The following is a 72,089-nucleotide window of genomic DNA, read 5'->3' as shown; positions in this document are numbered from 1 at the left end:
ATTAAAATATTATTTTTAATAATAAAAGGATGCATACCCTAATTAGAGGCCTTACCTGAAAGGGAGGCCCATCAGGGGGGAGTGGTCGGCCACCCCATGGGCCAAAGGTGGCCGGCCAGGCTTAGTGGGGGGAGGGCAAGAGGGGTTGGTCGGTCGCACCTCCTCTCCCTTCCCCTCCTTTTGTCCCACATTACCAAGCCAAGTGCCCTTGTCCCCCTTGCCCCCTATATAGTGGTCAGGTGGAGGGAATTAAATATACTATTAAATAGAAAAGGCTCTCTCTAGTTTCTTCTCTGTGCGGTTCCCCGATGAACTGCGTAGGGAGGAAGACAACCCCACCCAGTACGCGGTAGCGCTGTTGGGGTTCGGATCCAGAAGATCTATTTCCGCAACTTTGCTGGATCGGAGCCGGGAGCGTTGTTGGGCACCGTTTGTGTGTGATACCTGCGAGGTGCAACACTTGTGGCACTCGACATCGTATGAGAGCACTTCAACATGACCCTGAGGTTGGCGACGAGTACGACTACATCAACCACGTTCTAGCGGAACGTTAACCGATTTCGGTCTAAGAGGGTACTTCACCGAATCCATCTCTGTTACTGCATTACTCCTAGATAGATCTACACATATGGGGTTGCGCTAGTTAGAAATATTTTGTTTTATGCTAGGAATCCCCAACACTAACTTCCAAATCTGCAAATACATATATATTTTATATAGACAATCATCAGGTTGTGAAATTATTTCTAAGATTCCACGAAGTCCAAAGTAAAGATGCATAGTATTTCCAAAGTAATGATGCACAATATTTTTAGAAAACATTTTTGCTTGGCCTACACATTGGCGTAGCAATCTATACACCTCGTAAAATCAAGATGGGTTCCAGGAGCATCCTAAACAGTCCCTTAACTACGCTCCACATGAATTTGGCTAGAGTGCAGGATCGAGAAGAATATGTGGTTTGTATTTTCCCACTCATCTCACATGGTGCACCGGGCCGTGGATGGGACATGTCGATGGCGGATGTGTTTATTGGAAAAAAGATGTTTCCTAACTAGTTGCCACGCGAACACCCAAATTTTAATAGGAATAGTAACCTTTCATGGGTCACTAAAGTGTTTCCTTGGTGTTCCCTGGCAAAGTTTGTGGTATAGCGAGCGAACACAGAACCTCCCCGAAAGTTCCAGCGCCCAAGATATGGCGTCCGGGTCTGGGTCAGTTGAAGATAGTCGGTCTCTTTCATTATATTATCCTAGGTAATTCGGTTACCATGGTGTAGAGCTTTGCGGAAATGGATACACCATTTGATGTTTGATGACTGCAAGTGCATGATGACGTTGGGACTCCAAGTGCAGAGTATTGCATCAGCGGAGTATTTTCCCCACAAGGGTGACTCGAGGGATTATATCGAACTCTCTGGTAACTAGATGAAAGAGTATTCTCTTCTCTCTTCTTCAAGCAATCATGCAAGTAAAATGAATGCCTTGTGTCCCCAACTCCACCGTCTGGTTGTCAAGCACAAGGTTTTGCATAAGTAAATAACACAAGTAGTAATAAAACAAGTAGAAACTAAACTAGATGAAATAACTAAGTAAAAAAACTGTAAAGAGATTGATTGTTTTGGTGTTTTGGATGCAAATAAGAAATATAAATATTTTTGTATTTTCGGAATAAAATAGTGCAGCAAATAGAAAACAATGTAAAAGCAATATAAAGGTGTTTCTTATGATAAAAAGTGGACCGGGGTTCATGGGTTCACTTGACTATTCTCTCGTAAAGTTGTGGTGGACAAAAAGCAATTCATCAATAAGATATGAATGTATAAATAATATTATATGTAAGATCAGAATTAATATGGGCATCACGTCCTAACATGGAGATGATGCAACACATCTCTCTTATGCTCCACAATAAAGAAACTTCATCAATCTTGTATTAAAAATTAACAGAGGATAGCAATAAGTAATTTGGCATGAAGTTTGAATATCAAATATGCTACCTTGAATAAACAAGATCATCATTGATGTTGCATGATGAACATAGCACATGCATTCACTTAATCCCAAGTGAGGTAGCAAAAGAAAGGCAAAACCATAATATATCATGAACATATTGTTACTATCCAATCAATAAAACCTTGCTACTCCATCTAACACACACATCACCCCACACATGCTCTTGCATAGATGTTGGATCAGAACATAAAATTAAGAATGGGGTACATAATATGCCTCTATCAATACATCTCACGATATAATAAGATCAGATCTCATAAAACAATATCATAGAACAAGCATCCACCACATAGGTATTACAAATATGGCCATAATCATGATAGGCGGCTCATATGGCACTAATTACTATGAAGAACATGAGAGAAATAGATCAAACTACTACCACAAACTCGTATTCCAGCGGTGGACTACTCCATCTTGATCATGGTGATGATGAAGACATTGGAGAAGGTGGAGATCCCTCCGGTGGTGATCCCAGCGGAGTTTCCCCCTCCAATCTTCTCTACAGCAGCCTCCGTTTTGGTGTTTCTGTCTTTCTGTGACGCTCCCCTCCCGAGAACTCTTTGGGGCCATATATATAGAGGTTTTTAGGGCAAAATATGTCGGTTCACGAAAGAATTAGGGTTTGGAATTAACACGACATGTATGAAGGGGTTGATGATGGTGGTGGAGATGGTGATGATGAAGGTCGATGTTGCAACCTCCAAGATCTGAATTGCGGTGGAGATGGATGCCCTTCTGCAAGTTTCCCCTTTAGATCCCTTCCGGAGGTGAGATTTCAGTGTTTTCTAGTTTCTTTGTGTTTCCAATCTCTGATCAAATTACACGGGTGGAAGTACTCGATGAGGCGGTTCCAATGCCGCTTGGTTTGGTTGGATGGTATGGGCGGCCACGTTGTACTTTTGGTGGTTAAGAGCTTATAACTCGTGTCTTCACGAGTTGCCTCCTTGGCTTGACCACTAGCTATGTGGATAGTTGTATGGAAGGTATTTATTGCTTCCAATCATCATATTGTGCGCAAAAATGATCACATCAATTTTTTTGGTCATCAACATTCTTATTCATAGATCCTAGTGAAACAAGCATAATAGGTGCACACAAGCACGGTAAAATAGTAAAATCCCACGCTACTAATGCGAAAGACACAATGTAAAGGATGATGCAAATTAAATGCATTCATGATATCCCCAAGCATCGATTATTTCTCGTCCCCAAGCAAGATAACATCTTAAAGAACAAGGTTATCATGTTCTTGGAGATCGAGTCACAATAACAAATGACAACATTGCAACATATAGTAACTTCAAAAGATATAGAACAATACATGAGCTCTATCATAACGACACCGAACAAATGATTATAGAGGCTTCCATAATTAACTTCATTACTAATTTTAATGAGAAGAATATCCAGAAGATAACATAGATCATTAATCCAACCGAATGAGTGTTGCGAGCCAATCCCAAACGTATTTATAGATTGACACATTATCATGGCCTTGAGGCTATTCTGGAGCATGAGCTAGTAAAACAACTTAAGTTTTTTTTGCTGACAACATGAACTAGCTAGTACAAATGCTAATGGAACATCCTAGCGCCAAATAAGAAGCTTGTAAGCTTTGGCAATCATGTAAAGCTTATACTTCAATCGCATGTCCCATTACACACTAGAACTCTCTATTATATTGTTTCTAAGCTAGATATTCAAAAAATCTAGAAATAAATGTTGATGTGTTTGTTAGACACCAGAGTCATACGCTTGAAACCTTGCACCACAAAATCTATAGTATCTACAAATAGCCTCAGACACATGGAGAAAATTCAAAATATATGCTTCAAACATAAAACTACTAATTCTTATCCTTCATATATGACATAACCTCAATTAAATTGGGTTTCCTAAAATTAAATACTAGGGATACACATGTAAAAAAGAGTGGAATGCCAAAGAAACATACATCCACAACTTATTTGGTGCATATGTTTGAGTGTTTGGTGATACCACAAGTGAGACTATGGGCCATAAGATTAAATTATTTCAAAGTTTTAGTGAATCAAGATACATAAATAATTACTAATGGGTGCATACATATAAATGTGTATCTCAATTATTCAGCCGTCCATCGATGGAAATTAGGTCTACATTTTAGGATCCAAATATGATGCTTAGGTGATGAGGCAAGGAGACTAAGTATTAAAAGAGAGTCCAAAAGAGATAAAGGTGGGGGAAATTAACAACATCAAGTATACACACAAATTAATTAGAGAAGATGCGTCGGTCTGGTCATGCCATCGCAATGAACTTGGGAGTTAGAAGAACAAATGAGGTCGATGGGACTACAAGATTCTTTTAGAGAAAAAATAGAATCTATGCGCTGAAATACACCAAACATTTTTATTACAATACTTGTTGAACAATCCAATTTTCATAATTCATTTCCAATTACTCAATTTGAGGTCTTATGATATTCAGCTTATTTTGCATGATCTAGTTAAAATAGTGCTCCACTGCAACCTATATTATCAAAAACTATCCAATTGTGATATGTCATATTGCAAGCTATAATATCAATGATTATAATTAATTAATTTTGATTGTTGGACTCAAATATGCAAACAGGAGCAGATATATCAATGTTTATCCGCTTAGTTGGAAAATAAATCGATTACTTCTTTTGGATAAAATTCTACTAATTTTTTGGTGATATCACAAGCGAGATTAGTGGAGGATTAAACAGTTTCATGGTTATAGTGAATCAAAATACATAAATGATTTGTAATGAGTGAATCAAACAATAAGTAATTGATTCCGTCGATTTGGTCGTCTATGGTGGCCCATGGCAACTCGTGTTATGGCTGAAGAAGAGAGAAAAGCTTAGAGGATGTGGTATACAAGAAAGGAAGATATTTTTACCAAATGTCACCATAGGTGACCCTGCCCACCAGCAAAAAAAGACGGTTCGGGTGGCTCTTCCATCGCTATGAGCTTGGTTGCAGGAGCAAACATCATGGTCGATGGGCCTTGTGATTTGACACAGATATCGTGGTGCATAGGGAATTCGAGTTTGTTGCGAACCTATTAATTGGAATTTCGGTGAAATTGTAGATTATGATTAGAATGCCAATGAAATAACAAAAATTTGTGAATCCAATTCCAGTTCATCAATTCCAGCTTACACTACATAAAAGCCAAAACACTAAAAGAAATTTACGATGTTTAACTCAAAAGCAGAAGGCATTACTATCAAAAATTATTTTTCCACTAAGATGACTAATGCAAGGTACACTATCAATAATGCATTAGTTTTAACTGCTGGACAATTGACTCATTGTACCCATGTAAAATTGACGTTGTTTTGTACGATTTACGTTTTCGATTCGCCGTAGCAAATTGGACCATCCATCCATCCATCTAGGATACATCATCTTCTCGTGGTAACCAATTGCCCCGAGCCTTCACCCTCACGGGGAGCCCGTCTGCCATCCGCAGCGTCAGCGACGGCACCTGCCGTGGTCGGTACTCGCCATCCACCTGCAGCTTGAACTCCTCCAGCACGCACGCCACGATGGACTTCATCTGGATGTACGCCATCTCCTTGCCGAGGCAGATCCTCGGCCCCGCGTGGAACGCCACGTAGCGGAACGGGCTCTCCGGCCGGAACGTCCCGTCGGCCGTGTCCAGCCACCGCTCCGGTCGGTACACCCGCGCGTCCTCGCCCCACACGGAGTCCATCCGCCCCGTCGCGTATGAGTTGTACGCCACGAACCACCCCGCTCCCACCGCTGTGCCGTCCGGCAGGACGTCGGCGGCCTTAGCCTGCAGAAAGTTCACCGGCACCGGCGGGTACAGCCGCATCGACTCCGTGATGGCCGCGTGCACGTAGTGCATCTCCCTCAGCTCGTCGAGGTCGAAGCCGGCATTGTCCAGATCGCTCCGCGTGCGACGGGCGCGCACCGCGGCGACCTCGTCGCGGATACGGCGCTCCACATCGGGACGCGAGGACAGCAGCCAGAAGAACCATGTGAGCGCGGAGGACGTCGTCTCCCGCCCGGCGAGAAGGAAGCTGATCACCACGTCGCGGAGGGCCGTCTCGGTGTAGCTGTCGCTCTGGCTCGCCATGAACCTGGACAGGAGGTCGTGCTTCTCGCAGCCCATGCTCATCTCCTTCCGCCGCGACCGGATGATGCGATCGGCATAGCCGTGCACCATGGCGATGGACTCGCGCAGCCGCCGCTCGGAGCCAAGATTAAGCGCCTTCTTGATTTTCCAGAATCCTGGGACGGCGTACCGGAACCTACCCGCGCTGAGATTGGCGGCGTCACGGAACGCGTCCGCGAACCTGCTGCTTGCGGTCTCGGCGTTCTCGTCTACCGGGCCTGCGCTGGTGCCGTCTTCGTCTCCGTCGGGGAGCTGGCGCGGGTCGTGGTCGAAGGCGACGCGGCAGATGTTATCGAAGGCGTACCTCTCGAGCGTGTCCTGGAGGTCGACTGGCTGGCCGGAGCTCACGGCACGGCGCAGCAGCGGGAGGAGACGACCGTGGAGCTCGCTGTGCACGCTCTGGGCCACAAAGACTCGCAGAGAGCGCGTGTTGAACTCGTAGCTGGCGGCCTTCCGCTGCGCACGCCACGCCTCGCCGTCCGCGTTGAAGATGCCCCGGCCGAGGAAGTCGTGGAGGATGGACCCGAAGCGCGGGCCCTTGGGGAAGTTGTCGAAGCCGGCGCGCAGGACGTGCTCTATGTTCGCCGGGTTGGCGGTGATGACGCCGGGTACGGCACCCGGCCGGCGGAAGACAAGCGTGCAGGTGGGCTGGCGCGCGAGCACCTCGGTCATCCAGTCCATTACGCGGTGCCGGTTAGCCAGGAACTGCGGCAGGTGGCCGAGCAGCGGGTACGGCTGAAGCCCCGCCTTCTTGTTGACACCCCGGGCAGCATGGAGGACCAAGAGTGCGCCGAGGAAGAAGAGCGGTAGCAGCAGCAGTAGCAAAGCTGCCATCGCCATGGTCGCTGGAGTCTAGCGTACGTGTCGGGCAGTGCGTGGGGGGTTATCGATCTGCGTCGTTTGTTAGAGCGTAGGTGAACGGGAAGAAGATAAGCAGAGGAGCAAAAAGAGTGTGGTGGTGAGCGAAACCCGTTGCGGTGGAATTATCTTCGGCTGCGCCACTGGTAATTTCTTGTTGCTGACCGCGCAAGTCCTGCCGGGCGCCCGCCGTTATGCTCGACGACCGGTGCTGCGAAATTTGAAACCTGATTCCTTTTTATCACTACTTTTTCGTTACGTTTTTTCTGCACTACTTTTCGTTACGTTCACTGGCAGCACACCATTGCGGTGAAAACGTCTTTGCCCGACACACGTAATTTCTTGTGCTGACGGCGCAAATGCTGCTAGTCGACCGCTGTTACACTCCACGACGGACTCAGATTCGCTGAGTACGATGCTATACCTGTCCAGGCCGGGGCTCAAACAACACAGCCTCTCGCTCTGCTCCACCACCGCTTCAGTTGAGAGTCGAGAAGGTTCTCCCGGCTAGCTCCTCTTCACCTCCCGGCGGTGGCGGCGCTGGCCGGCATGGAGAAGGGAGTTTAGCGCGGGTCTCCTCTGTAAATAGCAGTAGGTTTAGTTTAGATCTGAGTTTTGCCCTGGTGGCTTATGGCTCTATGCCGGCTGTGAGGGTGCTTTGGATGCTGGCGAGCGGCGTCCGAGGCGTGGTGCTGTTGGTGACGCTCGTGGCGCTTTCGAGGTGGAAGCCCACGGTTGAGCTCGGCACCATCTCCTCCAATAAGCTCGATGAGCGGAGGTGCTGTGCGGTGGAGCTTCTTCCGGTCGGCCGTGGCGGCGAGGGGAGGAGGCGAAGCGGCGAGGCCTCTGCTTCTTCAAGGTGGAGGGACTGGAACTTGCTGCAACGACGAGCGAATCACACGGCGGCCATGTTTGCCTCCGCGATTTGTGGCCGGAAGGGCGGCCCTTTGAGACGCCTTGTTGGCGCTCTTTCTCAACCTCCAGTTCGGAGGCCCATCCCTGAGCTTCTCGTCGGATCCACCGCCTTCTCGCTGTCAAGTGGTTCGTCCCCGACGGTGTTAAGGTGGCCGACGATGGAGGCTCCCCGCCGGTGGAGAGGACCGAGGAGTCGATCGCGTTTTCTTCTGTATTCTAGAGGTCCTTTGTGTAAAAGTTCTAGCCTTTGTTGTATTTTCTTTATCTTTCAGGGGCTTGACTGTAAAATGTACACACCGCTTTTAATCTGATGCAGCTTCGGGGTCCTTCGTGGCCCCGCACTTGTTCAAAAAAAAGATTCGCTAAGTACATAAGGTCGGGCAGAGCTGACTGGGTCGTCACATCACATTCGGTGCATCCGCAGATCAATATTCCGCACATATTCCACGGTTTATGCAATTAAATTATACATATTCCTTTTTTTCATAAAGGGATATATTAATATCAAAAGATACCAATTACACCCAGCCTCTGCAACAACGCACTACTCTAATGGCACTACGGATGCACACAGTCAAGAAATAGAAAAGAAAAACTAAGAAACAAAAGTCTCGCTACAGTATCTCGAGCCTAACAACAACAATACATCCACCACCAAGACAACACCTGAAATACAGACTCTCCAAAAACGACGCCTTCAAGAAGGGAACAATGCTCTAACACCGCCGTCGTCCGATCAAAGATCTTAGGTTTTCACCCTGAAGATAGTCTCCGCTCTCAAAACAATGCCTCCAACAAGGTCATTGTCAGGCACAACCAGTTAAGGCCAGATCTTGGGTTTTCACCCTGAAAGGTAGGACTCTCAACTTAACCTCTGTTGTCGCCCCACTTTCATACCGCTGCTGTGAAGTCCGGAACACCAAGCAAATCCCTCAACAATGCGGAGACTTGAACCTCCCTTAGTCCTCCCATCTGGCCTTCATGAAATTCTCTTCTTCCGACTTTCATCATGGATCCATAGTCACTTGATGTCAACACAGAAAAAGAGCTTCACGCCGCTCCCTCCAGAACCAAATGGTCGGAATAAAAGCATGGGTGCGCACGACCGAATACCACCCGATCCAGCGAACTCTACATATTCCTATCTAAAAAAACATTCTCGGGGGAAATGAAGGCTTCTCGGGCCACTTGTGGTCCCACCCATCCCGTCAGACTATCATGGCTATCCATTGCCTAGTCTTGTCCCGCGTGGCCTACCCTTCCTGGCTATCTCCACTAATCAGTGGGGCCTACTTTTCGTGGGTGTCTAGGTCGAAAACTCGGAATGAAGGATACAACATATCCCCTTTATTTGTTCGGTATAGGGTGATCAATGAAGGTCCAGATCTCTTCCCTCTTCGCTTGTGTCGATGAACATGCAAACGCACAAGAACGCACAAGATCTCTTCGCTTGAACCTATAGGACGGTGTATGAAAGAGACTAGTACATAATTGAATGGACTACAATGAGTTAAGACAATTTTGATGAATGCTTGCCAACTTGATCATGGTTCAAATGGTTTGAATTGAACTCTAGCTATTGCTTTTGGATGGATACTATGCCATGAAGGGATGAACTAGACATGATCAAATTTGTACTATTTTGATGACTTATGGTTGCTTTTGTATGGATACTATTGTTGAAATTACACACAAAATACAACTTAGATTTTTATTAGTATGATGGTAAATGTGGGAGGTATGCTCACCCTAGCTATGAAAGTGGTGAGCTGAACCCAATTTTAGCCATTCTGTTTCAATTTTTTGGTCTCAACCAAACAGAAAACGAAACCATCCTATTCCACATTTTTGTCCCAAACAAATGGAACAGTTCCATTACAGTGAAATGGAACAATTCCATTATATTCCATTTCATCCCATTACCAAACACACCCTAACAGCCCTACGTCATGCATATTGGATTGGTATTGATCTAGGTGTTGAAGAACAAGGGATTTACAACGGATGACAAGATCATGTCGAGGTTCCCGAGAACAAGATCTTCTCCGGGAACCTCACTCTCTCTTTGCTAACTACTCTTTCCCCTCCTTTCTGCGATCGTCCTAGGTCCCTCCTCTGCTAGGCCATGGTCCTCCTTTTATAGGTTAAGGGGTTACCACAATGGCCTTGGATGATCTTCATCTTGCTCCGGCTTCTCTCCCGCATCTTGGGCCTCGGCGCGTGGCTATGCTTTGCATCCTCCTTACATTGTTGTGTATCTTGTTTCACCGTACCTTGGAGCCCTCCAGGCCTCCCGGGTTTGACAGTCTTCCCAGCTTTATCAGAAGCCGAAGACATGCCTTGGCACGTGCTGCCCACATGCCTTGGATATGCGGGCCATTCGACTCCGGGGGGAGGGGGCGTCACTGCTTACGTCTTCCCCTGGGGTCTTAGATTCGGATGCGTGCTGGCGTGTGGGAGTTAGAAATCCCTGGGGTGTAACGGCGCCAGAAAAGTAGCTCCTTGTGACGGTAAAGCACACGTCCGTTGGGAACCCCAAGAGGAAGGTATGATGAGTACAACAACGAGTTTTCCCTCAGTAAGAAACCAAGGTTTATCGGACCAGTAGGAGATGAAGGCCACGTGAAGGTTGTTGGTGAAGGAGTGTAGTGCGGCGCAACATCAGTGATTCCGGCGCCAACGTGGAACTTGCACAACACAATCAAACTACTTTGCCCCAACTTAACAGTGAGGTTGTCAATCTCACCGGCTTGCTGAAAACAAAGGATTAAACGTATGGTGTGGAGAATTATGTTTGCTTGCGAGAAAACAAAAGAGAACAATGATTGCAGTAGGTTGTATTTCAGATGTAAAAGAATGGACCGGGGTCCACAGTTCACTAGTGGTGTCTCTCCAATAAGATAAATAGCATGTTGGGTGAACAAATTACAGTTGGGCAATTGACAAATAGAGAAGCATATACATATCATGATGACTACTATGAGATTTACTTAGGGCATTACGACAAAGAACATAGACCGCCATCCAGCATGCATCTATGCCTAAAAAGTCCACCTTCAGGTTAGCATCAGCACCCCTTCCAGTATTAAGTTGCAAACAACAGATAATTGCATTAAGTACTGTGCAAAATGTAAACAATACAAATATCCTTATACAAAGCATTGAAGTTTTATCCCTAGTGGCAACAACACATCCACAACCTTAGGGGTTGCTGTCACTCCCCCAGATTCAATGGAGACATGAACCCACTATCTAGCATAAATACTCTCTCTTGGAGTCACAAGTATCAACTTGGCCAGAGCCTCTACTAGCAACGGAGAGCATGCAAGAACATAAATAGCATATATGATAGATCAATAATCAACTTGACATAGTATTCCATATTCATCGGATCCCAACAAACACAACATGTAGCATTACAAATAGATGATCTTGATCATGATAGGCAGCTCACAAGATCTAAACATGATAGCACAAGAGGAGAAGACAACCCTCTAGCTATCGCTATGGACCCGTAGTCCAAGGATGAACTACTCACGCATCAGTCCGGAGGCGGGCATGGTGATGTAGAGCCCTCCGGTGATGATTCCCCTCTCCGGCAGGGTGCCGGAGGCGATCTTCTGAACCCCCCGAGGTAGGGTTGACGGCGGCGGCGCCTCTGGAACTTTTCTCGTATCGTGGCTCTCGGTACTAGGGTTTTCGCGACGGAAGGAATAAATAGGCGAAGGGGCAGCGTCGGGGGGCGCCCGAGGGCCCACCCCATAGGCCGGCGCGCCAGGAGGTGGGGCCGCGCCGCCTGGTGGGGTGGCCACCTCGTGGCCCCTCTTCGTTTCTCCTTCGGTGTTCTGGAACACTCCGTGGAAAATAAGACCGTGGGCTTTTGTTTCGTCCAATTCCGAGAATATCTGTAAACTAGCTTTTCTGAAATCAAAAACAGCAGAAAACAGGAACTGGCACTGCGGCATCTTGTTAATAGGTTAGTCTCGGAAAATGCATAAAAACATTATAAAGTATGACTAAAACATGTTGGTATTGTCATAAAACTAGCATGGAACATAAGAAATTATAGATACGTTGGAGACGTATCAAGCATCCCAAGCTTAGTTCCTACTCGCCCTCGAGTAGGTAAACGATAAAAAGAATAATTTCTGAAGTGACATGCTACCAACATAATCTTGATCAACATTATTGTAAAGCATATGAGATGAATGAAGTGACTCAAAGCAATGGTATATAGTTTGCTAGCAAAAAGATAATGACTAAACAACTGAATCATATAGCAAAAACTTTTCATGAATAGTACTTTGAAGACAAGTATCAAAAAGTCTTGTATAAGAGTTAACTCATAAAGCAATAGATTCTTAATAAGAGGTTTTGAAGCAACACAAAGGAAGATTTAAGTTTCAGCAATTGCTTTCAACTTTCAACATGTATATCTCATGGATAATTGTCAACACAAAGTAATATAATAAGTGCAATAAGTAAGCATGTAAGAATCAAAGCACACGATTGACACAAGTGTTTGCTTCTAAGATAGAAAGAAGTAGGTAAACCGACTCAACATAAAGTAAAAGAAAGGCCCTTCGCAGAGGGAAGCAGGGATTACTCATGTGCTAGAGCTTTTTATTTTGAAAACATGGAAACAATTGTGTCAACGGTAGTAATAATTCATATGGGTTATGCATAAAACTTCCTATAAGTTGCAAGCCTCATGCATCGAATACTAATAGTGCCCGCACCTTGTCCTAATTAGCTCGGATTTCCATGGATTATCATCGCATTACATATGTTTCAACCAAGTGTCACAAAGGGGTACCTCTATGCCACCTGTACAAAGGTCCAAGGAGATAAATCGCATTTGATTTCTTGATTTTGATAGATCTCAACTTAAGGACATCCATACCGGGACAACATAGAAAACAGATAATGGACTCCTCTTTTATGCTTTAAGCATTCAACAACAATAATATTCTCATAAGATATTCTGAGGATTAATGTCCAAGCTGAAACTTCCACCATGATACATGGCTTTGGTTGACGGCCCAATGTTCTTCTCTAACAACATGCATACTCAAACCATTTCAACTCATGGCGAATCTCCCTTACTTCAGACAAACGAACATGCATAGTAACTCACATGATATTCAACAAAGGTGTGACAGGTTGATGGCGTCCCCAGAAACATGGTTACCGCTCAACAAACAACTTATAAGAACTAAGATACATAAGCGACATATTCATTACCACAATAGTTTTTTAGGCTACTTTCCCATGAGCTATGTATTGCAAAGACAAGGAATGGATTTTTTTAAAGGTAGCACGCAAGCAATTTACTTTGGAATGGCAGAAAAATACCACATAGTAGGTAGTTATGGTGGACACAAATAGCATAGGTTTTGGCTCAAGATTTTTGGATGCACGAGAAGCATTCCCTCTCAATACAAGGCTTTGGCTAGCAAGGTTGTTTGAAGCAAACACAAGTATAAACCGGTACAGCAAAACTTACACAAGAACATATTGCAAGCATTATAAGACTCTACACTGTCTTCCTTGTTGTTCAAACACGTTTACCAGAACATATCTAGACCTTAGAGAGACCAATCATGCAAACCAAATTTCAACAAGCTCTACGGTAGTTCTCCACTAATAGATTTAAACTACATGATGCAAGAGCTTAACCATGATCTACTTGAGAGCTCAAAACAATTGCCAAGTATCAAATTATTCAAGACAATATGAAGCATTTTCTGTTTCCAACCAAATAAGTATAAGTGATGCGGCTTTCAGCTTTCGCCATGAACATGAAAGTAAAACGAAGAACACAAGTGTTCAAATGAAAAAGCGGAGTGTGTCTCTCTCCAACACAAGGATTGCTAGGATCCTAATTTATTCAAACATAAACAAAAATAAAAGCAAACAGACGCTCCAAATAAAGCACATAAGATGTGACGGAATTAAAATATAGTTTCACTAGAGGTGACCTGATAAGTTTTGATGAAGAAGGGGATGCCTTGGGCATCCCCAAGCTTGGACGCTTGAGTCTTCTTGAAATGTGCAGGGATGAACCACGGGGGCATCCCCAAGCTTAGACTTTTCACTCTTCTTGATCATATTATATCATCCTCCTCTCTTGATCCTTGAAAACTTCCTCCACACCAAACTCAAAGCAATCTCATTAGAGAGTTAGTGCATAATCAAAAATTCACATGTTCAGCAAGGACACAATCATTACCAACACTTATGGACATTACCCCAAGGCTACTGAAATTTAATGGAGCAAAGAAACCCACTCAAACACAGTAAAAGAGGCAATGCGAAATAAAAGGCAGAATCTGTCAAAACAGAACAGTCCGTAAAGACGAATTTTTTCGAGGCACTTAACTTGCTCCGATCAGAAAACTCAAAACAAATGAAAGTTGCGTACATATCTGAGGATCACGAATGAATTTTTTCAGAATTTTTAGATTCTTCTACAGAGAGAAAAACGCAAATTCGTGACAGCTAAAAATCTGTTTCTGCGCAGAAATCCAAATCTAGCATCAACTTTCTATTAGAGACTTTACTTGGCACAACAATACAAGAAAATAAAGATACAAAGGTATTGCTACAGTTGTAACAAGCACCTTGACTCAAACATAAAATAAAAATTGCAGAAATAAAACAATGGGTTGTCTCCCATAAGCTATTTTCTTTAACGCCTTTCAGCTAGGCGCAGAAAGTGAAAATTAAGTAACATCAAGAGAAGAAGCATCAACATCATATTTTTTCTTAAGAACACAACTTGTCACAAAAGGTATCTTAGATGCTCCATTATCTAAATTTCCCATAGTGGTACTGAGGGTTTTATCAATTTTAAGCTCATAATGATTCTTTGTCTTTGGCATCTGATAACCCACAAGTATAGGGGATCGCAACAGTCTTCGAGGGAAGTAAAACCCAAATTTATTGATTCGACACAAGGGGAGGTAAAGAATACTTATAAGCCTTAACAACCGAGTTGTCAATTCAGCTGCACCTGGAAAAGCACTAGTAACGGGGGTGATGTGAAAGCAAGCGATAATATGAGAGCAGAATAGTAACGTAACACAAAAGCGATGAGTGTAATATAAGAGCAATGGCACCAGAAAATAGTTGATACTACTTCCAATGTCATGTAGGAACAAGTATATGATGATGAAAGATTGACCGGGATTCCCAGCTATCTACACTAGTGGTAACTCTCCAATAACAAGTAACAAGTGTTGGGTGAACAAATTACAGTTGGCCAATTGATAAGATTGAAATAGCATTAAGACAGAACATCAAGATTATTAATCATGTAGGCATGTTTCCCATATATAGTCATACGTGCTCGCAATGAGAAACTTATACAACATCTTTTGTCCTACCAGCCGGTGGCAGCCGGGCCTCCAGGGAATCTACTGGAAATTAAGGTACTCCTTTTAATAGAGCACTGGAGCAAAGCATTAACACTCCGTGAAAACATGTGATCCTCATATCTAAGCCTTCCCCTCCAGTTGTCCCAATTTCTGTCACTTTGGGGCCTTTGATTCCGGACATAGACATGTGCATACAACTTGTAGATACAATCTAAGCAATAAGTATAGAGCTTAAATCAAAGATCATGCCACTCGAGCCCTAGTGACAAGCATTAAACACAACAAGATTGCAGCAATAATAACTTCACAAACTTTATAGATAGACTAATCATAATGTAACAATCCATCGGATCCCAACAAACACAACACCGATTACATAAGATGAATCTCAATCATGTAAGGCAGCTCATGAGATCATTGCATTGAAGTACATGGGGGAGAGAATACCAACTAGCTACAGCTAGAACCCGTAGTCCATGGGGGAACTACTCACGGAGCATGATGGAGGCGGTGGCGTCGATGGAGATGGCTTCCGGGGGCACTTCCCCGTCCCAGCAGGGTGCCGGAACAGAGACTTTTGTCCCCCGAATTGGAGTTTCGCGATGGTGGCGGCGCCCCTGGAGTCTTTCTGGAGTTTCGTCAATCGGTATCGAGTTTTTAGGTCGAAAGGGGTCTTATAGGCGAAGAGGCGGCGCAGGAGGGGCACCAGGGCGCCCTCCCCATAGGCCGGCGCGGCCGAGGGCCTGCCGCGCAGCCCTATGGTGTGGGGCCCTGGGCCTCCTCTCCGGGTCTCCTTCGGTGTCTCGGTCCGTCTCGATGAATTATGATGTTTGGTCTTCGTTTCGTCGAATTCCGAGAATATTGCCCGAACGACCTTTTCGGAACCAAAAATAGCAGAAAACAGGAACTGGCCCTTTGGCATCTTGTTAATAGGTTAGTTCCGGAAAACGCATAAAAACATTATAAAGTGCGAGCAAAACATGTAGGTATTGTCATAAAACAAGCATGGAACATCAGAAATTATAGGTACGTTGGAGACGTATCAGCATCCCCAAGCTTAGTTCCCTGTCGCCCTCGAGTAGGTAAACGATAAAAAGAGTAATTTCTGTAGTGACATGCTACTTACATAATCTTGATCATCCTATTATAAAGAATATGAGATGAATGCAGTGACTCAAGGCAATGATCTATAGTTGCTAACAAATAGATAACATATAGCAAAACTTTTCATGAATAATACTTTCAAGACAAGCATCAAAAGTCGTGCATAAGAGTTAACTCATAAAGCAATAAATTCAAAGTAAAGGCATTGAAGCAACACGAGAGGAAGATTTAAGTTTCAGCGAGTTGCTTTCAACTTTCAACATGTATATCTCATGGATAATTGTCAACACAAAGTAATATGATGAATGCAAATATGCAAGTATGTAAGAATCAATGCACGGTTGACACAAGTGTTTGCTTCTAAGATGGAAGGAAGTAGGTAAACTGACTCAACATAAAGTAAAAGAATGGCCCTTCGCGAGAGGAAGCAGGGATTAAATCATGTGCTAGAGCTTTTCAAGTTTTGAAATCATATAGAGAGCATAAAAGTAAAGTTTTGAGAGGTGTTTGTTGTTGTCAACGAATGGTAATGGGTACTCTAACTACCTTATCAACCAGACTTTCAAGAGCGGCTCCCATGAAGGACGTTATTTCTACCACCATGGTAGATCATCCCTCTTCTCTTTTGTTTACACATGTACTTTAGTGTAGTTTATTTTTTTATTTTTTAGATGACACTCCTCCCAACCTTTGCTTTCTCAAGCCATGGCTAACCGAATCCTCGGGTGCCTTCCAACATTCACATACCATGGAGGAGTGTCTATTTGCAAAATTAAGTTGCTTACTGATAGATCAGAGCAAAACATGTGAAGAGAATTATTAATGCAAGTTAATTAATTGGGGCTGGGAACCCCATTGCCGACTCTTTTTGCAAAATTATTGGATAAGCGGATGAAGCCACTAGTCCATTGTGAAAGTATCGTCGAAGTAAATGACAAGATCGAAAGATAAAACACCACATACTTCCTCATGAGCTATAAAACATTGACACAAATAAGAGATAATAGCTTTTGAATTGTTTAAAGGTAGCACATGAAGTATTTGCTTGGAATGGTAGGAAATACCACATAGTAGGTAGATATGGTGGACACAAATGGCATAGGTTTTGGCTCAAGGTTTTGGATGCACGAGAAGCATTTCCTCTCAGTACAAGGCTTTGGCTAGCAAGGTTATTTGAAGCAAACACAAGTATAAACCGATACAGCAAAACTTACATAAGAACATATTGCAAGCATTATAAGACTCTACACTGTCTTCCTTGTTGCTCAAACACTTTTACCAGAAAATATCTAGACCTTAAAGAGACCAATCATGCAAACCAATTTCAACAAGCTCTACGGTAGTTCTCCACTAATAGGTTTAAACTACATGATGCAAGAGTTTAATCATGATCTACTTGAGAGCTCAAAACAATTGCCAAGTATCAAATTATTCAAGACAATATGAGGCATTTTCTGTTTCCAACCAAATAACAATGAGTGCAATAGCTTCCAACTTTTGTCATTGAACATTAAAAGTAAGGGCGAAGAACACGGGTGTTCATATGAAAAAGCGGAGCGTGTCTCTCTCCCAAACAAGGATTGCTAGGATCCGAATTTATTCAAACATAAACAAAAATAAAAAAACACACAGACGCTCCAAGTAAAGCACATATGATGTGACCGAATAAAAATATAGTTTCAATAGAAGAAACCTGATAAGTTGATGAAGAAGGGGATGCCTTGGGCATCCCCAAGCTTAGACGCTTGAGTCTTCTTGAAATATGCGGGGATGAACCAGGGGGCATCCCCAAGCTTAGGCTTTTCACTCTTCTTGATCATATATCATCCTCCTCTCTTGACCCTTGAAAACTTCCTTCACACCAAACTTCTCATAAACTTCATTAGAGGGGTTAGTACTCAAAAACTTTAATCCACTTTAGTCCTGTAGTGACACATTGCAAGAACTCAATAAAACATTAGCTACAGCTCTCCACGTCTAGAAAGCCTTACTTAAAGTCCACAAGAGACAATGCAAAAAAACAGAGACAGAATCTGTCAAAAGCAGAACAGCCAGTAAACACGAATTTTTAAAAGGTACTTCCGTTGCTCAAATCAGAAAACTCAAAACTAATGAAAGTTGCGTACATATCTGAGGATCACGCACGTAAATTGGCAGATTTTTCTGAGTTACCTACAGAGAATCATTCCCAGATTCGTGACAGATAGAAATCTGTTTCTGCGCAGAAATCCAAATCTAGTATCAACCTTCTATTAGAGACTTCACTTGGCACAACAATGCAATAAAATAAAGATAAGGAGAGGTTGCTACAGTAGTAACAACTTCCAAGACACAACAAAACAGTAGCAAAATAAAGACATGGGTTATCTCCCAAGAAGTTCTTTCTTTATAGCCGTTAAGATGGGCTCAGCAGTTTTTAATGATGCACTCGCAAGAAATAAGAGTTGAAGCAAAAGAGAGCATCAAAAAGCAAATTCAAAACACATTTAAGTCTGACCCTCTTCCTATGCATAGGAATCTTGTACACAAATAAATTCATGAAGAACAAAGTGACAAGCGTAAGAAGATAAAACAAGAGTAACTTCAAAATTTTCAGCATATAGAGGGGTGTTTTAGTACCATGCAAGTTTCTACAACCATATTTTCCTCTCTCATAATAATTTTCAGTAGCTTCATGAACAAACTCAACAATATAACTATCACATAAAGCATGTTTCTCATGATCCATAAACATATAATTTTTATCAAGCTCAGAAATAGCGGGATTAAAACTTTCAAATCCACTTTTATTAATAATATAACAAGGTGATTGATCAATCTCAAGAGATATGGGACTCCTACATAAAGTCAAGACCTCTCCAATCCCATTTTCATTAGTAGTACAATTAATATTATCAAGTAACATAGGACCGTCATCTAGAGCTTTATCATAAACATTTGCTAAGCAAAATTCTTTAGTACCATGCATTTCGACATCAGGCACAAACAAAGCATTATCATAAGATTTATCAAAATAGCATGGATTATCATGAATAACAGTAGCATAATCATTCTCACAAGTTTTACTCATAGGTAATATTTCAAGAGAATCCACAGGAACATAACATTCATCCTCTTTCGGTAAGCATGGAGGACAATCAAATAGTGTAAGAGATAAAGAGTTACTCTCACTAGCAGGTTGGCATGGGTAGCTAATCCATTCTTCCTCCTTTTGTTCATCACTCTCCTCTTCTTTTTCATCCAATGAGCTTTCAAGTTCATCAATTTCCTCCTCTTTTTCATCCAATGAGCTTTCAGGTTCATCAATTTCTTCTTCCACGGGTTCCTGCAAATTGTGAGTGCATTCTTGTGCATTAATGAGTCTCTCTTTATAATCAATGATATAAGGATTATCACTGTAACTTTCTATGAAAAAATTAAGAATAGAAGAGACATAATCTTTAAGGTCCTTACAAACAACACAAGTTTCATAATTTTTAGATATGAAGGATTCTATCTCAGAGGCTCCCATAAATATGACAAATTGTTCTACCTCTTCGAACCCAAAATGAATATAGCTATTCCAATTATAGTTCTTAATTAAAACTTCCTCACTAAAGCCACATTGAAATTTCAGATGTTTAGTATCCTGTTTAGAGCAACAGTTTATATCATGGCGTTTAAGCAAAATTTTAGCAATTGTATTCAATTTTTCTATCACAGCACTCATAACTTTACCCGTTCTTGATTCTCTATAATTATTATATAATACTATAAGCTCCAAATAGGTTGTGGGTTCTTCCATAACAACAGTTTTTAAATTTTAGGTTTTTCAAATTTTTATGGATTTTCGGGTATATAGGGAAAATAAAACAAGACAAAAATAAACTAGACAAAAGTAAACTAAGCAAAATAATACTAAACAAAAATAAACGAAGCACAAGTAAACTAGACAAAAGTAAACTAAGCAAAACAAAATAAAATAAAACAAAGACAGAGAGAGAGGTAGAGTGTACTCCCCAGGTGAACTTATGAGTAGAGCTATGCCTCCCCGCAACGGCGCCGAGAAAATAGTCTTGATAACCCACAAGTATAGGGGATCGCAACGAGTCTTCGAGGGAAGTAAAACCCAAATTTATTGATTCGACACAAGGGGAGGTAAAGAATACTTATAAGCCTTAACAACCGAGTTGTCAATTCAGCTGCACCTGGAAAAGCACTAGTAACAGGGGTGATGTGAAAGCAGCAGTAATATGAGAGCGAGTAGTAATAGTAACACGACAGCGGTAAGCGAGTAATATGAGAGCAATGGCACCAGAAAATAGTTGATACTACTTCCAATGTCATGTAGGAACAAGTATATGATGATGAAAGATGGACCGGGGTTCCCAGCTATCTACACTAGTGGTAACTCTCCAATAACAAGTAACAAGTGTTGGGTGAACAAATTACAGTTGGCCAATTGATAGGATTGAAATAGCATTAAGACAGAACATCAAGATTATTAATCATGTAGGCATGTTTCCCATATATAGTCATACGTGCTCGCAATGAGAAACTTATACAACATCTTTTGTCCTACCAGCCGGTGGCAGCCGGGCCTCTAGGGAATCTCTTGGAAATTAAGGTACTCCTTTTAATAGAGCACCGGAGCAAAGCATTAACACTCCGTGAAAACATGTGATCCTCATATCTAAGCCTTCCCCTCCGGTTGTCCCAATTTCGTCACTTTGGGGCCTTTGGTTCCGGACATAGACATGTGCATACAACTTGTAGATACAATCTAAGCAATAAGTATAGAGCTTAAATCTAAGATCATGCCACTCGGGTCCTAGTGACAAGCATTAAACACAACAAGATTGCAGCAACAATAACTTCACAAACTTTATAGATAGACTAATCATAATGTAACAATCCATCGGATCCCAACAAACACAACACCGATTACATAAGATGAATCTCAATCATGTAAGGCAGCTCATGAGATCATTGCATTGAAGTACATGGGGGAGAGAATACCAACTAGCTACAGCTAGAACCCGTAGTCCATGGGGGAACTACTCATGGAGCATGATGGAGGCGGTGGCGTCGATGGAGATGGCTTCGGGGGCACTTCCCCGTCCGGCGAGGTGCGGAACGAGAGACTTCGTCCCCGGATTGGAGTTTCGCGATGGTGGCGGCGCCCACAGGTCTTTACGGAGTTTCGTCAATCGGTATCGAGTTTTTAGGTCGAAAGGGGTCTTATAGGCGAAGAGGCGGCGCAGGAGGGGCACCAGGGCGCCCTCCCCATAGGCCGGCGTGGCCAGGGGCCTACCCGCGCGGCCCTATGGTGTGGGGCCCCTGGGCCTCCTCTCCGGGTCTCCTTCGGTGTCCTGGTCCGTCTTGGTGAATTATGATGTTTGGTCTTCGTTTCGTCGAATTCGAGAATATTGCCCGAACGGCCTTTACTGGAACCAAAAACAGCGAGAAAACGAGAGCTGGCCCTTCGGCATCTTGTTAATAGGTTAGTTCTGGAAAACGCATAAAAACATTATAAAGTGCGAGCAAAACATGTAGGTATTGTCATAAAACAAGCATGGAACATCAGAAATTATAGGTACGTTGGAGACGTATCAGCATCTTAGGGATATAGATGAATTTTTGCTCCTTACCCACATAAGCTTTCTCCTTAAACTTAAGAGAAGAAAAAGTTGAACCCAAGGTTCCCATAGCTTCTTCAAGTTCACCAATCCTATGGGTTTGATTATCATGGACAGCACAAGTTTCTAAGACATCGATTCTTTCATTAATTTCTACTAGGGATTTATCAAATTTATCAATATTATCAAGTAATTGTTATCACCAGATTTTAACCGGGCCAAGAGGTGGGCCGTAATTGAGATGGGCTTGAAGGATATACACGTGGAGAATCTCTGAAGCGGCCTTGCACGAGAGTTTGGGCTAAATTGCCCGTGTATCTGTATATTACAGTAGGATACGTGTCGGTTAGAATTAAGAGATAGAGTCTAGCCCGTACACGGGTTAGTTTATTCCCGCATTAGAAAGTCTACGGACTATAAATATGTATCTAGGGTTATTGAGAAGGAGGACGAACACGTTCACAACAAATCAATCTAGGCGCATCGCCACCCCTTGTTTCGAGGGTTTCTCCCGGGTAAGCAACATGCTGCCTAGGTCGCATCTTGCGATCTAGGCAGTATCAGTTTATTCGTTATTGGTGTTGCTCGTGCTGAAGCCTTTTTGATGGCGAGCAACACCCTTATCTTAGATGTTTTGGGGTTGATCATAATGCTTTCACGATGCACTTGTTTAGTTACGCTACCCCTCGATATCTAGCTGCCCTTACACCTATCTTAGGTGTAGGGGCAGCATCTTGCTTGATCCTTATTTAGTAGATCTAATCCGTTATAGTTGCTCCTTGTTCCTCAAGGATTGGTTTGATATCTGTATGGTTAGGCCTTATAAACGGGTTGAACGATCCGGTAGTGCGTAGGGTGTGGTTTATTTAAGCTCTAGAGGGATTGTTCCGGGGATCAACTTCACGTTGGTTTTTAGGCCTCTTTAGGGCTGGTTTTCCATTATCTTGCGTATCTGTTAGGCTCAACTACGCATAGGATGTTCCGATTATACGGTGAAAACCCTAGACTATCGTAGATTAGTTTAGCTTGATATCGATAAAGCATGATCCCCATGTCCTTATAAATCTAACATGAACCATGGGGCAATCGGCTCTTTGAGCCGATCCACGAAACAATTTAAGAGCCGATTGGGGCTCGTATTTAATGTTTACGTGTTTGCCATGCGGGAAATTAGTCGAAGCAATCCATCACCTTCACGACCAGGTATAGGTCAGGTGGCACGCCCTCGTAAGCACCGGGACGCGTGTGCCGAGAAGGCATTGCGGGCCGTCGCTCGAGGGACCGGGGTCGGCCGCAATCTCGGGAGCCTCCCGGCTCTCTTGTGTTGCCCGTCGGCTGCTCGCCGGTGGGTTTCCGACCGCAACACATTCCGGCACGCCCGGTGGGACACTCTACAGCAACCACTACGTCGACATCTGCGGCAACCATGTCAAAAGCCGCGGATGAGGTGGTGGGCGAACCGAGTCACGTACGCGGATCTGCCGGAAGAACACAAGAAGAAGTACGATGAGATGAAAGCCATCTTAGAAGCCGATCTCATCGGCTCTTTCATGAAGACCCGTTCACATGGCATCGGATGGAAAGGGTTCTCCCACGAAGGTGCCCTCGATGAAGTAGACCTCTCTACCTCTTCGAGAGGAACGCACCGAGCTCTACGCCAAGAGATTAATTACATGGTAGCTCATTCCCTACACCGCCATTCGAGAGCTTGGTGAACGCTTTTGAGCGCGTTGCGGTCCGAGTGGTGCAAGAGATCATGAAGCATCGGTACTCTCCGTCGGGACCTACCACGGGAACCCACCAGGGAGAGATACCACTCCAGATTAGACCGCCGCTGCCATTCGCGCTCGCAGCACCAGAACCGCCGGGTTCACCGGCGTACGTTGTCTACAAGGTTGGAGGCGATCCTAGCGACTGCCAATTCCTATATGAGCCGCCCAAGGAGATCCCACATGGATACGTGTGCACATACGTGCCGGACTGCAAGGCCTTGGCGCGCACAAGCCAGATCGCACCAACGGGGATCTGCGGAGTAGATGCTCGACAAACAAGCATGGCTGGCTAAATATGCTCTCGGAACGAGTTATGAAGGTTCGGTCCCTACGGCTAATACCATGGAGCGAGATCGGCACTATATTGAGAGACCGGTTCGGCATCTTGCCGAAGAGGAAAGCAATCGGCTATTCCAAGCCGTACCACGACGAGTATGATCCGATCGCGCTGCCACCCAAATATCGGCTCCCCGAATTCTCAAAATTCAATGGAGCGAAGGAGCTAGCTCAATAGAGCACGTAAGCCGATATTTGGCACAGGCTGGGCTTGATTTCGGTATCGAGACCCTTTACGTGTGAGGTTTTCGCGCAATCTCTTACGGGATCGGCCTTTGGATGGTACACCTCGTTGCCACCAAACTCAGTCCGCACATGGAAGCAGCTAGAAGAGCGGTTTCACGTGCAATATCACTCGAAGCTACCGAGGCTGGCATTGCCGATCTAACACGGAGTGCGGCGAAGCGGGGAGAAACGATATCTGAATACATCCAACGTTTCGGGACCGTCGAGGAACCGATGTTATTCGGTTCGTTTATACGAGAAGGAAGCGATCGATCCGGCGATGCTTGGGTCTCGCAACGCCGATCAAGGACCTGACTTCCCAAGCGAGTACGAGTTCATTGTCGCACATGGTGCGGAAACTCACATCATATGAGCGGCGACACCCTGAATTGTACCAAGACAAGTTCAAGCGTCCGATAGGCCTGGTTGAGATAGAAGAAGCGAAGATCCTGCACCGGACCTAGAAGTAGGCTGTAGCTGAATGGGCTCGGGGGGCAAACCCTGTGTCACTGCAAATGGGTGAAACAACCGGGGCCTCCAAAAGGGTTTGACTTTGATTTAAGCAAAGGCGAGCAGATTTTTGATTTCTTCTTTGAAGGAAAAAATAGCTGAAGTTACCCGAAGGCCACAAAATCCCTACGTCACAAGAGATGAACGGTAGGCCATACTGCAAATGGCATCACACGTTCACCCACGCCACCAACGACTGCAAAGTATTGCGCGCACAGATTCAAATGGCCATAGAATCAGGCCGATTAATCTTCGGATAATTTGCCATGAAAGTAGACACACATTCGTTTCCTGGCGTCAACATGGTGGATCTCAGTCACTCCATAAGATGCGAGCCAGGTTTCTCTTTTGATGTCAACATGGCAGGGCTTGTGAACCGCCATGGCAAGGATAAAGCAGAAAGCAGTCACTCCCGTGGCAAGGATAAAGAGGAGGCCGACCCACGCGACCGGCCCCGATATGATGACAGACGATACTTGACCGAGGAAGAAGTGAGAAGCGTGCGGTACCAACGACCACTCTCCGCGCATCTCCTCAACAAATATGAGCAGCAGTATGACCGACGTCGGCGCTACGACGTAGATGATGAGAGATATCGTCGGTCTGATGCAGATGACAGGAAACACCGTCGATATGATAGAGACAACGACGGGCATGAGCGTCACGCTAGAGGGAGGTCAAGAGAGCAAGAAGACATGGATAGGCATTGGAACTGTCCTTTCTTTAAACAACTGTTCGGGACTCGGGAATGAGCCGATTACCTACAATCGAGAACTGCCCGAGTGTAGACGAGCGGAGGAAGGGAACAAATGAAGTTTCAGTGTTCAAGCGTCTAGGGCCTCTCCCACCTCAGAACAAACGAGCTGAGTCATCTCAAGATGAAGACTTTGAGGAGTCAGAGGAAGAAGAAGATAGGTACCACCGGCCGAGGTGGTGCCCTGATGGACTCAGCCATTCTCAGAAGCGTAGGGTGCAACGGCTACGAAACCTGGAGGAAGCCGAGGCGCGATGTACCTGTACACGTTGAGGAAGGCACGACCCGATCTGGCCGTGAAAATTCAGCAAACGTTGGAGACGGAGACGCGCCCGCCAAAGAAAGTGTGGCGCCCCAAACAGACAAAAGCCGATGCAGAGGCATCGGCTGATACAAACATGGTGTTCATACTCCTGTCAGAGTTTTGTGCTCCAAACGACGAGGAAGTATCGGTGGCTCAATTCGACTGCGGTCCACGGCCAGTGATCTTTGAGAAGCCACGAGAGAGGAGCTACAGGCATTTGAAAGCTCTACACCTAAAGGGTTATATCAATGGGCAGCCTGTCAGCAAGATGTTGGTTGACACGGGAGCGGCAGTCAACATAATGCCGTATTCCATGCTACGACGTTTGGGACGCTCCAACGACGATCTGATCAAAACCAACGTCACGTTAAGCGATTTCAACGGCCAAGCATCAGAAGCAAAAGGTGTTCTGAATGTAGATCTGACCGTAGGCCGAAAAACCATCCCTACCTCGTTCTTCATCGTCGACAGCAAAAGCACCTACGCTGTCCTGCTAGGAAGGGATTGGATTCACGCTAACTGTTGCATTCCATCCACAATGCACCAATGCATCATACGGTGGGATGGAGATGAAGTGGAGGTCGTTCGAGCGAGATGACTCAATCAGGATCTCACTAGCTGCCATGAATATTTGGGATGCAGACGACCAAGAGCCGCTCTCTGGAATCAGTTTGGACGGCTGTGAGCGCATCGAAGCTTCAAAAAATGGAGTGAGGCTAGTCTTATCCACCGGCCTGACAGAGTAGCAAGATCTAAGGCACTAGACGTACGTGGCAAGGCCGATCCCCGCGATCGGCCCCAAAAAATGAAAAGCAAAAATCTTACCTCAAGCACGTCACGTAGCCATAGTAAAGCACCAAGAAGTTGTAAACCCTCATTGAGCATTGCAATGAAAAAGGAGGCCGATTCTGGCAATCGGCCAAAATTATCCTCACCACGCATTTTCCCTGTGTTCAACATTGATCTAGCAGGCGATGGAAAGCTGGGGTATGGGTTTACATCAGCTGATGAGCTGGAAGAGATTGACATTGGTCCTGGGGATAAGCCACGACCAACATTTATCAGCAAAAAGTTGGATCCGCATCTGAGGGGCCTGATGATAGCCTTGTTGAAAGAGTACCCGGATTGTTTTGCATGGGATTATACAGAGATGCCTGGGTTAGACAGGAGCATCATCGAGCATCGGCTCCCTCTGAAGAAAGGATTTCGGCCGTTCCAGCAGCGGGCACGACAGATGAAGGCCGAAATCTTGGTGGAAGCATAGTCGGAATTTGATATCCGGTATCAACCTGCGAAAGCAGTTAAGGGACAAGCGTTGGCCGATTTTATTGCTGAACGAATAAACACGGACGTGGCAGCACTATCTGTGCGTGCATGGGCCATGTTCTTCGATGGATCGGTCTGTGAGGATGGTTGCGGCATCGGCGTGCTACTCGTGTCGCCTCGGGGGGCAACCTACACCTTCTCCATCAGGCTATCTACCCTTTGCACCAATAATGTTGCTGAGTATGAAGCGATATGCAAGGGAATGGAGTTGCTATTGGACGCTGGGGCAGAAGCAGTTGAGATCTTTGGAGACTCCAAATTGGTGATTTCTCAACTCACGGAAGAGTACAAGTGTGAGAGCGAGTCGCTCTTCCCATTATGGATGCAATGCCGTGAGCTGATGGCACAGTTCAGGTATATAAACTTCAATTGGATCCCAAGGTCGCAAAATACCGAGGCGAACGATCTCGCACGAACGGCGTCGGGATACAAGGACGTAGCGAGATGGAGCCGATTTTCGAGTGCGGTTCATGGAACCGAGATGATTGGAGAGCCGATATCTTCAATTACTTGAAAGATCCGGCTCGGGGGCACCAAAACGGATAAGATACGGGGCCATGAAGTACGTCCCGATTGGCGATGACATGTTCTACGAGGACTTTGGAAGGGTTACTTCTCAAATGTCGGGGACCGGCCGAGTCCAATCGGCTCTTACATGAGGTGCATGAGGGTGCCTGTGGAACTCACCAATCGGCTCATAAGATGAAGTGGGCGATCGAGCGATCGAGATTTTATTGGCCCACCATGCTTGAAGATTGTTTCAAGTATTATAAAGGGTGTCAAGCATGTCGGAGGTTTGGGAGCATTCGAGATGGTGCCCGCATCGGCAATGAATCCTATCATCAAACCTTGGCCATTCCGAGGTTGGGGCATGGATATGATCGGCAAAATTCATCCTCCATCGAGTAAAAGCCATGAATGGGTTCTGGCCATTACAGATTACTTCACTAAATGGGTGGAGGCCGTCCCTATGAAGTCAGTAGCATCGAAGGATGTCATCAGTTTCATGTTGGAACATGTCATTCATAGATTCGGGATTTCCCAGACTATCACGACCGATGGAGGTTCGGTCTTCGTTTCTAAGGAGTTTAGAAAATTCTGTGAGGATATGGGAATCAAGCTGATCCGATCGTCTCCATACTATGCTCAAGCAAATGGGCAGGCTGAAGCGTCCAACAAGAGTCCGATCAAGGCTGATTAAGAGGAAAATCGATGAGCACCCTAGACGATGGCATGAGGTATTGTCGAAGCTTTGTGGGCTTATCGCATGTCGTGTCATGGAGCAATAAAAACCTCGCCATACCAGCTGGTCTATGGACAAGAAGGCTGTGTTACCCCGGGAAATCAAGGTCAGGTCGAGACGGATTACATTTCGGAATGATTTAGCTGTCGAAGAATATGCAGCCACGATGAGCGACGACATTGAGGACGCAACGGAACTCGGACTATGGTCACTTGAGAAAATCAAGGAGAATAAAGCCAAGGTGGCTCGCGCATATAATAAGAAGGTGAAGCCAAAGGAGTTCCGGGTTGGTGATCCGGTATGGGAAGGCTGTATTGCCGTTGGGGACTAAGGACAAAGTGTATGGTAAATGGTCTCCAAATTGGCATGGCCCGTACAAAGTCGATCAAGTTTTAAAGGGGAATGCATACATGCTTGAGCAATTGGATGGTGTGAAGTTCCCAGTGGCTGTCAATGGCCAGCATCTCAAGAAGTATTTCCCAAGTATGTGGGATGATGGGCAGTGAGATACGGGGGCCGATTTTTAAATCGGCCAGTAAAAAAATTTTTTTAGCCGATGCACGGTCATCGACTTAAGAATAAAACAGCCGATGCACGGACATAGACTTGAGAACAAAACAGCCGATGTACAGCCATCGACTTTAGAGTTGCAAAATGTTGTGGTCAGATATCAAGTTACAGTCTGAATTCGAGGAGTGTTTGCTTGGATATCCGTCCGATTTAGGATTTGAGCTCGGCCTTATGGGCGTTTGAGGGTGAAAGGCCGATACGTTGCTATCGGTTCTTGGTGTGTTGACTTGTTTTGGCAGTCGGAAGATTTGAAATCGAACAAATGGAGAATCACATTGGAAGAACGATTTTCATTGATTCGAAGAGGAATTTTTACAAGAAAGAGCCGTTGGCTCTCAAAAGATCATCCGATGCCTAATGCACTACTACTACTAGCCTTATACTACTCCCTAATCTAAGGGCCGTCGCTGCCCTCGTCGTCGCCGTCGTAGCTGCCGTCGGCGCTGCTACCGGCGGGCTCCTCATCGCTGCTGATGAAGCCGCCGACAGGGGCTTCATCCTCCTCCTCGTCGTCGTCGTCATCGTCATCCGACCAGGCCCAGCCTCGGAAGCGCTTGGCCGGGGGGTATCCCACGGAGGAAGAGTCTTCCTCCTCCGACTCCTCCGCCTCTTCTTCCTCCTCGTCAGAGGAGAGGACCGCCTCCCATGGGAAGAGGTCGTCGTCGCTCGCCGGTACCAGCTCCCCGTCGACAAGGAACTGGAGGTCCTCCTCCCCGTCGGTGAGGGGTTCGTCGTCTTCCGATTCAATGGAGAAATCCCAGTCCCGCGCGTCCCAATACTCTGGGGCGCGGGCCTCGTAGATGGCCATCAGATTGACCTCCTGCTCTAGTTCACTCGAGGAGGAGGATTGGGAGGAGAGAGCCGATGAAGCGGAGGAGGAATAGGAAGACATGGCTATAGAGGAAGGGGGTTTTTCGGCCGATGGCTAGTACGAAGCAGGAGGATGAAGAAGCGAACTGCTCGATGCGGTTAAATAAAGGGGGATATAGTGGAGATTTAATGCTTGAGCAGTTTTCAAGGATGCGGTGCCAAGACTGTCAATCGTGCAGAAGTTGAGAAGACAGGGTATCATGACGAAGGATACTGCGACGGTTACTGCTCTCGCTACGACATGACCCTTCGAAGGAAAAACAGAGTGGTTTTGAAATTATCATTACCAAAACCAGGGGGGCATGTGTTATCACCAGATTTTAACCGGGCCAAGAGGTGGGCCGTAATTGAGATGGGCTTGAAGGATATACACGTGGAGAATCTCTGAAGCGGCCTTGCACGAGAGTTTGGGCTAAATTGCCCGTGTATCTGTATATTATAGTAGGATACATGTCGGTTAGAATTAAGAGATAGAGTCTAGCCCGTACACGGGTTAGTTTATTCCCGCATTAGAAAGTCTACGGACTATAAATATGTATCTAGGGTTATTGAGAAGGAGGACGAACACGTTCACAACAAATCAATCTAGGCGCATCGCCACCCCTTGTTTCGAGGGTTTCTCCGGGTAAGCAACATGCTTGCCTAGGTCGCATCTTGCGATCTAGGCAGTATCAGTTTATTCGTTATTGGTGTTGCTCGTGCTGAAGCCTTTTTGATAGCGAGCAACACCCTTATCTTAGATGTTTTGGGGTTGATCATAATGCTTTCACGATGCACTTGTTTAGTTACGCTACCCCTCGATATCTAGCTGCCCTTACACCTATCTTAGGTGTAGGGGCAGCATCTTGCTTGATCCTTATTTAGTAGATCTAATCCGTTATAGTTGCTTCTTGTTCCTCAAGGATTGGTTTGATATCTGTATGGTTAGGCCTTATAAACGGGTTGAACGATCCGGTAGTGCGTAGGGTGTGGTTTATTTAAGCTCTAGAGGGATTGTTCAGGGATCAACTTCACGTTGGTTTTTAGGCCTCTTTAGGGCTGGTTTTCCATTATCTTGCGTATCTGTTAGGCTCAACTACGCATAGGATGTTCCGATTATACGGTGAAAACCTTAGACTATCGTAGATTAGTTTAGCTTGATATCGATAAAGCATGATCCCCATGTCCTTATAAATCTAACATGAACCATGGGGCAATCGGCTCTTTGAGCCGATCCACAGAACAATTTAAGAGCCGATTGGGGCTCGTATTTAATGTTTACGTGTTTGCCATGCAGGAAATTAGTCGAAGCAATCCATCACCTTCCTGAACAGGTATAGGTCAGGTGGCACGCCCTCGTAAGCACCAGGACGCGTGTGCCAGAAGGCATTGCGGGCCGCCCTGAGGGACCAGGGTCAGTCGCAATCCTGGGAGCCTCCCGGCTCTACTGTGTTGCCCGTCGCTGCTCGCCGGTGGGTTTCTGACCGCAACAGTAATATTCCCAATTTAGTCTCAACACTTGGAAGATTTTTCTCTATGGCTTCCAACTTTTTCATGACATCGTTAAGAGAGATTTCAATTTTAGCTTCATTAACAGGTGGTATTCCAACTAGACTCTCAATGATGCAACTAGCTTCTAAAGCAGGAGTACCTAGGAAATTACCCCCGTAAGAGTATCAAGAACATACCTATTCCACCTAGAGATACCAACATAAAAGTTTCTAAGGAGGATAATAGTGGAGTGTTTCTTAGTGCACCTATGATGAGCATCACTAATTCTATACCAAGCATCTTTAAAACTTTCTCCCCCTTGTTGCTTAAACGAACGAACTTCAACTTCAGGATTACTCATTTTAGCAATAATAAAAATAAACAAAGCAAAACCGAATTAAATAAAGTAAAACAAGTAACTAATTTTTTTGTGTTTTTGATATAAAGAAAGCAAACAAGACAGAAAATAAAAATAAAGCAAGACAATAAACAAAGTAAAGAGATTGGGTGTGAGAGACTCCCCTTGCAGCGTGTCTTGATCTCCCCGGAAACGGCGCCAGAAAAGTTGATGCTGGCGTGTGGGAGTTAGAAATCCCTGGGGTGTAACAGCGCCAGAAAAGTAGCTCCTTGTGACGGTAAAGCACACGTCCGTTGGGAACCCCAAGAGGAAGGTATGATGAGTACGACGAGCGATTTTTCCCTCGGTAAGAAACCAAGGTTTATCGAACCGGTAGGAGATGAAGGCCACGTGAAGGTTGTTGGTGAAGGAGTGTAGTGCGGCGGAACACCAGTGATTCCGGCGCCAACGTGGAACCTGCACAACACAATCAAACTACTTTGCCCCAACTTAACAGTGAGGTTGTCAATCTCACTAGCTTGCTGAAAACAAAGGATTAAACGTATGGTGTGGAGAATTATGTTTGCTTGCAGAAAACAAAAGAGAACAATGATTGCAGTAGATTGTATTTCAGATGTAAAAGAATGGACCGGGGTCCACGGTTCACTAGTGGTGTCTCTCCAATAAGATAAATAGCATGTTGAGTGAACAAATTACGGTTGGGCAATTGACAAATAGAGAAGCATATACATATCATGATGACTACTATGAGATTTACTTAGGGCATTACGACAAAGAACATAGACCGCCATCCGACATGCATCTATGCCTAAAAAGTTCACCTTCGGGTTAGCATCCGCACCCATTCCAGGTATTAAGTTGCAAACAACGGACAATTGCATTAAGTACGTGCGTAATGTAAACAATACAAATATCCTTAGACAAAGCATTGATGTTTTATCCCTAGTGGCAACGGCACATCCACAACCTTAGGGGTTCTTTGTCACTCCCAGATTCAATGGAGACATGAACTCACTATCTAGCATAAATACTCCCTTTTGGAGTCACAAGTATCAACTTGGCCAGAGCCTCTACTAGCAACGAGAGCATGCAAGAACATAAATAGCATATACTACCTCCGATTCAAGGAATAAGGCGCCCTCGTTTTACGTGCTTTTTGTTTGACCAAGAATTACTTCAAATATATAAAGATTGTTTGTATGAAATTAGCATCATTAAAAAGTGCTTTTCAATACGAATTCAACGATACTAATTACATATAATATAATCAATATTATGTTGCTCAATTTTTATGGTCAAAGTTCGTCTTGAAATACGCGTGCGCCTTATTCCTTGAGACGGAGGTAGTATGATATATCAATAATCAACTTGACATAGTATTCCATATTCATCGGATCCCAACAAACACAACATGTAGCATTACAAATAGATGATCTTGATCATGATAGGCAACTCACAAGATCTAAACATGATAGCACAAGAGGAGAAGACAACCATCTAGCTACTGCTATGGACCCGTAGTCCAAGGATGAACTACTCACGCATCAGTCCGGAGGCGGGCATGGTGATGTAGAGCCCTCCGGTGATGATTCCCCTCTCCGGCAGGGTGCCGGAGGCGATCTTCTGAACCCCCCGAGGTAGGGTTGACGGCGGCGGCGCCTCTGGAACTTTTCTCGTATCGTGGCTCTCGGTACTAGGGTTTTCGCGACGGAAGGAATAAATAGGCGAAGGGGCAGCGTCGGGGGGCGCCCGAGGGGCCCACCCCATAGGCCGGCGCGCCAAGAGGTGGGGCCGCGCCGCCTGGTGGGGTGGCCACCTCGTGGGCCCTCTTCGTTTCTCCTTCGGTGTTCTAGAACACTCCGTGGAAAATAAGACCGTGGGCTTTTGTTTCGTCCAATTCCGAGAATATTTGTAAACTAGCTTTTCTGAAATAAAAAACAGCAGAAAACATGAACTGGCACTGCGGCATCTTGTTACTAGGTTAGTCTCGGAAAATGCATAAAACATTATAAAGTATGACTAAAACATGTTGGTATTGTCATAAAACTAGCATGGAACATAAGAAATTATAGATACGTTGGAGACGTATCAATGCGTTGGCATGATTCCTGGTACAGCTTTTTCGAAGCACCTTGCAGCACTGCAAGGCATCCACTATGGCCTTCGTCTTGGCGCCCAGAGCGATAGGCTACGACACACAGTGATGGAGGCAATGGCAAAGGGTGGGGTAGTGTGCTCGCGGAGGTAGAGGTTCCCGTGGAGGCCATGACGAATCCCCTTGGGGCAAGGCGCTTGCGGAGGTGGTGGTTGGCGGCGCGACACTTGTGGAGGTGGAGGTGGAGGTCTGCCGCGTCAACTTCTTGTCACCAACACCGGACCGGCCGATGGCGCGCGGAACCGGAGCAGGCTCATTGGGTACTCGCGAAGGTGGAGGCCGGAGGGCGGGCCACTCGACGACATGCTCACCACCAACTTCAGACCGACCGCGGCGCACAGAACCGGAGAACACCCGTAGGGTGGGCAACTTGATCAATTGTAGACGATGAAATGAACCTGCTCGCTTTTTGAGAAGGGGAAGTAGGGGCGTCAAAGGAAAAGTGGTGGGGGCACCGATCCGGACGATGGAACGAGTCCATCGTTTGGGTGATTAATAGTTTTTTCCTTCTAAAAAAAGCGTACATTTCGAAATGGAAGTAGTACAATAAGGCGAAACTCCCATGCCGCTTGTGCGAGCGGCTCCAGGGCACCCAAAACTCTAAAATATCCACCCCCAATCCGCTCTCCTTGGTCGTTGCCGCTGACGCAGGTGCTGGCGGCCGCATCACAACAGGATCCGTTCACACGGGGGTGGGGGAGTCTCTAGTGCGATGCCGGTGGCACGCGTGGGGCACGTGGAGACGGATACGCTCACGACAACGACATGGAGGCGCATCAATGATCAAGTGAAGCATTCCGACTTGAATGGAGTTTGAAGCGTTCTCATCAAGATCAAGTGGAATGCGCAAGGCAAAGGTATGACCTTGTTATGTTTTCGTTTTATTGGTTTCAAGGTGTTTGTTGGTAGGCCGGGTTATAGGATAGATGACTAAACTATTAAGAGGTGCTTTTGGTTAGGTAACTTGATCGCATCGTCTTAGGGAGATCAATAATTTGCATACTTTGCATCCCATATTCTTGTTGGTTCTTTTTGTTTGTCTATATGATGTTCTTGATCTTGTTGCTAGCTTCTCAACAAGCCCAAGTTTATCAAAAACAAAATTTGTATGCATCTTTTATTGTGTTTTCGAGATTAGAGGTTTTATCGGTTCTTCATTTTGGGAGGTTTAACTTCTCCCACTTTTGACATTTATTTTCTTGCTCCTTCTTGGGTTTTATGGTCTTCATTAGATAGATCTTGTTCTAAGCTTTTCAAAAATCCCAAGTTTGAAATCAAAATATAGTGAGCCTTACGTGATAGGAGAAATATGTAGTGATACCACAACTTATATGATATCATGATACTATTTCTTAAATTAAAATTTTCAAGTTTCAAAAAATTGAAAACAAGTTTGTGGGTGTTCACAAGATATGATTTTATATTCCCCAAAATTTCCAGCTCTAAATTCTTAATGCACATATAGAAAAAAAGAAAAATTGTAATGTGAGTAGTGTTATTTTGTGTTTTTATCTTTTTGTGACACTACTCATGTTGGATTGCCATTTGTTTCTCTGAGTTATTTAGAATTTGGTTTTGCAAATCATAGGAATTGTAAACACACATCTTCTGAACATCCAGAATAGTTTTTGGAAAAAGTTGAAACTTTAAACTTGGATTTTAAAGAGTGGTATCATGATATCATATAAGGTGTTTGGATGAAGGAAATAAACAATTTTGGAAGAGAAGGGGAGGGAGTAGGAAGCAACATATATCAGCCAACATGGAGACATTACAATATATGATGAACACAACGAAGAGAACACAATACACTAGGGGAAACATAATATACAATTAATACAACGAAGATAACATAATAAACTGGCAAGAGGGGCATACGAGAAGATGAAAGACCCATCACATTTTAGATCTCCTTGGTGGTCTTCATCTGCTCGACAGTGCTCAAACACGAGGAGAGGCCATCGAAGAACTTGGCCCCCGCGAGGCACCTCGTCACACTGGTACTTAAGCTAAAGATCCCAGGGGGCCAATGCCCCCACCCTCCGTTCAAACATGTGTGATTTATGAGGCTTAATACTCCCATTTAATAGATAATAATATATACTTTCTCGGCCTAATAGATGCAATGATGCGGGCCATTCTGAAAAAAACTTTAATTACTTATGACACATATGGGAGGGACTAACCTCTCACACCAGTGCAAGGGTAGTCCGCCTCACCTGTGAGTCCGCTTTTGTCTATGATCCACTCCAGTGACTGGTCGGTCTATTATCCGCCTATGCATGTACCGTCGCAGAGGTCACAATACGCAAGTTGCTGCTTCGAGAGTGACAACTTCCAACCATTATGTGTGAATCGTGTGTGTTGCTTCCACAACAGCGACGGTAGCGAACGCCAACCTGAACAAGTAAAAAATGCATATATTTCCAACGTGAAACTAAATACATATATTTATGCATAATAAGCGGAAGTCTAATAGAAATGGTAAACTTGACTCTATATCACCACTTGTAGAGCTCTCCAAAATATCTACCGCTTCACATTCCACCAGTTTTACACTGATATTTTTTTCCTAAAATGGGATATCACCGGCCTCTGCATCAATTGATGCACATAGCCACTTTTATTAAGAAGTTCAAAAGTATCTAGTTATTACATCTCATGGGTCACATAAGGTCGACACCGGCACCCCAACCTGTATACGCGCGGAGCTGAGCCTGCACCCTAGCAAGATGTGAGAAAAGAAAAAGACCTCGCCCGCTCCTTCTCCGCTACCGGTTCGATGCGACGACGCGGGTTGTGGGATTGAGCTGAGCAGAGCTCATTCCATGCATGTTGTCCCTATTTTTGGTGTTCAGGAAAATAAGTATGTATTAATTAGTGAGTCATTAACGGGTGTGTTATACCGTAATCGAGACGCCACATGAGATTACCTGACTCGAGAATCTTGCGCCGCCGCTCCCGTCTTCCCCGTCCCTTCTTACGTCGTACAACGAAGGAAGGGATAGTAGGACTCTGGAACCCCGCCTCGTTACGCTGGAAGAGGTCACTTTTACCTAACCGGGTATGAATCTTCGAAACAACGGCCTATCTCGCTTTGCATTTAGAAGCAATGAGCGAACATACTCCTAACTTAAACTCCTAATGCTGATTTATGTAACGATGGATTAATTAGTTTTGCTTGTGACATCGTCTCTTACTCTCTTAGCTTTGGGAACTTGGGAAGAGTGGGTTTTAGCTACAAAGTACTTAAAGTAAGACGTTGTGCTAGTTACGATGATGGTTGTTGTCAGGATGGCCTTAGCACGGAGGTGATCATCTGCTTCCGTAGAGAGAGACATGATTGTTGCTTCTAATTCTTAGTTAGGGTTTTCTCTGTAAAAGTTAAGGCCTTGATTGTATATTCTTTTTACCTCAAGATACTCAATGTAAATTGTAACACTAGCGATTAATGCAGCTCTAGACTTCGGTGTCCTTCCCCTGTTAAAAATAATAAGAATACAACCGCTTCATGATAACCGATGCTCAATGCACAGTCGAATTAAGTTCAATGCGTAGTCCAATCGAGTCACGGTTTATCATGTGCAGGTATACTTTGGTTAGTGAATGATTAAAAAAATTTGTTTTCCGGTAAGCTAACGCATGTACAATTAAAACGTATCCGAGACATAGAATTATATATATTGAATAATTCCCTTATAATTTATAAAATGTATTATATTTAATTTGTTTCATTACTAAAAGTACTTTAATTTTGTAGTTTTCTTAGATAATTAATTTTTTAGTGAAAAGTGGTACCGGGCTCCTTTTAATCCCCAGAAAACTACGTACTGGAAGAAAAAAAACAAAACAGCAGCTCTCATCAAACCCGCCCATACCCAGGCAGCACACATGAGGCCCAAACCTAGTCCTGCAGATCTAGATCTGGGCCTGATTCTGACATCCCTTCGCCACGTCCGCGCCGACGCTGGGCCGTGCCAGCTAGTACCAGCGCGCCGCCACCCTACTGGAGCTGCGCAGATGGGAGCGCCTAATCTCCGCTTTAAGCGGGAGCCAACGTTCCTCCCGCTGTAGCCTTGTCTCCATGAGCCGCACCGACACGGCCCAGTTAAAGGTACGTTTTTCGTTTTCATTTTCGGTTTCTTTTTTGTTTTTTTCTTTTGACCTTTTTTTCAATATCTCAAGTTTTAACAATATCTAATATTTTTTGAAATGAACATTTCTTGTTTGACTATTTTAAAATTTGAATATTTTTAAAAAATAAACATTTTTCTGTTCGGAAATTTTTCTGTTCGAACATTTTTAAGTTTGAACATTTTTAAATTCAAACTTTTTTATATTAGAACATTTTTAAATTCAAACATTTCTATATTTGAACATTTTTAAATTCAAACATTTTTAAATTCAAACATTTTTCTGTTCGAACATTTTTAAGTTCGAACATTTTTAAATTTGAACTTTTTATATTTACGCATTTTAAAAATTTGTAAAACTGTAAAAAATAAGAAACAGAAAAGAGCAAAAACAGAAAAAAAAAAAAACTGGTGAACCAGAAAAATCCAGATAAACCCACTGAATCAGTAAAAACGGACTGCTTCTCGAAAACCGGTAGAACCAGGAAAAAAACACCTAAAAAGCCCCTATTTGCTGTCGCTAAATGGGCCGGCCCAACCGCCGATCGCTTAAGGCGGGAGCGATTCGCTCCCGCAACGAGCGATGTATAGGTTTGACCTGCGCAGACCCCACACCATGGACGAGCCACCGCGCCGTCGTGTCCTGCGCCGAACCCAACGTCCCCACCGACCACGCCGGCCCTTGTCGCCACCGCCACGTGAGGAGGAGAAGAGGCCCCGCCGCCGTCGACGCCCCTGAGGCTTGTGTCCTGGCGGGGTGGCAAGGGAGGGAAGGAGGGAGGATGGAGGATGGAGGTGGCGGCTACGGAACTAGGCGTCGCCGTGCCGCTCGCGAGAGCGGGCAGGGATGAAACGTTCTGTGGGACCCGGAACTCACAGTGTTGTATGGTAATCCGTGAACTTCTCCGTTCCAGCACCAGCACACCCAATTTCCGTCTCAAACGCACATTTTAGACTAGACTAGATGAACAGCCGCCGCCGCCGCCTGTCCTCCCCCACATCGCCGGCGACGACGCCGCCGCTGGAGGACGAAAATCTCCTCCTGGAGATCCTCCTCCGCCTCTCCCCGCTACCGTCGTCACTCCCCCGCGCCTCCCTCGTCTGCAAGCGCTGGCGCCGCCTCGTCTCCGACCCCAAATTCTTCCGCCGCTTCTGCGCCCACCACCGCAAAGCTCCATTCCTTGGATTTTTCATCAGATGCGTGGATGGGATCTCCTTCAAACCCATGCTGCCTACGCCGGACCACATCCCTCCCTCGCGCTTCTGCCTGCCGCAGAGCCGCTACGAGCGCTGGGACTTCGTCGGCTGCCGCAACGGCCTCGCCCTCCTCATCAATCAGGCGCGTCTCGAGGCCGTCGTGTGGGATCCCATCACACGCCACCAGCTCTGCGTGGCCTTCCCACCGGACTTCGACGAAAGGTATGCAAGATATGTCAGAAACGCCGCGCTGCTCTGCGCTTCCAGTGAAATCCATGACCAGGTGCACGGTCGCTGCGGTTTGCACCCTTTTAAGCTGGTATTGGTGCAAGGCACCGGCAGGGTTGGTGAGCCCCAGCGTGCATTGGTCTATCTCTATGATTCAGAATCCGGGGTGTGGGAAAATTCCATCTCAGCAGCGACTAAACATGGTATTCATGTTGCGAGTACCAACGTCCTGGTTGGTAATGCAGTTTATTGGTTGCTTAATGGGGGTGAAATCCTTGAATTTGATTTTGAAAGGCAGAGCTTAGTGGTGATCGACAGACCAGCAGCAGTACCCTCCCTTGGGGAGAAGCATGACGACTTTCAGATCTTGCGGACACGGGAACACCGGCTTGGCTTTGCCATGTGGACAGAGGTGGGCATTGAAATATGGGAGAGGAAGGGCAATTCTGACAGTGTTGCCGGATGGGAGCGTCAGGACATTATCAAATTTGACAAGCTCCCTCCACTGGTATCTAGAAAACGTTTTTCTATAGCGGGGTTTGATGAGGACAGCAATGCAATATTTCTGTCTACGATCATTAGCCATACCTTCATGGTCCAACTTGAGTCAATGCAGTTCAGAAAAATTTCTATAGGACATTATGGCCAGGTTTATCCGTACACAAATTTCTGTACTGCAGGTAATACCGCGACTCTACAGTGGATAGGTATTATATAATTCAATTACTCTTTTGAGAATCAATCCAGTTACTTGGTTAGTGTCTATATATAATATTGTTCACGTCTTTAAGGATTGGCTAGATGTTAAGCAATGCTAGCTAAATGCTTGTGATTCGCTATGAATCAAAATAAATAACCAATCACGTTAAGCTAATTGTCATTGTCTCGCTACGTCAGCTCGCTTATCCAAGTTCCATCTAGCTCAGCTCGTGCCTTAAGAGCTGTGCTTCTTTGTGATAAGTGGCATCATGTATGTGTGTTAGAGATATTCCATTCTTAGGAAGTGGTTCGGTTAGTTTGGTAAGGAAGAGCTTCGTTGTGTTTCATTACTTTAATGAACCACTACAAACTCCCATTTATATACTAGTAATAGTAAAGAAATTGTGATGTTAGTTTCTTTGTTAGGTTGGTCGTCCGGTGACATTTTTCTAAGACTGTGCACAAATAGAAGTATAGAACTAGACTGCGTTGTTGTCTGTCCGTGATCGGATGAATGGAGTATGCTATGGAAGTGTTCATATGTATGTAGATGTTGTAGTTTCTAGCACTTACATAGGAATTGAAATTTCTTAAAATCTGAACTTGAACCATCTTAAATGTGTACTCAGTGACCTTATTGGCACAGTCGGAAGCTTAAAACTAGTAATGATCTTCCATTAAATACTTTCTTTTTCTTTTGAACTATATTATTTATCTCTTTTAATCTTGCTGCTAGTCATTCAATCTGATACCAACCTACATATCCTAGCTTATGAAATAACTACGAGAGTTCTGTTAAGCTTTTATTCAAGAGTCCTGCTACTAGTGATGAGTTTATTTCTCTAATATGAAATCTTTTGTCTTCCGTAAGGCCAGATTTATTCAGCGCTAATTATTCATACTCATTTCAACTGAAACTTCTCATTTGGTCATATTTGGTCCACTCGAATTTACTTAAGTTAATACTCATTTGAACTAAACTTTTTTCCCTAATCGGCTAAGACAGTTTGAGTATGTCCATCACGACAAGGTAATGAGTGTTACTGTTTTGAGTAGTTCCCTTTGTACTTGGCAGTAGATACATCTTGCTTTACCTATTTGTAACATTATACAAAGGTATAGTTTTCTCCAGTTATATAAACGTACAGTGGTGGGCTGATCTAACAATTGCACCTTTGGGCTCTCTTATAAGTTTATCTTTTCTTTAAAATTTCATATTGATTTGTTGGATTTTGTTTGCTTGTAGGCAGAGAAATTAGTGATGGAAGTAGAGTTGAACTGATGCACAATACATCAGACTATATTCCTGTGGGCTGGATTGGCTGAAAGGTTATATATATTTGTCTTCTACTTATTGTTTATAATTTGCTTGTGAACATGTTGTTAGGACTTAGTTGTTAGTGCATTTGTGTAGGAAGTTTATCACCTCTTTAGTCAATTTTAATCAACATTTTCTTCAGCTGCCTGGAATAGTTTGATGGGATAAAAATACATTAGTTCAATTCAGCACTTGCCCCATTTGTGTTCACACCCTTTATCATATGTTCATAGAAATTCATACTTGGCTTTCTCACCCATCTCAACTTCCTTTACCTGACCTGAATCTCTGTCGGGACCCTGATTTTGATGGAAATGTTTCGGTCAGAAACAGGGGACAAAATGTAAAACACATGCGTGGATGGAGTTATGTAGTTCCAAGGGCCAGGACTGAAGGAGCACTGTTTCCATGTTGGATTTGCTATAGATAACTAATTTTCTGTTTTAATCTGTTGCATTACTCTTAAGCATCGCTAAGGAGATGTAAACACTGTCAGCGCGTGCTTGTATAACCCGAGTCTGTTTGGAGCCCATGGATAAAAAAATCTAATTTTATCTTGTTATTTACTTTTTTTTTTTACAATAGGTAAAAATCCTAGCGTAGAACCCTATCCTCTTTCCTCCCAAATTTGGCTCAGGATCCTATGAATTATCCTCAGTCCTAGCAGGATGCTGACAATCTCTCCCCATCCATGCTAGTTCATTAGATCCATTTTATCCTAAGCTATAGCAGACCAGCTACTGGTGAAGGACAAGGAGATTAAGCATAGATCGCGGGAGTACTTCGACGGGCTGTTCAATGGGGAGACTGAGAGCTCTACCATTGAACTGGACAACTCCTTTGATGATACCAGTAGGCGTTTTGTGCGGCGAATCCAGGAGTCTGAGGTCAAGGAGGCGTTGAGAAGGATGAAGAAGGATGAAGGGAGGCATGGCAATGTGCCATGATTGTATCCCCATTAAGGTGTGGAGAGGCCTCGGAGACATAGCGATAGTATGGCTAACTAAGCTTTTCAGCTCCATTTTTCGGACAACACTGTCAGCTCTTCTGGCATCTTGTTTGTCCGAAAAATGGAGACGCAGTATACTAGTACCAATCTTCAAGAACAAAGGGGATGTTCAGAGTTGTACTAACTACCGTGGAATTAAGCTTATGAGCCATACAATGAAGCTATGGGAGAGAGTCATTCAGCACCGTTTAAGACGAATGATAAGTGCGACCAAAAATCAGTTTGGTTTCATGCCTGGGAGGTCGACTATGGAAGCCATCTTCTTGGTACAACAACTCATGGAGAGATACAAGGAGCAAAAGAAGGACCTGCATATGGTGTTCATAGACTTGGAGAAGGCCTACGATAAGATACCGCGATACGCCATGTGGTGGGCCTTGGAGAAACACAAAGTCCCAACATTACCCTCATCAAGGACATGTACGATAATGTTGTGGCAAGTGTTCGAACAAGAGATGGCGATACCGATGACTTCCCGATTAAAATAGGACTACACCAAGGGTCAAATTTGAGCCCTTATCTATTTGATTTGGTGATGGATGAGGTCACAAGGGATATACTAGGAGATATCCCATGGTGTATGCTCTTTGCGGATGATGTGGTCCTAATCGATGATAGTCGAACGGGGGTCAATAGGAAGTTAGAACTATGAAGACAAACCTTGGAGTTGAAAGGTTTTAGACTTAGTAGAACTAAAATTGAGTACATGATATGCGGTTTTAGTACTACTAGGCACGAGAAGGAGGAGGTTAGCCTGGATGGGCAGGTGGTGCCTTAGAAGGACACCTTTCGATACTTGGGGTCAATCGTGCACAAGGATGGGGATATTGATGAAGATGTGAACCACCGGATCAAAGCCGGATGGATGAAGTGGCGCCAAGCTTCCGGCATTCTTTGTGATAAGAGAGTGCCACAAAATCTAAAAGGCAAGTTCTATAGGACGGCGGTTCGACCCGCAGTGTTGTATGTTGCTGAGTGTTGGCCGACTAAAAGATGGCATGTTCAACAGTTAGGTGTGGCGGAGACGCGCATGTTGAGATGGATGTGTGGCCACACGAGGAAGGACCGAGTCCGGAATGATGATATACCAGATAAAGTTGGGGTAGCACCAATTGCAGAGAAGCTTATCCAATATCGTCTAAGATGGTTTGGATATATTCAGCGCATGCCTCCAGAAGCTCCGGTGCATAGTGGATGGCTAAAGCGTGCTGATAATGTCAAGAGAGGACGGGTAGACCAAACTTGACATTGGAGGAGTCTGTAAAGACGATCTGAAGGACTGGAGTATCACCGAAAAACTAGCCATGGAAAGAGCTGCGTGAAAGCTTGCTATCCATGTGCCAGAACCATGAGTTGGTTACGAGATCTTATGGGTTTCACCTCTAGCCTACCCCAACTTGTTTGGGAATAAAGACTTTGTTGTTGTGTTGTGCTTTGCGAATATTGCGAAACCAATTTCTATAAATGTTAAGTGGTTCCTCAACGTTTGAGCTAGCTGAAAAATGATAACCTTTACACCTATGAGTAGTGAAATTTGGTTGGGCTAATACAATTGTCTGCTGTCACAGGATTCCGAAGCTGCTTTTGAAGTGCCAAGATGAAGAATGTTCTATGTTTCGTTCTTTGGTGGCCTGCGTAGTATTGAAAGTGTCCAAGGTGGAATGTGGCCATCTTGCAACTGTCAACCATGTCATGTGCTGTAGTTTTGGTAGAATCCACCATTGTGTCGTATCCTTGTCATATTCGTTGATCAGCCGAAACTTTTGAGTTCGTTTCAGTTAACTCAATAGACTTGACTCCTTCCACCCGATTTATGCAAGCAATGTCTACATGGACACATGGTTGCTTTGAGTGATTTCTGCTGACAAAGCTTGACCCCTCGGATTGTGATTGGTCTTTCCGTCCTGGCCCGACAGAAGAAATCGATATGCTATCTGCTCTCTAAATTGAGCAATTGGCCTATGTAAATTGTTTCAATATTTGTTTTGCTGGCGATGCCACTTCCTTGTAGTTTGATTCAGACAAAATTTTGGTGTTGACGTCTTGTATGTTTCAGGCTGAGTATAGTTTACTATCTCCTCTATCCCAAGATATAAAGATGTTACGTGGCCTCCATTTGCAGTTTTTGGTTTTGGTAAGCTAAAATAGCACACAAGAACGTTTTGTATTTTGGGACGGAGGTGTACTAAACAAAAACCTTGACAAGATGCTCGGACAAACTAAATTTCGGCCTCGGATATGATGTTGCTGGACCACTATGGCAGTAGCTTGATGTGTCATGATTGGCGAGCTATCTTCTTCCCCCTTTCCCCATTATCTGATGGCGAAGCGCTACAAGTATGACGACTCAAATCTGTTGGAAGCTGACTGCTTTTTTTTTCGAAAAGGGGCATCGCCTAGCCTCTGCATCAATATGATGCACACGGCCTTTTCATTTATTAAACAGTTCAGCAGAGTTTCAGCAGAGTATGAAGTTTACATCACGGATCAGAACGGGTTGAAACATGTATCAACCATCGAAAGAAAGAAAGAAACTTCAGACTAAGCATCTTTCAATCTACTAGTGTGCCGCCACCCAGTAGCCTGGAAATAGAAGTCCTGAGTAACCGTTAGCAGACGGTTGCATCCAATAGCCAAACTGTCCCGCTGATCCTCCGGGAGTAGAAAGGCCCACTGCTGAATCCAGTATGCTGCTCGGCGGATAACCTGCAAAAAGTTAATTCCAGTTTGTTTGTTAAAAATCATGTCATTCCGACTAGTCCAAATTGACCAGCACACAGCGGATATTCCAATTCTTATTTTAGCTTTATCAGTTTTGCCTACCCCATTTAGCCATTTGCCAAACATATTGGTAATGTTAGCCGGTGGTAGCAAATTATAAGTTGAATAAATCATATGCCAAATAATCTTAGCAAAGGGACAAGTTAAAAATAGGTGTTGAATAGTTTCAGGTTCATTACAGAAACAACATTTTTGACACCCTTTCCAATTTCGTTTAGCTAGATTATCTTTGGTGAGTAAAACTTTGTTATTAAGAAACCACATGAAGATCTTAATTTTGAGAGGGATTTTCAGTTTCCACAAGTATTTACGTAAGAAGATAGTATGTCCCTGCATTAAATCATGATAAAAAGACTTCACTGTGTAGATACCCGATTCAGTTAATTTCCAAATGAATTTATCTTTTGAGAGGGAAGCTGACTGCTGAATGCTTGCTGTTACGTGGGAAGAAATAATTGAAAATCCATCTTTTCGTGTGAAGAAAGCAGGAGCAGGTTGTGTCCAAATAGGAGCACATCTTATCAATTATTAGACGTAAACAAAAGAAGGGCCGAACGTTAAAGAGACGCGACGACCATATTCTCCGAGTGGTCGTATGAGGAAGGATAAGATACATTTGCCCCACGGTCTGATTGCGATGCAACAAGCCACTGTATTATGCTTGAAGACTTCATGGCTGCAGTACACACGTTTGCTCGAAATGTGCAAAAGAGAGCCAGAGGTAGGGCACGGTCGGTTTAGTTGCAATTACCATTGGTGCTTCAGTTCTGTTCGCGTCAGGCCTTGTTTGTTTCTATGTATAGAGCGCTGACCATTCCAATTCAACAGATTCTCAATAATAAATTTTATTTGGAAGATGAGTTCAGTGGTACCTTCGTCGAGGTGTGATTTTAATCAAAGACAACCTTGTTAAACGCAACTGGCACGGTTGTAAGAGATGTGTTTTCTGTCTCAGGATGAGACAATAAAACTTTTTTTCAACTGTAGGTTTGCTATATCTATATGGGTCAGTCATTCAGATGGGTTCTACCTTATATCCGCCTCGTAGCGTTGCAAATATATTTGGTAATTGGCTAAATGGCGTAGATACTAGGTATATAACGCTTATCAGAGTGGGCGCGGTTGCAGTTCTATGGTCGCTGTGGCTATGTAGAAATGACAAGGTTTTCAATAACAAAAATTCTTCTCTCATGCAGGTCATTTATCGATGTACGGCTTTGCTCCGTTCATGGTCGCCACTTCAGCGCTTGGAGGCCCGAGACCTCTTTATGGAGGTATCTTGGAGAACACGGCCAATGAGTTTATTACCCTGGATGGCTGCATATTAGGCGGATTGAAGCCAACGAAGCATAGTCTATTTTGGCTCCTTTTTATCTATCTTTTACTAGTTTTTCAGACTTGATACTCGAACGACTGTGTGCATCTTAGTTATGCAGAGCCTGGGTGTAATGCTTGAATATTTTTGAGTAATGAAGCGCCCTTTATCGAAAAAAGGAGGAGATTATTTCGTATCTCGAAAAATCTTCACTGTTTATGAGGATAGAAGGTGGTGGAGGTGCTCGTGGCGGGCGCAGCGAAAGGCGGCGAGCATGCTACTCCTAGTGATGGCCACCATTACTCCGTTCAAGTGTTTAAATTAGCCACCATTACCCAGTTCAAATATTTAAATATGGTGGTGTGAGGTAAGCTCACCACGTGAACAAAGTGGTAAGACTCAACTTAACCATCGAGTCAATCAAACAAATGGTTAAAGTTGTTTTAGAAATGCGACTTGGTTGCGAAACAAACGGAGAATATGAGGCGCGTTTGATAGCATGGGCTCGATTTGGGGATCACTGGCGCGGTGGTGTGAGGGCACATGCGCGTTCGGAACGAGCCACATGCCATAATTGGCTTGTTGTTTGGTAGGTCACGTTGCATGGTTTGGGCTAAAAAGGTCTTTTTGTTTGTTTGCCTGCAGCCAAACCCAAATCTCGATGGAGATGAAACTACACATGTTTGGTACCATCCAGGCAAGCATAAGGTCATATGTTCTCTACAACGGGTAGTATTACCATACTATCACCTCCCATCACACAGAAATCATAGTTCATCACAGTTGCACACTTTCGAAACTAGCAGTTCACGAAATCAGCCGTAGCTACTACAAATGGTTGTTCATAACGATACTCCATATGTACTACGAATGACAGTTTATCATCACGGGGTAGTTCAACATATGGGGATCAAATTGGGGTTCGAGAAACAGGGGATCAAAGGGGGTTCTTCTTCGTCTTCACTTCTTCCCTTGGCTTGTTCACTTCACTTGTTCACTTGTTCTTCTCCTTATCAAATGGTGGTGTTGCCTCTGGTTTCCCACACTGTGTCTTCCCACTCTTGCCTCTTCTCCTTCCAGGCTTCATTGTCGCTTGCCTCCACGCCATGGCCGGTCTCAACTTCATCAAAAGTGACGACCATTTGGAAGAAGTCATCCTCGACCAACCTAGGATCCAGTTGTGAAGAATGTAGCAAGCAAGGACCATCTTTACTTGAGGTTGAGTGTCAAAAGTGTGGAACGATTTCTGGTCAAGGACCTTGAACCTGTTCTTCAATGCAGCAAAGGCCCTCTCAATGGTGACTCTAAGACTTGAGTGTCTCAGATTGAACAACCCTTTCGCATTCTGAGGTCGGTTCCTTGGAGTAAACTCGTTGAGTTGGTACTTTGTTTTCCTGAAGGGAGTTAGAATACCATGTCGGCATGCATATCATGAGCTGAACCCTCCCAGCCAGCAAACACGTATGTGAACCTCATATCGAAATCCACAACTACTAGCACATTCTGGCTGGTGTAGTGCTTCTTCCCGCAGAATGCTGCAGACATTGATCTCGGTAGCTGTTCTTGATCTTGGGTGGTATGTTCATTTATGTTGGTTTGATCATTTCCCCTCTGAGTTCCCCAACTGCGTACGTCACCTGCTGGAAGTACCGAGAGATAGTCTTTGTGGATCACCTGAATGTGTTATGGATGACTCTGAACTTCTGGTTATGATCCACGACATGAAGAAACATTGCGACTTGTTCTTCGATAGAGGTGTGGATGCTATCAACCAGTAGTTCTCTAGACCTGAACGTTTTCACAAGCGCATAGAAAGAGGCTCTTCTCATCCGAAGCATCTGGATAGCATCTACATCGTTGCAGTTGTAGATGTAGTTTAGGTTGGCCATCCTCTCCTGATCTCGTTGTAACATAGAACCGTACATGTCAGGAGGAAAAGCAACATGTCTAACTACTCTCTTGTGCACCATCAAGATCCAAAATTGTATGCAAATTGTGAGTGTTGCGGCATGATGCACAAGCTAGAGCTGGTCGGTCTAATCAAACAAGATCTATGCATTACAAACGGTCTTGTCAAACCCAACTAGTTCTACCAACATGAATCTAACACTACAATAGAGCAGAGGAGTTTCCCCTTACCTCCGTCATGGCAGACGATGAAGACAAACTGAAGTCAGAGAAGATGTGCGCAGGCTCCACCGCGGCTACAAATGACGACCCTTGTCCGGCGCCGGAGACCGAAGGGAGGAGCTCCTCGTCCAGACCACGGCCAGGGTCAGATGCGCGATGCCCGATCTTGGTCGCCGCAGCCGTCGCTGGTGCGAAAATTGGGGAAAGGGAAATTTAGGGAGGGGCTAATGAAGAGGGTAACCGAAGAGGGAGGTTAGCTCTACCTTTGTCGCGGAACGCTGCTCGGATTTCGCTTTCTCTCACCATGCCGAGGTCGAACGCCCACGCGAACAACGTTGTCAATTTTCGTCTCGCCTAGGCCTGTCCCTGAAAAAACTGTCAAACTGTGTATTCCTCCCAGACCTGTCGCGGAGGTGCTTTAAAAACCGTGCGATGCAACAACGTAGAGGAGTCTAGGAAACCAAACGACCCAAAAACTTCGAGACACATGCGAGCCAAAGGGTCTCCAGCTTCCAAACGCACCCATGGTTGTTTTTGCCCTTCTACACCACCAGGACATCTAGCGCGTGCTACCGAAAAAAGGTTGCCACTTGCCAATTGCGCCCTAGGGCACGTTTGGTAGGCTGCACCTATTTCCTGCACCACTGGCGCAGTGGGAAGAAGCCTCCTCGCGCCCAAGACAGGCCATGGGCTAGAAAAGCCACGTTGTTTGGTGGCATGCGCAGAGTTTTTTTGTCCCCGTGGAGATTTGGCTCTGGCTGTTTGGTAGGTCGATTTTTAGACCTAGTAGCGGCCTAGAACGGCACCACTATTGTTTCGTTGCAACCCAAAATCCGCTTCTGGTTACCTCTTCCCTTCAGTGGTGAGGTTACCAGCGATCAACATCACAAGCAAGAACACAATCATAGACGACACAGAACTTAGCACTGATCATGACACAAGTTCACGGCACACCATTGTTCAGACACGATCATAGTTCAGGACACAACAGACATGATCATAGTTAATCACACTTGACACGAACAACAACTAGACATGACATGGTAGCAGGTTAGCTTCAGACATGATGCTCGGAGACGACACACCTGATATCATCACCATGGTACGGGCACCTGCTCATCAACTCAGTGCAGGTGTGGTCGAAGATGAGCACACTGTACTCGAAGGAGGACACCTTCTTGAAGGTGAGGAACTAGCCTACCGTGAGCTAATGGGCGATGGTGAAGGCCGCCCACCCCCGATTGATGAATGCGTCATTGCCTTCTCTCCTCGTAGTCATCCTCCAGTTACATCTAGTGTTGGTGGTGACGATGATGTTGGAAGGGATTTCTCCGAACCACTTGACGAAAGCTTGAGGGATCATGAGCCCGCCGAAGGTGAGCTTGAAGATGATGCGGAGGAAGTGGTATGGCCCTACGTCATCATGGAAGTGGACGACGTTAGCCGGCCTTCCACGACGCTTCTTCGCCGGTCCCTCGCCGGGAACCTCAGCAGGTGACCCAAGCATGATCTTCTCAGTCTTCCACAAGAACACATGTCATTAGAGGTGTGCCTGCTCACAAGTAATTTAGATTAAAATAGATATTGATAACATTAGTAAGGCCTCATACATTGCCTCACACAGAAGACATAGGGAGCGACCACAAACTAAGTGTAGTGTGCAACGACTGTGGCACATATGACTAAGTTTGAGGCCATCACCTAGCCTTCCATTGTGCCTTTGTTGAATCATTGGCCAACGCAAATGAGGCCTCATACATTTGGTCACATGGTAGGCAGAGGGACTATCCCGAAACTAAGTCTAGTGTGCAATGAATATGGCACACACGACTAAGTTTGAAGGCAGCTGTTGTCGTCAGAAACCCACCGGCGGGCAGCGACGGGCAACACCGTAGAGCCGGGAACAACCTAGAGCTGCGGCTGGCTGAGGTCCCTCCGAGCGACGGCCCGCAAAGCCTTCTGGTCACACGTCCGATGCTGATGCAAGGGCGTGCCACCTGACCTATACCCGGTCGGGGAAGGTGATGGAGATGCCTCGCTTAGTTTCCTGCATGGCATACACGTAAACATTAAATACGAGCCTCGATCGGCTCTCGAGGTTGTCTCGTGAATCGGCTCAAGGAGCCGATCCACCCATGATTCGTACGGGGTGCACGAATATATGGCGGTCCTGCTTGATCAAGATAAAGCTAATGAGATCTACGACGATTTAGGGTTTTCACCGCATAATCGGATCATCCTACTCCGAGGTTGGGCCTCGCGGCCACGCACGGTGATCGTAAGCCGATCCTAAACAAGGCCTAAAAACCAACACGAAGTTGATCCCCGGAACATCCTGTTTAGGACTAGCGAACGACACCCTACGTGCCGCTGGATCCTCCCCCTTTGTAAGGCCTAACTATTGCGGATATTAAACTAATCCTTGTAGAACAAGGAGCAACCGTAACGGATCAGATCTACTAAATAATGATCAAGCGGGGTGCCGCCCCCACACCTAAGATAGGTGTGAGGGCGGCTAGACATGCAAGGGTTGCACTACGATAGCATGTTACGCGAAGAACTATGCTAACCCTAACATATCTATGATAACTACGTTGCTCGCCATCAACAAGGCTTCAGTACGAACAACGCATGAACAACGTGGAGCTTGTCTGCCTAGATCGCAAGATGCGATCTAGGCAGCATGTCGCTACCGGTAGAAACCCTCGAGACGAAGGAGTTGGCGATGCGCCGAGATTGATTTGTTTGGTTGAACGTTTGTTGTTGTTTATTCCATAAACCCTAGATACATATTTATAGTCCAAGGGACTTTCTAACTTTAGACGTGCACCTAACCGTGCACGGGCAAAACTCTAACTAATCGACACGTAACCTAATATATTACAGATACAAGGGCAAACTAGCCCAAACTCGGCATAACGAGCCGATTCACATAATTCTTCCATGTATATTTCCTTAAGTCCATCTTGATCGCGGCCCACCTCTTGACTCGGTCAAATTCTGGTGATAACACATGCCCCCTGGTTTTGGAATTGGTAATTCCAAAATCACTCTGCTTTCCTTCGTCGGGTCATGTCGTGGCGGAACCGTTGCGGTATCCTTCATCATGATGCCTTGCCTTCTCAACTTCTCCGCGTGACCCGGCAGTTTTTTTTTCTTTAGGCACCACTTCCTCGGAAGCTGCTGTGGCATTGAATTTCCACTATATCCCCTTTTATTTAACCGCTATGAACAGTTCTCCTCTGCATCTCCTTCGCATTAGCACTCCAAAAGCCCTCCTGCGCCACCATGTCTTCTTCCTCCTCTGCTCCATCGGATCTTTCCAGCCAGTCCTCCCCTTCCCGTGAGCCGACGCCAGAGCCGACCCAGGAGGAAGTCCACGCGGCGAACACCCGCCGCGCCATCGAAGCTGGGGAGGAGTCCAGCCACGACTTCTCCGTCTGGTCCGAGGACGATAAGTCCTCGACCGACGGGGAAGGCGACCTCTGCTTCCTCGCCGTCGGGGAAACGGAGGAGGAGAGCGATGATGATCGCTTCTCCTACGACTTCACCTCTTCCGAGGAGGAGGAGGAGGAGCAGGAAGAGGAGGAGGATGACACCTCCTCCGACGAGCCGCCAGCCAAGCGGTTCTGCCCCTGGCCGGGCAACCTCAGCGACTTCGACAGCGACGATGACGCTGACGAAGAAGATGAGGACAATGAGGGCCCGGTCGGCGGCCACTGGAGCGACGACGAGCCCGTCGGGAGCAGCGCCGACAGCGGCGACGACGGCGACGACGAGGGCAGCGACGGCCCGTAGATAGGACCTCTAGTATAGGGCCAGTAGCAGTAGATGGGGCAATGTATCCCCTAGTATTTCCTTTTGAGAGCAATCAGCTCTTTATGTAAGAAATCTCGCATATCAATGAAGAACTTTTCCCCAATTTGATTTTGCCGATTTCCTTTGAGCTTAATTTAGCCGATTCCCTCTCATACTGACCTTGCCGATTCGCCCCCTTTGCCAATGCGTAATGAGCCGATAGCAACGCATCGGTCCTTTACAATTCTCCCTTCAACTGATGATTTTGAAATCTGGTGGATAATGTAGAATCTTCAGGGAAGCTTTTGAATTCTTCCAACCAAACCTCATGGTCTTCTTTAGCACTCATCATCTGTGAAGAAGGTTGCAACGAAAGATCAGCCGATGGTATCCCAATCGGCTTCTGAACAAAGCAAAACAAAACATCCACCAGGCCTGCTGCCCCCCGAGCCTTACTCGAGGCGGGAATGTCAGAGAGGATGCGCCAAAGCCGATCACCTTTCTTCCTCAGACAGCCGATACACCCTTTTTGTCAACACGGCTGAACTAGTATCAAAGATTGGAGATCCTCGACAAGAAGGTTCAGGAACCCGGATCGGCTCGAAACAGCTGAAGAAGTTCTCATTGTTTTACTCCACGAAGAAGCAGAAGGCCCCACAGCTGAACTGGATTTGGTGGAGATCCGGTAAACCTCGCATAATTGCACTAGAGTCGATGGCTGCACATCGGCTTCGCTTCTTGCGCAATTTTTTTTTTATTTGGCCGATTTTTCTTAATCGGCCCCCCAATGTTTCAATGCACGCATGTTTACACACGCTTATCTGCACATGTTCATCTGACTGTATGCCCCCCGAGCCGAATCTGCCAAATAACTGCAGATATCGGTTTCTATGGTTAGCCAGGGCACTGCACTTGCACGTCGGCTCCGTAAGGATTCGTGCTGGCTTTCATCTGCCGACGTGGCCGCTGCCCCGTGGATCGATGCTGAACACAAGCAGAACACGTGGTGAAGATAATTTTGGCCGATTGCTGGAATCGGCCTCCATATCCATTGAAGTGTTGACTGAAGGTTCTGTAATGCTCCTTCATAATTTTTTGGGGCCGATCACAAGGATCAGCCTCGCCCCATTTGCTCATTGCTTTGCCTCAGCTACATGGTCAGGCCAGTGGATAAAACCAGCTTAACCCTTCCCTTCGTCACGTCGATGCGCTCGCAGTCGTCCAAATTGATACCTGAGAGGGGTTCTTGGCTCTCGTTGCTTCCCATGCGTTCATGCCGGCCGTTGAAATTTCGGCTGAATCATCGGCTCGGACGACTTCTACCTCATCTCCATCCCACTGTATTATGCATTGGTGCATCGTGGAGGGAATGCAGCGGTTGGCGTGGATCCAATCTCTTCCTAGCGTAACGAGCATAAGTGCTCGTGCTATCGACGATGAAGAACGTTGTAGGGATAGTTTTCCTTCCTACGGTCAGATCCACGTTCAGAACACCTTGTGCGTCAAACGCTTGGCCGTTGAAATCGCTCAATGTCACGTTGGTCTTGATTAGATCTGAACTAGAGCGTCCCAGCCGACGTAGCATAGAGTACGGCATGATGTTGACTGCCGCTCCAGTGTCCACCAGCATCTTATTTACAGGCCTCCCATCGATATAACCTCGCAAATACAAGGCCTTCAGATGTCTGTAGCTTCTTTCTCGTGGCTTCTCAAAGATAACCGGGCGTGCCAGAATGTGTTGTCGTCAGAAATCCACCGGCGGGCAGCGACGGGCAACACCGTAGAGCCGGGAACAACCTAGAGCTGCGGCTGGCTGAGGTCCCTCCGAGCGACGGCCCGCAAAGCCTTCCGGTCACACGTCCGATGCTGATGCAAGGGCGTGCCACCTGACCTATACCTGGTCAGGAAGGTGATGGAGATGCCTCGCTTAGTTTCCTGCATGGCATACACGTAAACATTAAATACGAGCCTCGATCGGCTCTCAGGTTGTCCTGTGAATCGGCTCAAGGAGCCGATCCACCCATGATTCATACGGGGTGCACGAATATATGGCGGTCCTGCTTGATCAAGATAAAGCTAATGAGATCTACGACGATTTAGGGTTTTCACCGCATAATCGGATCATCCTACTCCAGGTTGGGCCTCGCGGCCACGCACGGTGATCGTAAGCCGATCCTAAACAAGGCCTAAAAACCAACACGAAGTTGATCCCCGGAACATCCTGTTTAGGACTAGCGAACGACACCCTACGTGCCGCTGGATCCTCCCCCCCTTTGTAAGGCCTAACTATTGCGGATATTAAACTAATCCTTGTAGAACAAGGAGCAACCGTAACGGATCAGATCTACTAAATAATGATCAAGCGGGGTGCCGCCCCCACACCTAAGATAGGTGTGAGGGCGGCTAGACATGCAAGGGTTGCACTACGATAGCATGTTACGCGAAGAACTATGCTAACCCTAACATATCTATGATAACTACGTTGCTCGCCATCAACAAGGCTTCAGTACGAACAACGCATGAACAACGTGGAGCTTGTGCTGCCTAGATCGCAAGATGCGATCTAGGCAGCATGTCGCTTACCGGTAGAAACCCTCGAGACGAAGGAGTTGGCGATGCGCCGAGATTGATTTGTTTGGTTGAACGTTTGTTGTTGTTTATTCCATAAACCCTAGATACATATTTATAGTCCAAGGGACTTTCTAACTTTAGACGTGCACCTAACCGTGCACGGGCAAAACTCTAACTAATCGACACGTAACCTAATATATTACAGATACAAGGGCAAACTAGCCCAAACTCAGCATAACAGGCCGATTCACGTAATTCTTCCATGTATATTTCCTTAAGTCCATCTTGATCGCGGCCCACCTCTTGACTCGGTCAAATTCTGGTGATAACAGCAGCACCTTGCCTTCCATTGTGCCTTTATTGAATCATTGGCCAATGCACTAGATACACCAAAATGAGGCATCATATCTAGGATCACACGGCAGACAGAAGGAATGTCCCCAAACTAAGTCTAGTATGCAACGAATATGACACACATGACTAAGTTTGAGGGCAGCACCATGCCTTTCGTTGTGCTATTGTTCAATCATTGGCCAATGCAGAACGGAAGAAACATAAACATGCAAAGCAAGGTAGCAGAGGCCTCATACTTTGAGGACATATGGAGGAGATGTTTGATCAGAACCAATGACATGGTCATGTTCAGTCATGCCATATGTTCTGATCAATCATCTCCTCATACTATGATCCTAGATTATAATCACCGGTCTACTTTTATCAGAAAGAACCATAAGTAGCAGTTCAAATTGAGTACGTTATGAGTGGTACTTAGGGTAAATTACAAATTCTACCTAGGGTACATTATAAATTCTCCTACAGTACATCTAGAACACATTCATCACACATCACAAACAGCCCTGATCCTCTAGAGCTTATCCTTGATTGCAAAGTTCACTTGAAGCAGATCGTATATGTCATACTCTAGCTTTGTCTTCTCAGTCTCCAAATCCTTTCTTTCTGCCTTCCATCCATGTTTCTTAGCCCTCATCACTTGTGCTTGTGTTCTCTGCAGATTCTTGAGCAGAGCAACTTCGTTCTTCAAGTCCTCCCACTTCTCTTGTGTCTGAACAAACTATCGTGACTCAGCTTAATCTTTCGCACAACAATCACAATAGGCTAAACCCCAACACAAAAAATCCTTCCCCTCTTAGCATGCATAGTAAAATCTGACAGTTTCACCAATCGACAGTCCGATCTACGAACGATCTACCACGATTGGAGATTAGAGTAACAGATCTAAGCAAATCGATATCGTGAACAGCAAGAACTGGACAAGAACAGCAAGCAATGACGATGAACACCTTGCAAACATCTATCCAAACCCTATCCTAATGGAAACCCTAGCTGATCTAATGTGCATGTCGTCGCAAATGCCCGAGCATGGCCTTTTCTGGCACAACGAGTAAGAAGGTGAGAAGCATAGGTCTTTACCGTCATTTTTCCGGCCGAGGATGAGGTCGAGTTTGCGGCCAAACTCGAGATGCCGATGAAGACCGTGGAGCAGGTTGCGGGCGATGTCACGGTGCTGCTCGTCGATGTCTCCTCCTCCGGTATCGGTGCTCCTCCTTGCGTCGGTGCGGCGGATTGGTCAGCGGGAGGGGAACCACTTGGTGATGTGACAGTTTGGTGTGGTGAGAGTGAGATCGCGAGTGAGAGGAAGAAGAGGGGAGCGGTGAGGCTAATTATGGCGCATGTTCCCGAAGGGACGCGACGTTTCCGTCTCCCTTCCCTACGTGTGCAACCTTCTGGCCACAACTGGCTGGGCTCCAGAGAAACTGCCATTCCATGCGTTCCTCTAGAGCCTGTCCCAGAGGTGCTTTGAGAACCGGTTCATGCAACAACGCAGACAATTAAATAGGCCGAAAATTGTTAGACCGCTGCCCTCAGCGAAGGACCGTCCAGGCTACCAAATGCACCCCTAAGACCATCTCCAACAGGCGCACTAAATCTTGGCGTTGTAAAAGCGCTTTGCAGCGCGTTCTATCCATGTTTTGCGCGCGAGGATATATTCACCTTCAACAGAAGCTCTAAATCTTGGAGCTGTAAAAATCCGTAGTTGTTTCTGCGCGCGACTTATACAGCGCGCTCTTTCCGGCGCGGTAGATATAATACACGACATAGCGTTTTTGCCCAAATTATATTTTACAACACCAATTGCAGCACCTGTTGGAGCATTATTTTACGCTCGCGCGCTAAACTAATCATTTTTTTGAATCAATAATCCTACACCTACGGGCTCTCCTTACGGACTATGCTTACGGGCAAGATGTGGCCTGCTATGGTTGGGCCTGGTTTGGGGTTGGTTAATTTTGTAGCAGATCACAGCACACAACTACTTAACACGTCACCCCCCCCCCCCGTAAGTCCATTTTGTAAACAATGTGCCCGTAGATGTAGCATTACTGTTTTTGAATACAAGGCGGGATAGAGGGCATGTTAGAGATACTCTCATTGCGCGTTCCAGACTCACATGGTCACACCCGATTACCGTCCCAAACACTTCACTTTTATGTCCAGATGAACAGCCGCCGCCGCCGCCTGTCCTCCCCCACATCGCCGGCGACGACGCCGCCGCTGGAGGACGAAAATCTCCTCCTAGAGATTCTCCTCCGCCTCTCCCCGCTACCTTCGTCACTCCTCCGCGCTTCCCTCGTCTGTAAGTGCTGGCGCCGCCTCGTCTCCGACCCCAGATTCCTCCGCCGCTTCCGCGCCCACCACCGCAAACCCCCACTGCTTGGCTTTTTCATCCCATTCGTGGATGGAATCTCCTTCAAACCCATGCTACCCACGCCGGACCACATCCCCGCCTGGCGCTTCTACCTGCAGAAGAACCGCAACGAGATGTGGAGCTTCTTCGGCTGCCGCCATGGCCTCGCCCTCGTCATCAACCGGACGTGGCTGGAGGCCATCGTATGGGACCCCATCACCGGCCACCAGCGCTGCGTGGCCTTTCCACCTAGCTTCGACGAAAACCATGGGAAGTTGGTCAGAAACGCCGCGCTGCTCTGCGCATCCGGTGAAAATCATGACCACGTGCACGGCGATTGCGGCTCGCATCCATTTAAGTTAGTACTGGTGCGCGACGCCGGCACGATTGATGAGACCCCAGGTGCATCGGTTTGCCTCTATGATTCAGAATCCACCGTGTGGGCAAATGTGATCTCAGTAGCCACTACACATGGGAATATTAATGAAACGAGTCCCAGCGTCCTGGTTGGTAATGCACTTCATTGGTTGCTTATTGGGGGTGAAATCCTTCAATTTGATTTTGAAAGGCAGAGCTTAGTGGTGATCACCAGACCTGCAGCAGTATTCCATTGTGAGAAGTATGGCCGCTTTCAGATCTTGCGGACACGGGAAAACCGGCTTGGCCTTGCGGTGTTGACAGAGATGGGCATGGAAATATGGGAGAGGAAAGGCAATGCTGACAGTGTTAATATCAGATGGGTGTTACAGCAAACCATCAAACTTGACAAGCTCCCCCAACTGGTACCGCCGATTAATACATCACTTCTCTATATAATGGGGTTTGATGAGGACAACAATGCCATATTTCTTTCTATGGGCCTTGGCCGAACCTTGATGATCCAACTTGAGTCGATGCAGTTCAGAAGAATTTTATTAAATAGTTACTGCCAGTGTTATCCCTACAAAAATTTCTATACCCCAGGTAATATCCGTCTCTACGTTGGATATGTATCATAATTTGGTTACCCTTTTGAGAATCAATCAGTTACTTTTGGTAATATTGTTCATGTCTGTAATGAATATTAGCTAAATGATTTTGTACTTTGCTATGAATCAAAATAAATAACAGCTCATGTTAAGCTATTATCATCGTTTCACTATGATAGTTCGTTTATCCGTATTCCGTCTAGGTCGACTCATGCCTTAAAGTTCGCGCTCGGACTACACAAGTGTCGTTGGCTTCACAACCATATAGAGCCGTGCTTCTTTGTGACACATGACACTCTGTGTTCGTTGGAGGTATTATATTTTTGGGAGGTGGCTCAATTAGTTTGGTAAACAAGAGCTTTGTTGTGTTTCATAGTTTCATTAGTGAGTGTTTAGAGATTTTTAGCAACGTTGCGCTGTGAGGTGATACAGTCTGATGTTGTCTGCCCATAATAGTATGACTGGAGATGGAAGTGTTCACCTGTATGTATCTGCTGTAGTTTCTAGCACAGCTACTTAGCACTTAGTAGTTGGAATTTCTCAAAATCTGAACTTGAACCATCTTAAATATTTACCCAGTGACTTGATTGGCACAGTCAGAGGCTTAAAAGTAGTCATGTTCTTCCATTCAATACTTTCCTTTTCTCTGTACTATATTATCTATCTCTATTATCTTGCTGGTGGTAGTCATACAATCTGATAGTGGCTACATATATCCTAGCTTATGAAATAACTAGCGGAGTTCTATTAAGCTTTTGTCGAAGAGTCCTGCTAGTGATGAGTTCATTTCAAACGGACATTTTTTTTTAAACCTCCATAAGGCCTGATTATTGATAATTATCCGTACTCGTTTGAACTATTTGGTCGTATTTGGTCCATTCGAATTTACTTGTAAGTTAATACTCATTTGAACTAAAACTTTATCTCCCTAATCAGCTAAACCAGTTTGAATATGTCCATCACTACAAGGTAAATGAGTATTACTGTTTTGAGTAGTTCCCCTTGTACTTGGCATCTTCCTCTACCTCTTCGTAACATTTGGTATCCGTTGGATCGTGGGAGAAGATGGCCCCCTGCTGGTTTGTTTCTCTTGGCGTTTGCCATGGTGTTGATTTCCATGTCCAGAGTATCTTTTGTGTGTCGTGCATCTCCGGCCTGTTCATGCTTCGTCTCCAGTGTCTCCAATTCCACTCTGGCCGCCAGGGGGCTTGCTTTTGTAGGGGATGGTTGAGGACTGGTTGAAAGCTTTGTTTTGGCAAGGTGTGAGAGGGGAGAAGCGGTTGGCCCGGGTGAAAACCTTGCCCGGCTGGTCTGGTGCCAGCGACGATGACACCTGTGGGTGCCATTCTTTGAGGCGTCATTGAGGTGCCTCCGCTTAGCTCCCATTCTTGGTCTTGTGTTTCTAGGTGAAAACCTCGCTTCTCCTGGGGCGGGCGACGGCGGCATTCTGGTGCTTGAGAGGCGTCGTCTTGGAACCTAGACCCTTGACAGTTTGTTCTGCACTCCTGGTGGTTTTCGTGAGCCGGTGGTAATGCTCGAGATGAAGACATCATGGTGATCCCGGTGAAGGTGGTGGCTGGATCCGGCAACGTCCTCAGTGCTTCAGTGGATAGAGGATGAAGATATCAAGCCCAGGACATTTTAATTTCTTTGCTGTCAGTGCTTGGTGTAGTATTTATCTTTCTCTTTTTAGTTAGGCGGTGTTCTTCTCTTTTGTGCTTCTTTTGTAAGATGGTATCCCCAGCATGCTCGATATCTGTACTCTGGCGGGTTGAGGGCTTTGTTAATTCAAAGTCGGGCTCGTGGAGCCTTCTGTCTAAAAAAAAACCCTCTTTGTAACATTGCACAAAGCTAATAATTTTCTCAAATTATACAAGCGCATTGTGGTGGGCTGGTCTAACAGTTGCACCTTTGGGCTCTCTTATAAATTTGTCTTTTCAAATTTGGGTTGATTTATTGGATTTTTTTCTTGCAGGCAGAGGAATTGGTGGTGGAAGTGGAATTGAAATGCTGCATAATACATGAGGCGATCATCCTGAAAGGTCTGCTATGTGCCGTGCTGGCTGAAAAGGTGTCTTGTGTTTATTTTATTATTATTTTCTTGTAATTTTCTTAATTATTAGTTCATTTGTCCAACAAGTTCATCAACTCTTTAGTCATTTTTTATCAATATTTTCTTCAGCTTCCTGGAATAGTTTGATGGGATGAAATGCATTAGTACAACTCAGTACTTACCCCTTTTGTATTCACCACCTTTATCATATTCTCGTAGAAATACATTCTTATTTTCTTACATATCTCCACTCCGTACATCCTTTTTCCTGATCTGAATCTCTGTTAGGACCTTGAATGTGTTGAAAATGCTTCAGTCAGAAACAGGAGAGAAAACGTAAAATGCAGAATCCGCCTTCGCTGTTAGCTTCGGCAGCTGAGATATGAGCGGATAGAGTTGTGAAGATCCAAGCCAGTATTGCAGGAGTGCTGTTGCTGTGTCGGACTAGCTACAGTTAACCATTTTCCTGTTTTAATCAGTTGCGTTAATCTTAGGAAACATGGAGGAGATGTAAACACTGTCAGCGCGTGGCTGTATAACCCGAGTCTATTAGGAGACAAAGTAAGATCGAAGAAAGACTTCAATTTTATCTTTTTATTTACCTCTTCACAATAGGAGTAAAAATCCTAGCGAAGAACCGTATCCTCTTTCCCTTGCTCAGAATCTTACTAATTATCCCCAGTCCTAGCAGGATCCTATGGATTATGCCCAGCCCTACCGGGATGCTGACAATCTCTCCCCATCTGTGCTAGTACATTAAATCCAGTTTATCCTAAGCTATAGCAGAATGAAATAATTTTCATGTGTTGTGCTTTGTGAATGTTGTGAAACCAATCTCTATAAATGTGAAGTGGTTCCTCAACGTTTGAGCTAGCTGAAAAATGATAGCCTTTGAACCTGTGAGTAATGAAATTTGGTTGGGCTAATACGATTGTCTGCTCTGCTGTCACAGGATTCCGAAGCTGCTTTTGAAGTGCCAAGATGAGTTCCTTGGTGGCCCGTGAAGTATTGACTGTTCATTGCAAATGTCAACCCCATCGTGTGCTGTAGAACTCTGTAGTTTTGGTATAATTCACCTCTATGGCTCTGGTGTATCTTTGTTATATTCGTTGATCAGCCGAAATTTGAGTTCACTTTAGTCAATGCAATAGACTCGACTCTTCCACCTGTTTATGCAAGTAATACCATGCTTCATGGTTGCTTTTATTGGTTTTTGCTGACAAAGCTTGGCCCACCGGATCTTGATCGGGCTTTCTGTCCTGTACCGCCTGACTAATTGGCCTGCTCAGTTAATCGTTTCGATATTGAGCATTTGGCCTCTGTTAATTCGTTCCGATATTTGATTTGCTTGCAGTGCCACTGCTTGCGGTTTTGATTTAGAGAAAAATTAGGTGTCGACGTCTTGTATGTTCAAGGCTGAGTATAGTTCACTACAGTACCTTTACAAGATGCTTGGACAAGATAAATTTCAGCCTCGAATGTTGCTGGGCCACTCCGGCAGTAGCTTCTACTGATGTATCAGTTTTTGATTTGTAGTGATTGGTGAGCTATCCTCTTCTCCTTTCCCCCTTGATCTGATGGAGAAGCGTGTTACAAGTATGACGACTCAAATCTGTTGGATGCTGACTGCTGAATGCTTGTTGTTATCCATCTTTTCGTCTGAAGAAAAGCAGGAACAGGGTGTGTCCAAATAGGAGCACATCATCAATTATTAGACGTAAACAAAAGAAGGGTTGAACATTAAAGAGGCGCGACGATCATATTCCCCGATTGGTAGCATGAGGAAGGATAAGATACCGTTTGCCCCACGGTCTGATTGCGATGCAACAAGCTGCTGTATTATGCTTGAAGACTTCATGGCTGCAGTACACACACTTGCTCGAAATGTGCAAAAGAGAGCCAGAGGTAGGGCACGGCCGGTTCAGTTGCAATTAGCATTGGTGCTTCAGTCTTGTTCGCGTCAGTGTGACATAGCCAAAGAGATCAGAGAACATGGACATGTGGAGATTGAACAGAATCATAACTTGTTCCGTAAATTCATTTATCAGAATGCGGAAATATAGCATTATTCAGTGTACACTAGTGGAGACTCTTATGCAAATTAAAGAGTATACACCCAAAAAAGACAGGACTGCTAAAGAAGACCTTTGCGCGCGGGAAGGAATCGAAATACAGTTAAGCGAACTTTGACAATTTGCAGAAATTAACCATCACCACCACCCTCGATCGAGAGAGTCGAGGACGTAACAATCATCGTTGCCGAAAGTAGGTATACTGGTATAGGTAGGGGGTTTTGTGTGTGTGTTTAGAGGAGGAGCGTGGTCTCAGCGATCATGGAGGTGACGACGTAGGGGTCCATGTTGGAGGCCGGCCTGCGGTCCTCGAAGTAGCCCTTGCCCTCCTTCTCCGTGTCGCGGCCCACGCGGATGGACGCACCGCGGTTCGCGACGCCCTGCAGGTCGAAGCCAGTCAGTCAATTACAGGTGCATGAGCAAAGATGAGACACGCGAATTGTAGACGAAGACGACGACCCATACCCATTTGAATGTGTTGATGTCGGCGGTCTCGTGGTGTCCGGTGAGGCGGCGCTCGTTGCCCTCGCCGTAGGCGGCGATGTGCTCCGGGTGCCTCTTGCCGAGCTTCTCGATGGCCTTCTTGATCACCTCGAACCCTCCGGCCTCCCTCATGGACTTGGTGCTGTAGTTGGTGTGCGCGCCGGCGCCGTTCCAGTCGCCGGGGATCGGCTTCGGGTCCAGGGACAGCACAACTCCTGCAACCTCTGTGATCCTCTGCAATCCATCAATTCAGCATCAAATCAGAGTCAGTCAGTTGCATTGCACCTGAGTGATTCTCGCTGAGAATCGAATATATTCCGAAGACACTGACCTCGAGGATGTAGCGGGCCACCCACAGCTGGTCGGAGGCGGCGATCCCGACGGACGGGCCAACTTGGAACTCCCACTGTCACACGCAGAATCGGGTTCACAGTCAGAGTTGGCGCGGCACACGCAACTGGAAGTGTTTAGCAAGTTGCTGCAAGATGATGTGTATACCTGGCCGGGCATGACCTCCCCGTTGATGCCGCTGATGTTGATCCCGGCGTAGAGGCAGGCCTTGTAGTGAGCGTCAACGATGTCACGGCCGAACGCCTTGTCCGCGCCGGCGGCGCAGTAGTAGGGGCCCTGAGGACCAGGGTAGCCACCAATGGGCCAGCCAAGGGGCCAGTTCACGTCCTTCTGAAGGAGGGTGTACTCCTGCTCGATACCGTACCTGTTTTGGATTCAGAGATAAGCCTACTGTGTGTGTGTGTGCTATCATAAACAGATAAGGCAGGAAAGTGGATACAAAGGTGCCAAATGCTCTGATCACTTTTCTGGTAGTAGCTTTTCTTTTCCAGGAACTGAATTTAATGTTTTTTCTTAGCTCTTACGTTGGACATTACTTATATTTGTACTTTTCATCTGATGCAAAGTACAGTGTCTGGTAGTAATCTCCTCCTTTAGAATTTTATGTTGTATGTTTGAAACAAGAACATGACTGAAACAACACCGCAGAAAAAAGCGAAGATAACTTGAAATCTGGATAGAAGCATTCGTACCATGTCACCTCAGCTGCCACCTTAGGGTTGTCGAATATCTTGGCAGCGTTGTTCCTCTTGTTGGTGGGGATTGGCACACCTTGTGGTGTGTAGCAGTCGCACATAACCTGCAAAGAATATTCATAATTTAGAGCCAAATACAGTGGTAACATCGGTTCTGCATTGGGTGAAGCTTTTATTATTTATTTAAGCAAAGATTTATGAGTTGTGCTTGTCAAGCAGTTGACCTTTTTTTTTAAATATCACCAATCACCACTAAGAAGTTGAATCTCTCTGAACTGAAAGTTATGGGACAGCTACTAGACGGGCAACTTGTGGACTTTTGAGGTTTGTATACAACAGGACACACACACTCCACCTGGTTGTTTTGTCCACCATATCAAAGATTCAGACTTAGAAAAATAAGATGCCGATACTTAGTAAAACCGTAAAAGGGGTCTAGTTACATAAGATTTTACCCAGGTTAAAAGTTGCAAAAATATAGAATTGTATTTTTTTTTCGAAGTACATGCTGTGTCATTTCCTGTCCTCTTCACTCTTCCTACTTTAGGCCATGCCATGGTGCATAACAAGTTCGGTGTGAAACATGGAAGATGAAAGGCAGAGGAGCTTACAAGGATGTGGTCACCCCTCCTGAATGGGTCCTTGAAGATGGCTTGTGGGCTTCAGAGTCAAATAGGTAGAATAGCATGTAAGTAAACATGAGAAGAGAGTAGAAAGTAAATAAAACCATTATAAGCGGTGAGGAAACCGAGATCATACTAGAGGATGACTTCGCTGTCCTCTCCGGGAGCCTGTCCGGTGCTGGAGCCATCGTAGTTCCACTTGGGCAGCTGGCTCGCGTCGGTGATGGGGCCGTTCACCGTCTGCTCAGATCGAAAAAAAGCAGTCGGATGGTGAGAAATCGTTGCACCGGCCGGTATCTCTTGAGATTTTTCAGAAGTGTGTGTCTAGATCGAATTACTCACCCTTGCTTTGCTCCTGATGTCAACACCAGTTCCTCCAACCCTGAACAGAGAAAAACAAAGAATTACAGACGATACAAGATCGCGCAGATTAAACTCGACAGAAAAACTTCAGCGTTAGGCTTGCAGCAGAATCAAAGATCATGTATGTAGAATGTAAGTAGTGTAAAATCAAAGATCGTTTGGAAAAAAAGAATGTAAGTAGTGTAATTTCGCATGAGAGTGTGATCCATAATCTTTGGCAGGATCTTTCTTTTTCTCTGTCAAGATCGGGAGCAGATGGAAAGCAGAGGAGGATGCTAACCATAGGTACTCGACGATGATCTTGTCGGTGGTGGAGCTGAGGTCGAGGTTAATGAGGTCGGCGAGGCTGGCCATTGCTAATCGCAAAGGAGAGATGGGATGACAATGGGGAAGACGATGGGATGAGGTGTGCAGCTCGAGAAGCAGGGGATGAGGAAAAAGCCGGGGGACGCGACCGGTATTTATAGCAAGGAGTTGCCTACGGTGGCAATGGCAAGTTTCTTTTCGCAACCGCTGATAATCTGATATGATTTGTTTTTTCAGTTGTACAGACATTTTGAAAAAGATACTCTTATCTTTCTCTTTTGGACACGGCTAGAGGGCATCCGGATGCTGGTTTGTATATCTTAGCATTCACACCATAAAAGGTAAGTTTTAACAGCTATTTACCCCAGATTCAGAAAAGGAAATTTCTGGGTAGACCGTACTCACTTGAAAGCACCACACGTATATTTAACTTTTACACGAAAAAATTCAAAAAGTCATAAATGTTAAACCGTATGCCGAAACTGTTATCCGTTTTCATTATTGGACCTCTCGCGATGAGATCTTCGAAACTAGATCCCATATGTATATGTTTCAACATTTTTTTTTTTTGAAAAGCAACTCTCTTCGTGTGGAAAATCAAGTCTAGTGTTATATCAAAGCAACTTCGTACAAAGAGTTGCTTTCACTATCTTTTTTTTAAAATATTTGATAGCCTTTCTAAGATACGTAGCAACAATGTCCAATAATTTCATAGTAATGAGACTTGCAACATTGCACTACTAGTTGCCCACCATAGTTTCTCGTATTGTTGGTAACTAGAAAACTTATTAGCAGCGAAAAATATAATTTCATAACCAAATAGTACACAACATAGTGACGGTGGTACACAACTTAGACATGGTGAAACTATATTGGACAATGAACGCAACTTAATCATACTCGGTATCCAACTTAACAAGAGTGTGTATGCAACTTAATAAGAGTTGGCATGCAACTTAATAGTAGTGGGTATACAACTTATAAATAGTGGGTATGCAACTTAGTACATGTTTAAAGTAACAATTTACTGTCTACAAATACGAATTAGCAAATGTGTGAGTGAACAATTTATTGTGCACACAATACAACTTAGCTCATGTGGAACCCGTAATACCGCCGGCAAAAATACAACCTATGAAGAATTTTTGTTTCTTCATGGCAGTTGTCGCCTCGAGGTACACGACTTCGTCTCAATCAACACGGATCTGGACGATCCCACGAGCCAATACATGTGGTGCTATGCGAGCTACAAGAAGCCGAATGTGATATCTCTTTGATACCGATGGTGCTTAGGTGGGAGATCTAGGGCGATGGAGAGGGAAAGATGTGGGTGGACTGTCTAGCTCGGCATATGTCAGTGACAAGAGCGAATCGAGCGATATGAAGAGATGTTGTGACATCACGATAGGCAAGTCATACAACTTAGCACTAGCGGTAAACAACTTAGGAGTGAAATACATGTACTTATAGGTACGACCACTCCTTGTGTATTAAGTTGTTTCCACTCTCGTGTCGAGGTGGACAACTTCACGTATGGGGTACACAACTTAGCACCAATGGTGTATATAAGTGAGCAACGATGAGTATGCAACTTAGCAGTGGTGGTATATGAACTTAGTAATAATGAGTATGCAACTTACTACACGTGTGAACTAGATGGGTATATAACTTAGCACAAGGGAATATACAATTTAGAGACAATGGGTATGCAACTTAGTATATGTGTGAATCAATAATTTACTATCTACAAACACAACTTAGTAAATGTGTGGGAGAACAAATTATTGTGTGTAAAATACAACTTAGATCATTTCTGGAACCAATAATACCATTGACAAAAATACAACTTACTACATGTGTGGAGAAACAAATACATGGCCTGCAAGAAGCCGAAGTGGGTGTCGCTTTGAGATCGGCGGTGCCCCACCATCTACGGAGATAGGACGAACGGTGGCAAGTCAGAGCTCCATTGGGAGGGAGGGCGGGACGGCTAGCTCGGCATATGTGGGCGGCAAAAAGCGAACCGAACGAGATGAAGATGGATTACGATATCATGATAAGCAACTTTGTAGATGAGGCATGCAACTTAGAACTAGGGTTATAGAACTTAGCATTTGATAGATATGCAACTTAGCAATAATTTATTATCTACAAACATGAATTATAAAATGTGCGAGAGAACAGTACAACTTAGCACATGTGGGAAAAGACAATTTGTTTTTTTCATGGCAGCCACCGCGAGGTACAACTTTACCTCGATCAACACATATGTGGTCGGTGGGGGGCCCATGGCACGAGGCGCAACACGAGCTGCAAACCGAAAGGGATGTCAGCTAGGCCAAACGGTGGTGGGCCGAAACTTTATGACGATGGGGAAGTTATGGCGGGTGAACCATCTAAATTGGCCTACTCGGCGGTACGAGCCAATTGAGGGACATAAAGAGGGGCTACAACATCGAGCGCACGATGTTTGCGAAAGAGATAAAAAATAACGGCTCGATAAACATATGTTGTTTTAAAAAATACAACATAACAAATGTGTGAAATAATAAATTACGAACTTTGCAACAATGTATTGTTGCAGATGGACATATATGAGAAGGGCCTAAAATGGTCGTTCAACTAAGTTCAGAGGCTGAGCAGGAAAATACATAGACTTCTGCGTAATTTGGTTACAAGTTGGAGAAATATAGTGAAAAAAAGAAAAGATAAGTTCTTCTCTCCGCCACACAGCCGCCAGGAGAAACTGAAGCTCCGCTCGATCCCCACGATCGCCTCCCGCCTTCCACAGGCTATGAGCTCGAACGCTAGCTCGCACCAGCCGCCCCTCCATGCTATGCGGCTCCAACCGAAGAAGCCAACCGAGCTCGCTTGCCTCGGCCACCCTCACCAGCAGTCGCCCGTTAGCTGGGCCCCGCTTTCTTCGGCCGGCTAATACCGCGGCCGCATCGCTCGCTTCGACCGGTGTCCTGGTGGAGGGGCTGGGGCCTGGACCGGCGGCCATGGGGGCATGGAGCGGCGGGCGCTGGGATCCAGTCTGGTGGCGCACGCCGCGCGGGAGACCAGGCTGGCGTCGGGAGGCGTGCGGGAGGTTCCCGGAACTAGGACGGCGGCGCGCTGCATACTGCGCCGATGGCAAGAGGTGGGCCGGAAACCAGGCCGGCGGTGGGCGTCGTGCCAGAGGATGTGAACGGGGGCAGCGAGGGAGCATACAGGCACAGCAGTAGTATTGTTTTTGTCGGGACGTGAGTAAGATGAGATTGATCAACGAGATCAACGACCACAGCGCGAGTGCTTATTGAGACAACCGGCATCCGAGTACTTTTTAGCACTTGGGTTCTCTTTTTATGAAGGAGATGATACAGTACCGCCTGTGTGGAAAGAACCTCAATTAATAATCATCTCAACCTGAGATGGGGCTACACGTATCGAAGCCCTAGTTGTAAGTTGATTGAGCAGCTCGCAAATATCTTAGGTTTAGAGTGTCAACATGTTACATAAATCAATCCGGTCACTAGTTAGAAACGTGTAGCGGTAACCCGACTTGTAGAATATATGGTCAGGGACTAACAAATGCGTAGTGGAAACCTGTTGTGAAGTGCCTCGAAAAGGGTTGACTCGTTCAAAGCTCCTCCCGTAGAATATTGGTTCCCATCAATTTAATACTCCGTACTAAGTATTAAAGTATATACCGGTTTAGTAGTTTGAGTTGTAATCTATCTCTATTATCTTTGCTCTCTAAGGTTTGTACTCTATATAAATAGCCCACTGAGGCAACAATCTGTACAAGTAATATTCTTCAATTATTAGGTTGATCATAGTGCATAGTATCATATAGTAGTATCATGCATATGATACTTGTCTATGATATTATCTCTATAATGGGTGATATTATAGAGTAGTATCATAATAATCTTCTAAATTTATTATTTTGTAGAATCTCAATACAAATACTATGTGTACAAGATCTATTTAGCACTAAATTTTCTCGTAATGTGCGCTATGATACAATATCCACCTATGTTACTCTAATCATATCTCTCTTTCTTAATTATATGTCACATCAGCATTTTTGTGGGCCTAGGATGCCTGATACTACTTAAGATACTAGCACTATGGCCAGCCTTATGGTATCAGACACCTAGGTTTCCGCCCTCGGCATGGCTCCGCCGCCAACACCACCCCCGTCGCTGACGCGGCCTCTCTTCTCCATGGCCAAGTTCCGCTCCACCGGTGCGCCATCCTCCTCCTACTCCTCCTCCTCCACTACTATACACCAATTTCATCCCCAACATCCTCAACTCTCTCTCGTTGATACTATTGTCGACGTCTCAGCATTTATACCGATCTCCCTTGACCTCGCCGCCTGACAAGGTATGTCAATGCCTACAAGTTGTAGACTAGGGTTTCGCGGAAAGTAGAGGGCAAGTAGATCTCGAAGATTTCAGCCGAAAAGGTGCTCGACTATGAAAAACTAGGGTGTGTGTTGACAATGAACCGATCCTTTCTTTCTCCCTCGGCTCCCCTTTATATAGGAGGTGGAGCCGAGGCTTTCGTATTGTGCAAGTTTACAATGTTTGGAAGGTTTACAGGAGTCCTTCCCGTATTACAACAAGACTTCCTAATATATCTATTTTCCATATCAATGTTTGCTGGGCTTCCGAGCTTCATAAACTTCGGGTTGTGGGTCTTCAGTTATCCCCGGGTACCTTATTCGACAGGCCCATCTGGGATGCCTATGTTAGTAGCCCCCGAGATTTTGCTTGAATCGTAGAGTCGAGTAAAATCTCTATTGTAAAATCAATCCATAAGTTCTATGAATCTTTGTAATATTTTTGCTCGAAGTACTTATATCTTGTACAGGGATAATGGTAGGTGGGGCTGGTTCATCTGACGGATCAGGTACCAGTTAACTGCTCTTGTGGCAATCCCGCAAAAACCTACTTCAAGGTCAAGTCCCTGGACTCGACCTTGGGATACTGGCTTAATTCGACATGCGCCGCTTAAGGTCTTACCATATGCCGAATTCCAGTTGAATTTTATCGAGTACCTAACGCGTCCGTTAGGATTTTTCTTCGCGTCTGTTGACACGGATAAAGTAGTAGAGCGCATTCGGGTGCGATACCACGCCGCACAGGACGGATCCCGGGGACTTACCTTCGTAAAAGACTACGGCATTTAGAGATTTTACCGCGATGGACGCGCTCTGAGAATATATTGTCGAGTGCCTTTTCTGGCTGTTGGAATGGCATATTTATTCGAGTCATATGATGACATAATATCTTGACCTCCCGATGGGAGTACATGAAGAGTTATGTATAACACGAAAATCTACGATGATGTTTATATTTCATCGGGTGCGCGATCAGCGCTCCCGATGGGAGTAGCCCCCGAGACTACAGCCAAGTGCTTGTACTTCGGTGTAGGCTCAACTTCTATTGTCTTGTCGCTATTTTATTGACCTCCCTTTCTTCGTCTTCTTCTTCTTTCTCTCTCTCTCTCTCTTTTTTTCTTAACTTGTTGTTGCTTCTTCTCTTTTTTCAATTTCATCGGGTGCGCGACCAGCGCTCCCGATGGGAGTAGCTCCTGAGACTACAGCCAAGTGTTTGCACTTGGTTGTAGGCTCAGCCTTTGCTATTTTTCACCAATTCTATCTTTTTCTTTGCCACCTTGTCCTCTTATCATAAGTATAAACAATACTTCTGATAAGAGTAGCCCCCGAGCATTTGAACAAATGCTTGCATTTGATCACAGGCTCCCGAAGTTTCTCTTGTTGGAACACTCGAGATTTTCCTGTCGCTATATTGATAGAAGCACTCGAAGTTTTCTTTGGAATGACATCACTGCTGACAATAACCACAATTGCCTCCTTGGGAAACTATGGCTCCTGTCACTTCTTCTGAGACGTGGGTCCAAAGTTCTACACCATCGTCACGTTGCGTAAGTGGGGAACACACGTCCTCCGTAATTTCTGGCACGCGCACAGTAACTCCCATCCAGTAAATTTAAGCTGAAAAGACCATTCTACCCCTGTGGACACGCGTAAGGCTGAAAATGCCTCTCCTCTTCATCCAACGGCGCGGCGGATCGTCTCCTTGCTATAAATTTACCTCATCGTCCTCAGTTACCCCCTTCGTCGCGCCGCAGATCTTCTCTCTCCTTTTCCGCCATTGCCGTTTTCTTTAAGCTCTTCGCGTTTTTGCTGCTTTGGTTTCTTCTTCCTCTCTCTACCCACTGCATGACTCGCACTAAGTGTTGCTCCTCTCGTTCCCCTGACACCGTCGCATCCATGGAACATGCCAAGATCTCTGGATGGGAATGCTCAAAGACCACTCCCCATGACCTGAAG

General features: G+C 45.3%; 3 protein-coding genes across 3 annotated transcripts; 1 reads left to right on the top strand and 2 right to left on the bottom strand.

The window, feature by feature from the left end:
* Window positions 1–5,292: 5,292 nt before the first annotated feature.
* LOC124696801 (cytochrome P450 94B3-like) lies at window positions 5,293–7,013 on the bottom strand. The gene has a single exon (XM_047229470.1). The coding sequence runs from the start codon at window positions 7,011–7,013 to the stop codon at window positions 5,427–5,429; it is 1,587 nt and encodes a 528-aa protein (XP_047085426.1). The 3' UTR covers window positions 5,293–5,426.
* A 32,024-nt stretch (window positions 7,014–39,037) lies between these two features.
* On the top strand, window positions 39,038–44,221 carry LOC124695028. The gene is made up of 3 exons (XM_047227930.1): window positions 39,038–40,178; window positions 41,444–41,526; window positions 44,093–44,221. Exons 1-2 carry the CDS (start codon window positions 39,038–39,040, stop codon window positions 41,521–41,523), a joined length of 1,221 nt encoding a protein of 406 aa, XP_047083886.1. The 3' UTR covers window positions 41,524–41,526; window positions 44,093–44,221.
* An 18,627-nt stretch (window positions 44,222–62,848) lies between these two features.
* Window positions 62,849–65,863, bottom strand: LOC124701786 (glutamine synthetase root isozyme 1-like). Its single transcript, XM_047233882.1, has 9 exons — window positions 65,715–65,863; window positions 65,414–65,453; window positions 65,208–65,311; window positions 65,060–65,108; window positions 64,446–64,552; window positions 63,901–64,117; window positions 63,734–63,808; window positions 63,385–63,636; window positions 62,849–63,299 (listed from the first exon to the last, which is right to left on the bottom strand). Exons 1-9 carry the CDS (start codon window positions 65,786–65,788, stop codon window positions 63,153–63,155), a joined length of 1,065 nt encoding a protein of 354 aa, XP_047089838.1. The 5' UTR covers window positions 65,789–65,863; the 3' UTR covers window positions 62,849–63,152.
* Between the last annotated feature and the right edge of the window lie 6,226 nt (window positions 65,864–72,089).

This window comes from Lolium rigidum, chromosome 3 (assembly GCF_022539505.1).
Source record: "Lolium rigidum isolate FL_2022 chromosome 3, APGP_CSIRO_Lrig_0.1, whole genome shotgun sequence".
Lineage (NCBI taxonomy): Eukaryota > Viridiplantae > Streptophyta > Magnoliopsida > Poales > Poaceae > Lolium > Lolium rigidum.
The sequence above is the reverse complement of the archived record's forward strand: the minus strand, read 5'-3'. Positions and strand labels throughout refer to the sequence as shown.

What these genes read in the sequence shown, in the direction of transcription:
- LOC124696801 (XM_047229470.1), bottom strand. Translation starts at nt 7,013, where the DNA reads ATGGCGATGGCAGCTTTGCTACTGCTGCTGCTACCGCTCTTCTTCCTC.
- LOC124695028 (XM_047227930.1), top strand. Translation starts at nt 39,038, where the DNA reads ATGAACAGCCGCCGCCGCCGCCTGTCCTCCCCCACATCGCCGGCGACG. An exon ending in CACAAATTTCTGTACTGCAG is followed by an intron (nt 40,179 to 41,443) that starts GTAATACCGCGA and finishes GTTTGCTTGTAG; the next exon opens with GCAGAGAAATTAGTGATGGA.
- LOC124701786 (XM_047233882.1), bottom strand. Translation starts at nt 65,788, where the DNA reads ATGGCCAGCCTCGCCGACCTCATTAACCTCGACCTCAGCTCCACCACC. An exon ending in GGAGGGGTGACCACATCCTT is followed by an intron (nt 64,553 to 65,059) that starts GTAAGCTCCTCT and finishes TATTCTTTGCAG; the next exon opens with GTTATGTGCGACTGCTACAC. An exon ending in ACATCAACACATTCAAATGG is followed by an intron (nt 63,300 to 63,384) that starts GTATGGGTCGTC and finishes TTCGACCTGCAG; the next exon opens with GGCGTCGCGAACCGCGGTGC.